This window comes from Eurytemora carolleeae, unplaced genomic scaffold, assembly GCF_000591075.1.
Source record: "Eurytemora carolleeae unplaced genomic scaffold, Eaff_2.0 scaffold863, whole genome shotgun sequence".
NCBI classification, from domain to species: domain Eukaryota; kingdom Metazoa; phylum Arthropoda; class Copepoda; order Calanoida; family Temoridae; genus Eurytemora; species Eurytemora carolleeae.
The window spans coordinates 98320-150633 of record NW_019396787.1 but is presented as its reverse complement, the minus strand read 5'-3'; the positions used below and the strand labels follow the sequence as shown (position 1 = coordinate 150633).

The 52314-nt window shown below is 32.2% G+C and overlaps 2 protein-coding genes and 2 long non-coding RNA genes across 5 annotated transcripts; all 4 read right to left on the bottom strand.

Annotated features, from left to right (window-relative positions):
• Positions 1-14152: 14152 nt before the first annotated feature.
• LOC111708701 (uncharacterized) lies at positions 14153-31052 on the bottom strand. Its single transcript, XR_002766716.1, has 3 exons — positions 30962-31052; positions 30659-30775; positions 14153-14716 (listed from the first exon to the last, which is right to left on the bottom strand). It is a non-coding gene; the product is annotated as an uncharacterized LOC111708701 (long non-coding RNA).
• A 1355-nt stretch (positions 31053-32407) lies between these two features.
• LOC111708692 (uncharacterized) lies at positions 32408-36096 on the bottom strand. Of its 2 annotated transcripts, none has more exons than XR_002766714.1 (4): positions 35928-36096; positions 35143-35240; positions 34070-34106; positions 32408-32550 (listed from the first exon to the last, which is right to left on the bottom strand). It is a non-coding gene; the product is annotated as an uncharacterized LOC111708692 (long non-coding RNA). The 2 variants fall into 2 exon arrangements; XR_002766715.1 differs by having other exon boundaries at positions 36040-36065.
• A 99-nt stretch (positions 36097-36195) lies between these two features.
• Positions 36196-41553, bottom strand: LOC111708699 (dnaJ homolog subfamily C member 27). Its single transcript, XM_023482160.1, has 10 exons — positions 41461-41553; positions 40788-40853; positions 40115-40202; positions 39390-39435; positions 38703-38753; positions 38421-38482; positions 37231-37307; positions 36614-36719; positions 36350-36435; positions 36196-36208 (listed from the first exon to the last, which is right to left on the bottom strand). Exons 1-10 carry the CDS (start codon positions 41535-41537, stop codon positions 36196-36198), a joined length of 672 nt encoding a protein of 223 aa, XP_023337928.1. The 5' UTR covers positions 41538-41553.
• Positions 41554-44097: 2544 nt separating this feature from the next.
• On the bottom strand, positions 44098-49596 carry LOC111708693 (uncharacterized). The gene is made up of 6 exons (XM_023482138.1): positions 49415-49596; positions 48061-48145; positions 47027-47086; positions 46436-46504; positions 45418-45503; positions 44098-45131 (listed from the first exon to the last, which is right to left on the bottom strand). Exons 1-6 carry the CDS (start codon positions 49503-49505, stop codon positions 45085-45087), a joined length of 438 nt encoding a protein of 145 aa, XP_023337906.1. The 5' UTR covers positions 49506-49596; the 3' UTR covers positions 44098-45084.
• Between the last annotated feature and the right edge of the window lie 2718 nt (positions 49597-52314).

The following is a 52314-nucleotide window of genomic DNA, read 5'->3' as shown; positions in this document are numbered from 1 at the left end:
CAATCCTAGGTCCTGACAACCATAAGTAATAAATACAAAGAAAACACAATCCTAGGTCCTGACAACCATGAGGAATAAATACAAAGAAAACACAATCCTGAACTAAAGTAAAGTTAAAACTAGAGAAGATACGAAGGTCACAAGGTCGTACCAGTATGTATTGATGCCTGATTTCAACCTTCTTTTCATGCAGTTGAGTGTGTAGTAATTTAGGAAATTTAATAAATATCCGTTATAAGCTAATACTTGTCATATACGTGTTCTGTGTCTCTATAAATCTTTCAATTTTGTTAAAATGTTGATAAAAATAAAGAAGTTAGGTCAAGTGACAAACCGTTATAGTAAAAATGGTAAAACAAACTAAATATCATATATTCAAAATCCCATTTAGAACTCAGTTACTTGAGCACAATACAACATCAAAAACACAATAAGTTAAAATTTAAAATAAATTAGTCTTTAACCGATGTGTTTCAAAGCACATTAAAAACGTCGTTTAAAAATCAAGTTATTACAATGTCTATTAATCTAAAAGATTGAAATGAAAAAGTTTTTAGTCCCATATTGGCAGAACTCTTTTTATTAAAAAGCTATTGAGAAGAATTAAATGTTTTGAATTTCTAAAATGCAAACTAAATAAATTTGCTTTTTTCTTAATTGTCCGTAAATTCAAAACTAGAGAAACTACTGTTACCCGGTCAAAAATTTGTACTAGTAATTAAATATTTGTAAAACCATGTTGGGCAGTTGCAGCTACTTGGGCACAACATCAAAAGCATGATAAGTTTTAATTTTAGCAATGTAGATTACAAGGCTTTCAGGTCGCTTTGCGCCCATGTTTTATTTCAATTTTTAATTGTGGCTCTTTCTGTGAACCTTTTCTCTTCGAACAATATGAGAACATAAAAAAAGGATGAGGATTTTTAATTTTTAATTTTCAAAATTTTACGAAAATCAAAACATTTTGGAGACAAGTTTTTATAATTCTGAGGCCTATTGGCGACTATTGGATACAAACGGACGAACAGACACCCAAACAATGAAAATATAAAAGCTTAAAACAAGGGGAGACTTGGTGCTCCGTCCCCCCCCCCCCCCCATCTCAAGTTAACCTATGAACTACATATGCGTATCCCCCCGTGTATACTTTCGACTACCATTATTTTAGGGTTGATAAAAAATATTTTTTCTGTTTTCTTCTTAACTTTTTTTTTGTAATATATTGAAAGTTTTTATTGCTTTTAGATTGTAGGGCTGATGCTGCAAGCCTAATGCTGCAGTGAGAGCAATGTAATTCAATTTTCCATGATTTTCAGATCTTTTTATCTTTTCATCTTTTTATACATTTGTAAATATTCTCTCAGAATATTTATACTTTTTTAGAGACAACATTTCTGTCGACACTGATCCTCCATTTCTAGAGTGGCATGTCCGATTCATAACGGTACTTTCAAAAGCTTTTTTTCATATCAAGTATGAATTAGATATCCATGTTTATTGTTTTTGAAGTGTTCTTAAATTGGAGAGCAAAATTTAAAAAAGGATAAATTTTTTTCTGAATGTTAAAGGGACACTAAGTTTGAACTTAACGTGGCCCTCAATGCAAAGATTGCAATGTCCGATTCACAAAGGTATTCTGTATTCCATTTTGAGAGAATAAATATTCCTGTATTTTCCTTTGGACATAACAAGAAATAATATCCCAGAAGAATTTCGAAGGAATTGAGTTTTTGTCACAAACTCAAATTTTCCAATGCCTATATCTTGCCAATCTACTGGTGTACATCTTTTATATTTCAAACTAAGATCACTTGAACTAATACAATGCATAGTTTGAAATATCTAAGGTCTACGAAATTGGGTTCTAAAGATATAAAGGGATTGAAAAATCAGAGTTTGTGGCAAAGACTCAATTCCTTGGCGTATTTTAGAGTTTTTTTTCGCGTTTTTTTAGCTTAAAATAGAATAAAATTTTATAAGCATCTTGTGTTTAAAATAGTGTAGTATTGTAGAACAATTTTTTATGATTCATTTGGAATCTATGAAGATTTTACAGTGTATGATTGCTAAATGAGAGCGGAAATTCCATCTGTGAAATTTCCCGGAGAGTATTTTTCAGACTACTCAACTACAATGTTTAGACGGTCACTCCCTTTATGGTTTCTATTGTAACAGTGAAAAAGTTTAAATAAATTCATTTGTTTTATAGAATTACCATCTATTGCACTATCTGAGAAATTGAGGTCGATATTTTGTCNCCATTGAATATTCAATTGAGATCTGTAAGATTAAAAATTAGTCCTTGGCTGGATATATTAATTTACTATGCATTAAACTATTCAATAATCATTTTTATTTATCTTTATTCTTCACTTTTTGCTTCAGTTTATTCATTTTCCTTTCTTGAAAAAAAAGCGGAAACGGTTTCTTTAAAACTTACTTTTATTTTAGGCTGTACATTGTAGAGTTACTTTATATAATGTAACTGTACAGTGCACAGTGTGAAATACGATTAAAAACTGAATGCATTTGTAAAATGTGACCGTGCATCTGTAAAATGTGAACCATGCATCTGTAAAATGTGAACCGTGCATCTCTAAAATGTGAACCATGCATCTGTAAAATGTGCAGTGCAATGCAATGGTGGTCACTTAAAATTACGTCGACACCCTTGAAGCTATCTTTGGACAATGCTGTACTCGCTGTACCGTCGTCTTACGAATCCAGAATATTCTGGGGACTACTGTATATTATTAGGAGGAAGCAAAGAATATATTTGTCAGAGTAAATGGATTTAAGTGTGTAGTGCAGCCTTGCAGGAACTCAAGCTGGGATAATGGTGGCAGCCAGACCAGTCTGTTCGGGATTATTTATACATCCAGTATAGTGTTATTTACTTGATTAGAAAACATTATTTCAGTTGTTGCAGAACTTTTTTTGTTGAAATTTCTCTTTTTTTCCTTTTTTTGTGCAATTGTTACTTCTACACAAATAATACTTCTAATTTCCTACTGGTATATGTTTTACAATTTTCCTAACTAACTTCATACTTTTGCTTTGAATCTGGAACATTATGATAAAAAAAAATCTTTAAAAGTTTAAATGAAATTTTGTGATGCATATGATTACGGGGAGAAATCTTCATCATTGGTGACACCCTTTTCATCTTAGACCCCCACGACCCCAGTTTTCGCTGGAGACCCCAAGCTCATGATATCGTAGACCCAGAGCTTTTCATTTGCACCTGCAAGCTCTTCATTAGAGACGCAGATTTTAATTTTGGTTTCCTAAGAACATCTAAGGGTCTCCAATGAAAATCTTGGGTCTACGATGAAACTCTTGGTGTCTATGATGAAACTCTTGGTGTCTACGATGAAACTCTCGGTGTCTACGATGAAACTCTTGTTATCTCAAATGATACTCTTTGAGGTCTCCAAAGAAAAGGTTGGGGTCTCCGAGGATAAGCCTTGGGATGTCAATGAAAATCTGGGGTCTCAAATGAAAATCGTGGGGTCTCCAATGAGATGGCAATGGGTCTCTCTGATGGTGTAATAAATATTGGGTAACACGATATTCTGTAAACCTGAACGACGTTGTACATTGTTATCAGCTATGTTTGTAAACTTATAAGTAAAACCCATTTTCCTTTTGAACCGCGTTTCAAATAAATACGTAGCATAATTAGCTTAATCATGATACTGCTATAAATATGTAACATGATTGTCTTAATCACGTGATTTAGATAACGAGGTAGGAATTGTAATTAACTTTAACTTGTAATATATAAACCTCTAATGCCATGGCTAGTATATAGACTTAGCTTTGAATACAGTGTTGAGAGTAATTTGATTTTCGTTGAAACATAGGAGCTGAGATCGTGCCTTAATATTTGGTATGTATATAGACTAAGAGCTTGTTTGATAGCTAAGCTTGTGTCCCTGTGTGACATTAGAGCCCATGAGATTGTGCCTTGAGATTTGGCATTGATCGATTAAGAGCTTGTTTGATAGCTACTCTTGTGTCCCTGTGTGACATTTAGAGTCGATGAGATTGTGTCTTTTGGTTTTACAGTGATCACTGAAGAGTTTGTGTCCTGGTTGACATTTATAGGTAACGGGTTGTACCTGGACTGATACAGTTCTGGACGAAGTTTTCAGAGTACGGCATTTACTACAATAGTTCTTTAATCACGATTCTTCCTAGACTCTTTTTCTTGTAAGCATTTCAATTTCGCATAAAGAACTAAATATAAATTTGAATCATAAAAATATTAAACTTTATTCTTTTAAGTCGTCACAATCTAACATTTTCGTGCATTTAAGAGCTGATATTGTTTAAACCAGGACTTCTAATTTCTCCTTACAATAGACACTTCTAGTTACCACTTACCTTTATTTAAACTTTAAAAGTTTAATACAAAAGTTATCTTTTAGAGAAAAAAGTTCTCTCAATCATCTTGCATATATCCTATTGTGTGTGGTTTCTGCTGTATAGTTCTCAAGTTGGTTAAATTCAAGCATAAAAGTTTAATTATGTTTCCCTGGATTAGAGGTCATTCGTCCGGGAAACCTCTTCTCAACCTTTTTACTCAAATATAAACTTTCTAAACTTCTCACCCTCCCTACCCTCCCCCCTTCCCCGTCCCACACTAGTATTATTCTTTCTTCCTTAAACTCATGTATTTTCTTTAGTTTAACCTTTTTGTAACCAGTTCTAAACTTCAAACTTCTTTCAGCAACAACATGGTGAGTGGTTTTACTTTCTTTTATTTATTAACTCATTTCTTTCTTCTTTTGTAGATAAAATGTCAATGGACTTAGCATAATTGTAAAGTGCTATGTTCGTTTTTCAATCATGTCATTTCAATATTTGACTGCAATGAAGACGAAGTTTATAGTTTGCCTTAATTTACTCGTTGCAAATTAATTATTGACACTTTTAAATAACTTGAAATAGTATTTTTACCGTTGAATGAAGGAATTGTACCATCACCTTTTTTTCTTATCTTAAATAAAAAATTAACGAAATTTTCCACAAATCTTCCAAAATATCATCTTATCTTAAATCCCTAATACATTACATATTAAAGTTTATATTGGTAATTTAAAACAATCCGGTTTTTTTTCAATTCAGGATTATTTCCGTTCAACTATACATATATGGCTGGTCTGGGTGTCTATCCGTTTGTATCTAATAAACCTCAAAACGGCTGTAAGATCTGTGGATCTTTATAAACTAATGTGTGTTCAGGGTGTTCAAAGTCGAGAAGTTCTCCAGCTTGTCCTACGGAGAACCCCTATCTTCAAGCAACTAATCCTACAAATACATTGAATCTACCATGATCTTTCTTACTGTCCAAATTATTAATCTAAGATTTTAATGTAAACCTTGCTAAATGCCTATTTTATATTCTTGAAATTGAGTCTAATTTTCTAACTTCATACGTCTTAAAACATAACTGTAAATAAGTTTTATAGTGCTTGAAAGTCCAGCCACAATTTGTTTTAATAATTGGTCTTTTCTTTCAGACCAAGATCTATTTATTTAAAATTAAACATTTGTTATATAAAATTGAATGTTTTACCTGGAGAAAGTTTTATTTTTAAAGGCTAGAATTCTATTTTATCGTAAAATTAATTAACCCTGGACTGATTTATTGTGTTTTCAGTTCACGGTTAAGTCCTGTATAAACTGCCTACCTGAAATATATACATAAGATTTAATCAGTGCAAATTGAGGTGAGCCGAAGAGAAAGAGTTCATGCTCGCTCTTATGTTTGTAGTTATTACCTGGTTCCTAAAGGTAAAATTTGAGCACAACGGCTGAACCGATCTGGCCCAAATTGTGTGTGTCTATGACCTCATATGACCCCAGGTTTATGGAACGTCAAAATTGAAAGAAAAAAATTCCAGGGAAAATAATTATAATTTTATTTTTTAAAATGCGCCAAAACTTGAAAATGATTTGAAATGGCCGACTCTCAGATTAAAAGTTAAAAGGTAAAATTATTTACAGGAAAGGGGGCGCGAAGCACCCTAAAGTTTTTATCAAATACTTCCCTTCGTCAACCTAACCTAACCCTGTCCTATCTCCATCATCAATCCATATAAAATAAATCTGCATTCTCTCATTCCTTGACCTTTACTTGAGATTTCCCCCTGCATATCTGCATAATATTCCCCTGAACAGAGTTGTGGATGTAGTTGTTGCTTGAAGGTTTTAATATTTTTCACATCTTGGTTAGCAGTGAACTAATAATTTTTAGTTCAGTTAACGGTTTTTTCCATTCAATGATGAAGTTGCCGTGTGTTAAAGATTTTAATTTAATTACGGTGTTAACGGTAGATATATAACTGCCCAGTCCTATCCTCTTATATTTTTCACAGAAACATTTGATATTCCTCTAAAAACAGTTTACCATAATTGCTACAATTAGACAACTTAGAAAGAACTCTAGATCCATTATGATTTCCAACAACAACAGAAATCCTCAGTCATTCACCAAAATTTCCCCAACAGACAACTAGCTTGGGAATCCAGCCTTGCCCAGGGAAATCATGGTTGTTACTACCGTTTACCCGCGCTTGATCGTAAATTACAATTTTAGCTATTTTCCGTATAACCCACTTAACTTAGGAACTCAAAACCAAGCAAGAACATTCCCGTGGTTCTCCCAAGTTCCCAAACCATTCAAGGGGTTTCTGAGTTATGATCGAACATCCAAACAAACAAATAGAGATTACTACTTTATGTATATAGATGACGATTAAAGTACAAACATTTTGAATATGATTATCTACGGAATAGAAAACATGACAAATTTAAAATAGAATAATTTAAACAAATATAATCAGTTGTAACTTGTAACTATTTACGAAAGAAGAGATGTTAAATTTTTATATTCACATTCTATTGAGAGTATGGATTGATGGAAAAGAATTCCGGAGATTCTTGTTAAAATCCTGGAACCAATTTAGTGGATGGTAAAGAATTACAAATTACCAATAGTAAACTAGGGAGGGGGGCAGTGGAGGGGGGGAGGACGAGTCAAAGAAAAAATCCACGAAAGAAATTGAGTTTTAGCCACAAAGTATTATTATCGAACTAGCTTCTATTAGATAAATAATCTAAGTTTGAAATATTAAAGGTTCAAACCAGACCTTTGAAATTTCAAACTAGCTTCTTTTAGATAAATAATCTAAGTTTGAAATATTAAAGGTTCAAACCAGACCTTTGAAATTTCAAACTAGCTTCTTTTAGATAAATAATCTAAGTTTGAAATATTAAAGGTTTAAACCATAAGGCAGCAAAGATAAATTGATAAGAAAATCGGAGTTTGTGAAAAAAATACTTAAACTTTTTATAAGAAACCTGCGCCTACAAGCTTATTTTCTCTCAGAAAGAATCGAATCCACGGATCTTCTTTGAGGCTCAGTGTTGTTTTCTTCAATCCAAAAATATAAATAAAGATATATTGCATACATACATGATTGATTTGTAGTCTAAACTCTAAACTTTTTATATTTGCGGCCCAGAGAGCCTAGAATCCAAATATACTTCAGAGAAAATATTTAGAAATTTCTGTATTCTCACCCTGGCTGAATCGTTTCTTCAATTTGAATTAATCGCGTTTTTGTTCTATGATTCAACACGTGTTAAACTGAAAGAATTGTTTTTGATTTTTTTCATTTTAAACTCAATGGCCGAAAAATAGTTTAGTATTTTAGAGAATAACGAAGACTTTATTCATAACTAGTCAAATTGGGATCGAAAGTGACAGCTTGCTGAGACAAGAACCGACCCGTTAAATTAGCATGTGCATGGGTGCCATTTAAAGATGTTATTTAAATATCCATATTTGTGTTAGAACAAATTCTTTACTGTGGCGACCCTTCATAGGTTAAAAGTGAAGGAAAAGCACTACAAAAAATATGATTTTTTATAGATTTTTTCAAGATACGTGTATTCTTTCGTAAAACGATTCCATTGAAATTTTGTGAAAAAAAACCGAGCTTGCTAAAATTGCTATTTTAAAAATCAGCAAATTTTGGAGATTTTAAAACATTTAAACTTTTTAAACAGTGTTTTTCTTAAAAATTTTAATTTTTATTTTAATTCCATGAATGCCATTTTTATTCTTTCCCTTTCCTTTTGTATGTCTAGGAAGGTATAATGTTAATCAGTTCAAATCTTGAATTCCCTTTTCTTAAATCTTTAATCCCAACCAACTCTAATTTTATGCTGATATATTCTACGGCTGTACTGGTTTCAAATTTTGATAACATCTCTCTCTCTCCTCTCTCACATTTATAAACCCTGTTTGGATTTAAAATTTTTGCCTTAAAATTTTTTAATCGCATCATATTATCATATTCAAACTATGAATTCTGTTAAATGGATAACCAAAGTTTTAAATATCAAAGGTTTAAACCATGAGATTGCAAAGATATAGAGATAATTTTAGTTTGAGGCAAAAACTTAGTTAATTTATTCCAAAATATGAAAAATTATAATTTTCAAACCATATTTACAAATCCTTTATCTTAGAATTGTTTGGTTTAGTGTCGGTAGAATAGTTTCATTCTTCACTCATCTTTCAAAACAACCCAATCCATTCCCACTTCTATCTATCTATCTATCTATCTATCTATCTATCTATCTATCTATCTGTCTATCTATCTATCTATCTCTCTATCTATGTATATATCTATCTATTTAATTAAATATGTATGTCTATCTAATATCTATATATCTCTATCTCTCTCGCTACTTCTCCCTTGTCTTGTTTTATATCTTGATTTTGTAACTATATATTATTCTAAATCTTATTATTAGCTGCGTACTATTTATTAATCATGCTTCATATACAGGGTTACCCACAAGGAATTATTTTTTTCACTTTTTATTTTTTCCAAATCACTGATGAGACTTTCAAGGCAAAGATAAACAACAGTATTCTTAAAACCTTTATCTGCTCAATAATGATGAGGTGGTATTATATATATATATATTATATAATTTATTTTTGATACTTTGCTTGTCTGTCTGTGTCCAATAAATGTCAAAAATGGTGAGCTCACATGATGACCCCATGATGACTTTAGTTATGGACCGTCAAAATGGAAAACTTTGTGATGTAGAAAATGTCGAACATTTATTTTTTTGAAAACGCAAAAAGGAATTGAGTCTTTGCCAAAAGCTCATTTTTTTCCATTTCTTATATCTTTTCAACCTGATGGTGCAAACCTTTAATAATTGAAACTTATATTTTTTGATCTAACAGAATTCATCGTTTGAAATATCTAAGGTCTACGACATTAGGTTGCAAAGATATATGGGATTTAAAAATCAGATTTTGTGGCAAAGACTCAATTTCTTTAAACAACAACAACATTGAGAGCGTTTTATACGACTGCTTTTATAGCAACTGTTAAAAGTAAAAATTGTTAATTTGAAAGAGTCGCCACAGAAGCCCAGTTTATATTTTTAAATTAAGAATAAAAATCTGAAATGAATAATATTCTCGAAGAGAAATCTAAGAAATCGATATTGCATGATACTGCAAATATTTAAAAAAAAAATGAAAATAATCGTTTTACAGAGAAGAATTGTTCAGGGCTACTTAATTCGCAGATGAGCGGAGAAAAAGAGGAAAAGGAATGTCATGCATTATAATAGAAGCCACATAGATCCAAGCTGCTATTATAATAGAAGCCACATAGATCCAGGCTGATATTATAATAAAAGCCACATAATTCCAAGCTGCTATTATAATAGAAGCCACATAGATCCAGGCTGCTATTATAATAGAAGCCACATATATCCAGGCTGCTATAATAGAAGCCACATAGATCCAGGCTGCTATTATAATAGAAGCCAGATAGATCCAGGCTGTTATTATAATAGAAGCCACATAAATCCAGGCTGCTATAATAATAGAAGCCACATAGATCCAGGCTGCTATAATAATAGAAGCCACATAGATCCAGGCTGCTATTATAATAGAAGCCACATATATCCAGGCTGCTATAATAGAAGCAACATAGATCCAGGCTGCTATAATAGAAGCAACATAGATCCAGGCTGCTATTAATATAGAAGCCACATAGATCCAGGCTGCTATAATAATAGAAGCCACATAGATCCAGGCTGCTATAATAATAGAAGCCACATAGATCCAGGCTGCTATTATAATAGAAGCCACATATATCCAGGCTGCTATAATAGAAGCAACATAGATCCAGGCTGCTATAATAGAAGCAACATAGATCCAGGCTGCTATTAATATAGAAGCCACATAGATCCAGGCTGCTATAATAATAGAAGCCACATAGATCCTGGCTGCTATAATAATAGAAGCCACATAGATCCAGGCTAATATTATAATAAAAGCCACATAATTCCAAGCTGCTATTATAATAGAAGCCACATAGATCCAGGCTTATATTATAATAAAAGCCACATAGATCCAGGCTGCTATAATAGAAGCCACATAGATCCAGGCTGCTATAATAGAAGCCACATAGATCCAGGCTGCTATTATAATAGAAGCCACATAGATCCAGGCTGCTATTATAATAGAAGCCACATAGATCCAGTCTGCTATTATAATATAAGCCACATAGATCCAGGCTGCTATTATAATAGAAGCCACATATATCCAGGCTGATATTATAATAAAAGCCACATAATTCCAGGCTGCTATAATAGAAGCCACATAGATCCAGGCTGCTATTATAATAGAAGCCTCATAGATCCAGGCTGCTATAATAGAAGCCACATAATTCCAGGCTGCTATTATAATAGAAGCCACTTAGATCCAGGCTGCTATAATAGATGCCACATAGATCCAGGCTGCTATTATAATAGAAGCCACATAGATCCAGGCTGATATTATAATAAAAGCCACATTGATCCAAGCTGCTATTATAATAAAAGCCACATTGATCCAGGCTTCTATTATAATAGAAGCCAGATAGATCCAGGCTACTATTATAATAGAAGCAACATAGATCTAGGCTTCTGTAATAGAAGCCACATAGATCCAGACTGCTTTAATAGAAGCCACAAAGATCCAGGCTGTTATTAATATAGAAGCCACATAGTTCCAGACTGGTATTATAATAGAAGCCACATAGATCCAGACTGCTATTATAATAGAAGCCACATAGTTCCAGACTGCCGTAATAGAAGCCACATAGATCCAGACTGTTATTAAAATAGAAGCCACATAGATTCAGACTGCTGTAATAGAAGCCACATAGATCCAGACTGCTATAATAGAAGCCACATAGATCCAGACTGTTATTATAATAGAAGCCACATAGATCCAGGCTGCTATAATTTTCCAGGTGTCATACAAAAAGGTGCAAATATGATATTTGCAGTTAAATACTAAGTAAAATTTGTTAGTTTCAAAAACAACCTTTTGTTCAATAGTATTGCTCTTCTTTTTATTACACTTTTCCCAATAAATTTGATAGTACTTTTGAATTGAATTTGAAGAAAAAAACAGTATTTTGTTTATAAATTCTAAACTGAACTAATTATATTGAAAATTAAGTCATATTTCTATTTATCCCTGAATCTAAATAGTTTACTTGAAATTATCAGAAAACAATCTAAATGTTCTAAGACTAAAGAAAATATAATCACAATGCCTTCTTTCTTCCCGATTTTGGTATTGTTATCATAATACAAATTGTTTCTTTATGCTTGTCTCTCCTTCTCAGAAACTAATACTAGGGCCGGGGCTGACAATATAATTTTAAGAGAGCATTTCATGGAAGAATGCCATAATCGATTAAAAATAGTTTTTTTTTTATATTTTTAGTTTTTTAAATGTTAAATACTTTTGGTAAAACTAAAAAATGTTGAAAGTTTACACCCGTTTGCTCCTTCCGCCTTTGTTTTGTTTTGTTCAGTTTTTAATTTTTACAACACCCTCTCTCCCTTAACGGGCTTAACCCTTTCTCCCTTAACCCTCTCTCCCTCAACCCTCTCTCCCCTCAACCCTTTCTCCCTTAACCCTCTCTCCCTCAACCCTCTCTCCCTCAACCCTCTCTCCCTCAACCCTCTCTCCCTCAACCCTCCAATCCCTCAACCCTCTCTCCCTCAACCCTCTCTCCCTCAACCCTCCAATCCCTCCCCTCTAACCCCCGTGACGGTTGTAAGACAATAAGGAATTTATAATGTCAGGCTAGAAACTTGAAAATTAAATTCTTTCTAACTTTTCAAATTCTTTCAATTAAAGTTGATTAAGATATGTCTAGTTAGCATCTACACTCCTAAATCATGTCATATTTCCTTAATTAAGAAAACGTTTTCTGGATTTTTTTTAAAGAACAAAATCAGCAACAACTCATTTCATTCAGGTTTGAATAATGTTTTCGTTATATTTGGTTCAATTTTTAAAAAATGATACCAAATGATGCGTTCAGTGATATCTAGAAAACTTTGGAATAGGAAGACTAATCAAATAATTTAGGATAAAAATATTTTAAGATTACATATTTAAAGTCTAATTGGCCACCCTGGGGCTACGTGGGTCCCACACAAAATTTGGGCCTGATCGGTTCAGCCGTTTTGACGCTTATTGGATACAAACAAACAGACAAACAAAGAAACAGACAAGCTAAATTTATATATAGATTTGATGTTGTTACAAAGCAAATAGTTTTCTAAGCACTTATTAAATCACTTATTTAGTAACATTGACTCTAAAACAATATAAAAAAAAATTAAAATTACCAACAGGCAGCAAAAATTGTTCATTCAAAATTACAATAAAACATTAAGAATTTTTTTAGGTTTTTAAAAATGGGTCAGTGCCAGCGCAAGCATCTTTAAAAATTATAAATCATAAGGGAGGTTGAATTTTCAATTGCATGACTGATTGCAATATGGACCATTGTTCTTTAAGTACATGCAAAGACTGATTCTAATATGTACTGTTTTCCTTGTACATGAATAGACTGATTATAGAATGTACTGGTGTTCTTTGTACGTGCATAGCCTGATTCTAATATGTACTGAGCCCGAAATTTAAAAGAGTATCGTATTCGTAGAACGAAACTCCCAAGTTTCCTTTTTGGGGTCTTAACATTTGTGTAGATTTTTATTAAAGAGATTTTAGAAATGGACTATATGAAGAAATTAAATAAAAAATTATTTCATAACAAAAGATTGATATCCACAAAACTGCCTAATCTCATTCTTGAAACCAGGGTTTCAAAACTGGTTTTCATAACGATACTTTGTCTTGGGCTTTGGTGTTCTTTGTACGTGTATGGATAGACTGATTCTAATAAGCAATTGTACTGTTGTCCTTTTACATTGAATGGACTGATTCTAATATGTACCATTGTTCTTTGAACATGTACCGACCGTACATGTACACAGAACATGTACAAAGTACATGTAAATATTGCTATAATGTAGTCATTCTATTCCATATTTTTCTGGTTATCACTGTACGTTTAGTTTTGTGTAACTTTTCTGAAAATTTTTTTATAATTTAAAATTTTTTTTAAAATTTCTTATCATTCAAGAAATCTTGATTAATAATATGTGCTTAGTGTTTTAGAGATGAGCGCGGTCAGGTTTTTTTTCAATCGTTCTCAAAATGATGGTTAAATTTCCATCAATTTCTTTTGTTCGTTTAATTAGTAAAAAGAATTCGTTTTTTCAAAGTTTGTCGAAAAATCGTTCGTTCAATAAACGATCATTTATTTCAAAATCTTTCGGAAAATTTGTTCGTTCAGTTAAAAAATTATCGTTATTTCAAGATCATTTAAACGATTTTGTATCTTTCCTTTCTGTTGTTTTTATTCGTTTATTTTTTAAAAACGATATTTTTCAATTCTCTGAACGATCGAAGTCGTTTTTCCATCGTTCGTTATTTGTGTACGAAAGGTTTAGTTTGTTCTCAAAAATGTCTTTCTTTCACAGTACAAAGCTGTATATCGCTTTATAAGTCAACCCACTCATTAGAAAACCAAGATAAAAAAACACATTCCTGTAGTTATACCAAGTTCCTCAATTAAAGTTCAGAGGTTCCGTAAGTTGAAATCTGACAAGCAAACAAACAGACACCCATTCATACACCCATACAAACCTAACTATATAAATACAAAGAACATACTACCTGAGACCTTTTGGCATCTTGTAGCATGACACCCTTGTGAAGCTCCGTTCCTTGCCGTCGTTGAGGTCTACAAATCTAGGGGGTTTAGGACCAATTAAGTCATTAAACCCTCTCTGGGCTAAATTCAAATTTTTCAATGGATCACTTTCATCTTGGAAATTATGCTTGAAGCTTCAAATTTCACTTTACACATTCTGTTAAACACTGCTTCACACCATGATGTATCCTAGACCAAGGTGTGGATATCTCCTAGTGTATCCTGAACCCGGAGAAACTGTTAATCCTAGACCAAGATGTGGATATTTCCTAGTGTATCCTAAACCCGGAGAAACTGTATATCCTAAGCCAAGGTGTGGATATCCTGTATTGAATCCTGAACCCGGAGAAATTGTATATCCTGGTCCTGTAACATGGTTTATGAAGGATGGTCTAAAACTGGCCTCCTCTACTCTCCACTTGAGTTCCTCGGGTTCCCGTCTGTTCCACCGTATCTCTGGTTCCTCCTGGTGCTAGGTTTCAGAGGATTTCTGTGAAAATGAGAAACCGAACACCAGACCCCGAAACCTCAACCTAGAGTAATAAAATGAGGGGAAGGTCGGTGTGGGGGGGGGGTGAATTTCAAGTTTAAATATAGATTTTCAACAATTCATGATTTAAAATAAAATGTTGAAAGGATTTGAAATTTGAACAAAGATATAATATGCATAAGAAAGTATTCAGAAATAATAAAAATCATGAACCTAGACTGAAAATTTAGAAACAGAATGTTTGAAGTTTGTTTATCGACACTCTCGTCTCCCTAATGTTCTGCTTTTAAGCGAATTTTTTTCCATGTAAACTTGACAATGCTCAATTCACAGCGATATCATTAAAAACCTTTATCTGATCAAAAATGTGAAAATATTTTCGTTTTTCTATGTTTAATAGTGTTTAATTCTGATCATTGATATATGTTTTCTAGCAGAAGAATTGCGCAAGTCACTTTGAAGTCAATTTAAAATAATCAGTTTTCAAAATCATAAATATTGATACCCTACTATAAGGTTTGCAGCGAAAAGGAAAAATCGTTTCGCGAAAATTTTTGCATTTTTTGCATTTCGTTCGCTCCCAAAAAAATGCAAAATTTGCGCTTTTTTTCTTGAAATTTTGCTTCAATCTGTTTCTCAAAAAAATGTGACATTTTCGTGAAATAAGAAATGCGAAAATTCAAAATTCAAATTTTTTTCGAAAATTCATCAAAAAAGACAAAAAAAATACTTCAACACCTATGGTTTTCGCGAAAAAAAATTTCGCGAAGTGCAAAATTTTCGCGAAAGTATTTTTCGCGCTTTTTTCGCTTAATTCATTTTCGCGAAAATTTGCGAAATACGAACAAAATTTTTGCAAAACGTTTTGTTCGCTGCAAACCCTACTCTCAACCCATACTTGACCAGATAAAGCAGTTCGGATTACCATTGTAAATCGGACATTGCGAGGAGGGTCACTTAAAATTACACTAACAGTTCGTTTAATATGGCAGGAGTTAAGATGAAAGAATGATAAATAATAAGAGAAATTAATCAACCACATCAATGCATGGATGGAAATATTAATTGAAGATGTTGGAAGCCATATTTTTACATTTATAATTATAATATTTCTTATATTATATACACAGCTTTAAGAAAGTTTAGAAAACGGACAAAACGAAAGTTTTACATAACATAATTTGAAAATAGACAAAATATAGAAATTAACAAAAACCAGTTCAGACTTTACTTCAGTTATGTTTATAAAGTATACATGCGAGTTTATAAATTTGATTCAATCATATTTTAGTCTATAAATAGGCGCTCTTTCATACATTCATTCTTTAGAGCAAGGATTAATGTTTACATGGTATTATACAGTCTTCGTCGCATATATCAATAGAATGAAGACGACTGTCGATTTAAATTTTAGTTCATATCAAGCTTTTAACAGCATGGATACACATTAACATGGAAACAAAGAGAAGCTGTCGATTGAAAAGCCTTCTCTTTGATTACTTGTAAATTTAGATTAAAAGCTTGTACACAATCAAAACTTGAATAAAATTTTGTCTTCATTGCATTGATATAATCGCCTACCACTGTATGATATGCGTAAAAACCTTGGAAAGGCAATGTATGTTTTTTAAATAGCGAATTTCACTTTGATTACTTGTAAACTTGTAGTTAGATTAAACGCTTGTAAACTGCGCCGTTAATGATTTCATAACCATTAACATTTTTTAGGCGCTTTGCGCCATTAATACTGAAATAGGCCATTAACAGATGCGCCGTTAACGATTTCTTTAACCATTAGCGAATCTTATGGTAGTCCTTCTCTATTATATCCAATACTCCTTGATAACATTCATACACACACACCCTCTAATATGTATAATTTAAACGCCGTATATACAATTTAAAAGCTGTATTTGTAAGATATGAGAGTGTAATATATTCATATGTTGCCTTGTATTACAAAATGCACTTTATATTTTAATCGTGAATTCCCTGACACCCTAATAGTGGAACTCGAAAATATTCTAAGTTATCTATATTTTTAAATAGAAAATAAGAATATCTACTTTAACACTAAACAGAAACAGTTTAAAGGGGTACTGCTGTGATTCAAACATGCCACCCTAGTAGTTTTCCTTGATAATTCTTTAATTTATAGTTATGCAATTTTCAAAATTCTGTGAAGTTGCTTTTGAGCGCTTGATCTCTGTATCCAATGCGGACACTTTAAAATTGTAGGCTAATGCTGAAACGGACTGTAAAGGAAAAAAAGGGGTATATAGGCTGAAACCTAGGCATTTTAGAAGTTGATCGAGACCCATATGAGTTCTATCTGATGTTCCTGTCTCGAGAAATTGATATAAAACTGTGTAAAATTGATACGAAAATTTATGTAAATAGAATTTTGTATAAAAATCGTAGGTTTAAATAGATTATATTGAGCAAATACGCAACCAATCTGAAAACGATGATATCCTAGAGAAGCCTAACAAACTTAGGTTTGCTCCTATCATTATTTGAATCAAAGACACGTGACAATAATACTGCACTGCCATTGGTGGGACTTCTGGTCAAGTGATACGGACGTATAAATAATATTTTTAACTATTAAAAATGAAAAATCCTAAAATGCTTAGGTTTCAGCCGATACCCCCTTTCATTTTTCCTTTTGCAGTCCATTTAATACCTCAATCAAAGTTATCCCTGCAGGGTATGATCACTGCGGGATATCAAAGAGGAATCAAATTGATCTGTAGGTCTATAAAAAATGGAGATTAATTCTTGATCCCGAGATTTACAATACATAAGTTCTGAATTCTGACCTCATTCAATCGAACTTTAAGCATCTATCATAAATAACTTAAAATTAAATGGCGGTTGTCATGATAAAACAAAATGAAATCCCTATTGTGAGAACATTTGAGAGAAAGAAGGTTGAAACCTTATTAAAGTTTAAACAAAGTTTTCGAATTACAATTTTGATCAAAATATTCTTTTCTTTACTTTAATGGAAAGTTTTAACGTGAATTGGTAAGTCGTCAAGTTGGATATAAGAAAGCACCAAACATCCTATTTTTCCTTCTTTTAGTCCTTTACACAGATAGGTCAAAAATCAAGAATAATTAAATTTTGTCCTCCTTGGGTAATAAAGAGTAGATGTCAAGGTGGCATATCCCTTTGTTGGATTGTTTTAGCTCTAGGTTGTCGTCTCCTGCCAAGAGTTGGACGATTTTTGATTAATTCAGTTTCGTTATTTTAGAAAATTAAAATTATGATTTTAAATGATCGAAATAATATTGTGATATTAAGGAAATGTATTCTAGATGCCCAGCATTATTCCGTGTTATAAGAACACAATTCTATTTTAACAACAGAGATTGAATACGGTTTCTGGATTCGTTAAACTCAGAGGTAAGATCGAGTTACAGACATAGATTAACACCTATAATATGTGATATTTTCCACAGCATGTTTTATTATGTACAAGTGTTGTACACAACCAATCAGGAGACATCTGTATTCAGGGATATTTATGGATCCTTTGAATAGACAATATTCATAAACGTTATGTTTTATGTTTAAAATTGGAGTATTTCTTTAAAAGTTATAAAACTTAACCCCTGAATGCAACAAGTGGCCGTAAGATGTCAGTCAAAAAACATTACATGAAACCGTATACATGGTGTGTCGGGACACTACAGGCCTGCTCAGCCTATCCAGGTAGAGTGTATGAGCAGTCTGTGTAGTCTGTGGATAAACTCTTGTTCTTTAATTCCAGAAAATGCTTACACATGAAATATTGGAACTATTTTCTGTAGGTTTCCCAGTTTGTGTTTACAGTGTAGGCTTACAGGTCTTTCTATTAATAATCGTAGTTTTTTTTGTGGATTATAAAATTAGAAATTAAAATTTTGGAGGTTAATTTTGTTGGTGTTCAGTAAGGTACCAAAATAAAATATGGGCCAATTATCTATAGAATTAAGCTCTTCGCTTATATTTGTTAGCTATTGACTAAAAGGGTCGAATTGCTGAATTTGTTTAGGAAACCCATAACGTAAAAAATCCTATTTTTTCTTAATTCGATTTTTTTAAATTTAAATTTTTTCCACGGGCAGCGCCTGGCACTTCAGCTAGTATTAAATATTTAAAGATGTCATTACGTGTAATAAAGTTTTTATTATTTTTATTACATGATTTTAAGTTAAAATGTTGAAAGTTTTAGGCAATGTAATAATGNTCATTGTTCATAGCCCAATTTTCAAAGGCCAGCTCATTGAAAAAAATTAGACCGATAACTTTAACAGTTTTGGTGCTAAAGAGAGTTGAAAAAAAAGTTTTTAAAAAAATGTAAAAATCTTTTTTTCCAAAACAAATATCAAAATGTGACACATGTTTCTACATCTCTTTTTCAGGGGCTTTTCAAAAATATAATTTTTAAATCTTTAGCATTAGTCACGAAAAAAATTATTGGCTTTTTTAGATAAAAAAATTTGACAAAAAATCCTTTAAATATCTATTCATTAAAGTCACAAAATTTCACGGTGCTAGTGTCATAAATGAGAGTGCTAGGTCCAAAAACTACAAATGGGGGGGGGCGCAAAAGGCCCCCCCCCTACCCACCCAAACCTGTTTAGGGTTAAGGGAATCATGGTTCGGTAATGTCGGTAAAAAGGCGGTAAAATATATTTAACATGTTAAAAACTTTCTTGAAGAAGTAATAAACCAAATTGGTTTTCCAATAACGTTGTAGCAGTTTCAAACTAACAATATAATAACTGTAAACAATGGAAAACTGGCGTTAATGCATTTTAGAGACTTATTCTCCTTTGTTTAGTTTAATACTTGATATAAAAGGAAAAACTGTGACAAACCTCGCATTGTCCTAGAGAACTAGTGGCGTAATTTCAGGTTAGCCAGGACCGATTCACAACGGTACCCATTGAAATCTTTGTCTGAGAAACAGTGAGGAAGATAATGGTTTTTTTCTGGAGTTGGAAAATATCAGCTTTTAAATAGAAAAACATTGATAATATCATTATTCTAATGTAGATTAACTATGTATCGTTGTAAATCAAGCATGGAGGGTCACTTGAAATATTGTTGACGGTCCCTTTGGGCTTAGATGTAAGGTTTTCGGTAAGTCTGGCTTTCAACTTACCTTCAAGGGGGTGTGGGGGGGACAAGAAGGTAATTGTCCACCAAAGACGACTTTAGGGGGGTGGGGTCAACTAATTTTTTTTATAATGTTTCTTCGTAACCATGTATTATAAACACTGGATTTTGAAAAGCGTTATTTGCATCTTTGCAAATATGGGATTTTTTAAAAAGTATTTTTTCTCCTAAGGAACTGATCTTTTGCCAGAAAATTAAATTTTCTAATCCCTATACCTTTGCAACCTGACGGTGTAAACCTTTGTTATTTCAAACGGAGACTATTTAATCTAACATAATTCAAAGCTATGCAATATCGGGTTTCAAAGATATAGGAATTAGAAAAGCAGAGTTTCTGGTAAAAAGTCCTTTAGACATTATTAACAGAGTTTAGAAGGAGGGGCTTCAATTCCAGTATACGCTAACTACGGGTTTAAAGTATCAAAGCAGAAGGTAGGGCTAATAATAAAATAAGATTTTGAAATAAACTTTGAAACCAGATATTTTTGTGGGTTTTTTTTGCGTTTGTTTATTCCTATTTGTAAGCATTTCAAAGTGCAATTAAAAGTTCAACCAGGTTGAATCATTAAAGATGAAAATGTTTTGTCAAAATAAAGAAGGCAAGAAGCTTGAAAATTCTAAATGTTTTATCATTTGACAAAAGTTTTGTAAAGTCCCGGCCAATGTTCGACTAACTTCGGAAATTATATTTATCAAGTTTTGTTGAGAAAATAAAGTTATCACAAACTTGAAATTTAACTCGCCAGGCTTTCTTGTAGCACTAAATAGTAATTCAAAGTTAATATTTTTCTTTCTTACCAGCAGTTTTTTTAGGGAAATAGCTAAACTCAAAATTACAAATAAGGTTAGATACTCTGCAGATGTGCTCCAATGTAGGTAAATGTCGACATTTTTGCTATGGAGACTCTAAATCCTCAAATGACGTCACTGATACTTAACCCTATCTCTGCTGAGGTACTTGAAAACCAGGATATTCTAAATCCCATGTTTGATGTCCAAATATGACAAATGATACATCATTGGAAAGCTCTTGTGCTCTAGTTTTAGAAAAAAATTTGCAAATTTGCAAAAATTGATTCTTTTATCGCAAAATCCAGTTATAAAGTAAAAATGTATGCAAAAATAATTTGTCTAAAAAATGAAAAATTATACATTTTTGAAAAGCCCTTGACCATGTCATTTCAAATATGCAAAAAATTTTGCAAAATTTTAAATAACCTGATTTTTAATCAAGAAAAACTAAAAATGTGCAAATTTTCTTTGACAGGTTATTTGCAAAAAAAATGCAATTTTTTTCGTAAAACTTGTGCAATTCGTTTTTTTATGTCAAAGGCATTCCAAAAAGCTAAATTTTATCAAAATCTGACAAGTGGAAGTGGGTAAAAACAAAGATTTAGTTTGTTACAGGAAAAAGCAGTCATTCAGGCAGTGTGCCTGAGGACTCAGGCAGTTAGTATTAAACCCCGGTTTTAGGTCTAAAGGAAGGGCTTTGGGTATGTAGGAAAAGTCAGAAAATTTCAACAGCCTCAGACCAATACTTTTTGAGTTATGTAAAATGTAAAAAAAACTACTACTATAGGCGACTAATCTAAAAATTTGCCTAAATATAATTTCACCTCAGTTATTAAGAATAATTCTGTAAGATATATTAAATTAAATCGATTTTAAAGCTCAAAATCAGTGCCGGAAAATAAACACAGCAGTTAGAAATATAATTTTTTCTTGTGTTATGAACCTGCAAGATAGATAACTGAGGAGAAAGAGAAAAAACGTAATTTTGTTTGCCCGTATGAAGAAAAATACAAATATGGTTATATATATATATATATTAGGCTGAACTGAGTGGTCTATCTACTCTAGGTTCTGCAAGATTGAACTCAGATCCAACACTAGAAACTAGAAACAGAACACACTCATATTATGTATTCTATACAACAAATTTATTGTTTTGAGTTTATTTTTAAGGGACTGTAAGTGACCCTCCATGCAATGATAGCAATGTCCTAGCTTAAAAGCTTTGTCTAATCAAATATGAGTTAGATATCAATGTTGCTATTTTTGAAAACTTTTCAGTACCAATTGTGGGTTTTCTTCAAAAATGACTTGTACATTTTTTACTGCAGGACATCGTCACACCATGCAGGAATTAACAGAATTAAACACATTTAAACCTAGAACAGCGACATTATCTTCTACAGTATTGATCAGATAAAAGTTTCAAGGGTTTGTAATCTTCAATGCGGGGTTCACTTGAAATCACGCTTACAGTCTATTTAATTATTTTTTGTCTCTAGCTTTCTTTTGAGTTTCTCAGCAGAATAAAAGATATTTTAACTTCAAATCTATCATCTGTAGAAAATCACCAATCCTTCAAATAGGGTTGTCTGCGAATTCTTTTTCATACAAAAAGTATCCACCGACAAAAAGTACAACAGAAACAGAAAAAGGCAAAAACTTATGCTTAGTTGGTCAAATTGTGATTATAAGTCAATTGATGGGAATAGGACCAATCTTTTAAATCTGCGTGAATTATCCCTGAGCAGTTCTAATCCAAATATTTTGTTGACCAAATCCTCTCAAACTACCAATTGCTACACTAGTGTGTGTAGGCTAATCTATCTCCTGGTTCTCTTGTCATCAGATCGTAAACAAGACAGACCCTGAGAGAGAGGGAATACAATCTTATCTGATCAGTGGCAGCAACTCAGCAAATATAAATATTTAACAACACTTCTAGAAAATCTTTCTTCATTCCTTTTGTTAACAAAATACATTAAACCAACATTAAACAAAAATATATAAAGAACACCGGAGAACTAGAGAACTAGAGAATTGGAGAACAGGAGAACTAGAGAACTAGAGAACTAGAGAACTAGAGAACTAGAGAACTAGAGAACTGGAGAACTAGAGAACTTATAGAGAACTAGAGAACTAAAGAACTGGAGAACTAGAGAACTAGAGAACTAGAGAACTGAAGAACTAGAGACAAAGAGAACTAGATAACTGGAAAATTGGAGAACAGGAGAACTGGACAACTAGAGAACCAGAGAACTAGAGAACTAGAGAACTGGAGAACAGGAGAACTAGAGAATTAGAGAACTAGAGAATTAGAAAACTGTATAACTAGAGAACTAGAGAACTGGAGAACTAGAGAATTAGAGAACTAGAGAACCATAGAACTAGAGAACTAGAGAACTGGATAACTGGAGAACTAGAGAACTAGAGAACCAGAGAACTAGAGAACTGGAAAATTGGAGAACAGGAGAACTATAGAATTAGAGAACTGGATAACTAGAGAACTAGAGAACTAGAGAACTAGAGAACTAGAGAACTAGAGAACCAGAGAACTAGAGAAATAGAGAAATAGAGAACTAGAGAACTAGAGAACTGGAGAACTAGAGAACTGGAGAACTAGAGAAGTGGAAAACTAGAGAAGTGAAGAACTAGAGAACCAGAGAATTAAAGATCTAAAGAACTAGAGAATTAAATATCTAGATACCTGGAAAATTGTAAAACTAGAGAACTGAAGAACTATAGAACTAGAAAACAATAGAGCTGGAAAGCTAGAAAACTTGAGAACTTAAGAACTGGAAACTAGAGAACTGGAAAACTAGAAAACTGGAAAACTATAATAGAGAACTAGAGAACTGGAGAACAGGATAACTAGAGAATTAGAGAACTGGGTAACTAGAGAACTAGAGAACTGGAGAACTAGAGAACTAGAGAACCAGAGAACTAGAGAACTAGAGAACTGGATAACTGGAGAACTAGAGAACTAGAGAACTAGAGAACTGGAAAATTGGAGAACATGAGTACTAGAGAATTAGAGAACTGGATAACTAGAGAACTAGAGAACTAGAGAACTAGAGAACTAGAGAACTAGAGAACTAGAGAACTGGAGAACTAGAGAACTAGAGAACTGGAGAACTAGAGAACTAGAGAACTGGTGAACTAGAGAACTAGAGAAACAGAGATTTAGAGAACTAGAGAACTAAAGAACTGGAGAACTAGAGAATTAGAGATTAGAGAACTAAAAATCTAAAGACCTGGAGAACTAGAGAACTAGAGAACTAGAAAACTAGAGAACTAGAGAACTAGAGAACTGGAGATCTAGAGTACTAGAGAACTTTAGAACTAGAAAACTATAGAGCTGGAAAGTTAGAAAACTTGAGAACTGGAGAACTGGAAACTAGAGAACTGGAAAACTAGAAAACTGGAAAACTATAACTTTAGAGAACTAGAGAACTACAGAACTAGAAAACTGGAAAACTGGAAAACTAGAAAACTGGAAAACTTGAAAACTGGAGAGCTTGAAAACTAGAAAACTAGAGAACTAGAAAACTAGAAATCTAGAGAACTAGAGAACTAGAGACTTGAACCACATATTCTATTTCAATTAGACTGTTTGGCAAACTTATAGTAAATAAATCTCTCTAACGGATATCTCAGGAATAAGTTAAAACTGGTTGGTGGAGAGGGATGGGGAAGAGGGGTTAGGAGGGGGGAATGAGGAAGAGATAGGGGAAAGGTTTAAGATACATTGATAACACTTAAGTTCTTAACCCTATTATTTCCCCCTCAACCCCCCCCCTCTTCCACCACCCGGCAGAGGTAAGCCATATGCACGAAATCTAATCGTAAAACTCTAAACTACCATCATTTCCTTTTAACATGAAAACTTTGGCTGCTTTCATTTTGGTTAACGTTAATCTTTTAATAATTCATAATTCAAAAATCCAAAATTTAATTTTTCCCACAAATCTTATTATACTCTTCAAGTGATAAACTTCAAGGTTGAAAGGAAAAATCAAAGGTTTCAATGATAAACTCCATGGTTTAGGGATAAATCCCAAGGTTTCAATGAAAAACTCCATGGTTTAGGGATAAATTCCAAGGTTTCAATGATAAACTTCAAGGTTGAAAGGAAAAATCAAAGGTTTCAATGATAAACTCCATGGTTTAGGGATAAATTCCAGGGTTTAAATGATAAACTTCAAGGTTTAGGGATAAATTCCAAGGTTTCAATGATAAACTCCATGGTTTAGGGATAAATTCCAAGGTTTAAATGATAAACTACATGGTTTAGGGGATAAACTCTAATTCTTTGCTGCTAAAATCCAAATTTCAAGGAATAATATTCAAGATTTAGTTAATGAAAAAGTCAATGGTTCATGGCACAAATTAAAAGGTTAAACCGCAAAACTCCAAGGTTTATATTAAAACTCCATACTTCAGAAGGTAAATTCCATGATTTAGGGGATAAATTTCAAGGTTTANAAGTCAATGGTTCATGGCATAAATTAAAAGGTTAAACCGCAAAACTCCAAGGTTTATATTAAAACTCCATACTTCAGAAGGTAAATTCCATGATTTAGGGGATAAATTTCAAGGTTTAAGTGAAAAACTCTTTGATATGAATGAAAAACTCCATGGTTTAGGTTTTAATTAAACAGACCTTCAAGGTTCAGTGATAAAGGTAAGATATTTATAAAAAAAAACATTTCTTTGCTTAAAAAATATATGTTTTGTTGTTTTTGTAAAAAAATCTTTACAAAAACGTATTTTGCTTCATGAAGGTATTTTTTTCAATATTTTTAGAACTTGTTCTTAGCTTTCTAAATTGTCCTTAATATTCAAAGTAAACACTGCAAGACTGATTCCAATCAATTGATCAAAAAGTTTATTCTCCAGACCTTTCCTCAAATCCGGGAAATTTGCATTTTATCAAAATTTTAAACTTATTCAAACAATATGAAATTTAACAAAAGCGAAATTTCGCGAAAACGTTTGCGAAATGCGAAAAATGCGAATTTCGAATTTTCGCATTTTGTTTTTTTCTCGCTTTTTTCGCGAGCGAACGAAATGCGAAAAAATGCTAAATTTCCGGGGAATAATTTTTGTTATTGACGAAACGATTTACCCTTTTCGCTGGAAACCAAATCCATTATAAAGATATGTATAGACTGTAGAGGTAAATTTCAGTTTCCTCCAATCACAGATTAAATAACAAATACAAATACATAGATATGTCGGCAGGTATAATTTTTTGTCAGGAGAAAGGTGGCTTGTACTTGTACAGCAACATATATGACATTTTATCCTCTGGAAATGTTGGCGTTGCTCACACCCACACGGCCCGCTTATAGATATGATTCTATCTATCTATCTACACTGAACTCGGCCACAGTACAAATTTTATTTTGGTAATTATATATCCATGGTTGCTCATTTATCACTATGTTTTTTACGTGCACTTTCGTTTTTTTCAAAATTCGTTTTAAATTTATGGAAATTTGATAACAATTGTTTGAAAAGTTGTCGTTTTGAAAAATTTTAAACGATCGTTTGAAAACTTGTTATTTTGAAGAAAAAAAAACCGTTTTACGTTTTAAAACGGAAAACGATCTTTTTCGTTTATTATTTTAAAACGGAAAACGATGTTCATGAACTTTTTACTCCAGAGACTTAATTTCATGTTTATTTTTAATGTTTTTAAAAAAAGACAACAATGAAGTCTTCATGCATAAAAATACTTGGCCCCTACCTAACAATTAAATTTTGTTGGTCAACTAGATTAACATAGCAACACTTAAAGTAGTTAATTTAAAGAAAATCAAATTGCGTATTTCCTACAAATGCAAGGGAAGCAGGAGAAGAAAAGAAAACAGAAGGAATTAAACAATATTCTATAGATGCCTCTTCTTTCAGTCATTCGGAGAGAAACAAACATGAGTAGTTTATAGAATTCAAAAATAATTATTTTCTCTACCAACATTATATTTTAAACAGTTCTTTATCTCTCTACTCTCTATTAATTAATTTAGACTCTTGAAAGTATAAACTATTGTACAGGGTGTCCCAAAAAACATGGGAATTCAGTGACGAATTCGATATCGTCTTTTCAAATAATTCTTCGATTTAGTATAGTGATACCTACTGAGAAAGCTGTAATCTGTAAGAGTTTCGTCTTCTATGTTTACATTTTGTTTGTTTATGTTTTGACTGCAACCGGTTGTACTTAGTAAAACAAGAAAATTACAGTATACAAACAGAGTAAACTTGTCCGTATTCACTGTTCATCTTGCGGAGACATTATAGACACATCTTTGTAGTCTTTTACCCTTTTCAGAAAATAAACTCTAGCAGACATAATAATATTATGGCTTTTGAAATTAGGTATTACAATCCTAATTCATAACAAAGACGATATCGAATTCGTCACTGAATTCCCATGTTTTTTGGGACACCCTGTATTTAAATAACTTGTATGCATTCATTAAGATAAAATAAAGAATGAAGTATTTAGGATGCATGGAGTCTAATTCCAAATACGCTGGGTTCAACCCGTTCGCCAAGTTTATGTTGAGCTCAACGGCTATAAAAGAAACCAAATCATAAATCCCAATAATTGTATTTTTTAAAAGATACAAGTATAATTTTGATAAATATTTTTAGACTATGCATTAAAGTGTTGTCTATACATTTTCGCCAGGAGGTTTCTACCAGCTTGCATATCTATGCAAATATAATCGATGTGTAGAATAGCATGTCCGATTCACAGCGGTACCCTTCACATATATAAACAAAGGTCTTAAAATTTACACAACTTTGCATAGCAGTCCGGATCTATGTACCTTTATTTTATAATGGATGAGGTAGAAATACATATTATACTTTATTATAAAATGTTTTTAACTCCTATACTCTTTCCTGTCTTTAATAGACAGAAATAACCACTCCTCTATAAGACAATTTTACAAAATCAACGATTTTATATAAAAAAGAAATGTTCATGTAAATCTATACAAGAATGTCTAGACTAATTAGAATTTGTCTCCTCGCGCAGTTCTATTGTTATTGAGCATCTTGAGAATTTGCCAAATTGGTGAGAATAGATTTCATTATTCTTATTTATGTATTCTCATTATTGGAATGTATTCCTATATTTCAACTAGGAATTCTCGCACTATTTTTTCATTAAATTTAGTTTTTCTAAAATTAATATGGTGACGGTGTATTTTTTTAAAAATCCCGATTAGTTTATATTTGTCCTAATAATTGTAATAAGGGTTCTAAAACACATTTATCTCCCTAAAAGGATATGTATCATTTTGTGTACTGTCCAGGTTTGCCGTCTACTTCCTCTATCTGCTTAAAAGTCGGTACGGTACGGTAAATGAACTGGAATTTTTACTGCTGAAGGAATGGAGTCTTTGCCACAAACTCTAATACCTTTATCTTTCCAATTTTTTCCATTATAACTCCTCTTTTTTAAGAGCTATATTGTTTTGAATATATAATATGCACCAAAAAAATGCTTTTTGAAATTTGGTAGAAAAGCCACGAAGTCACAAAGTCGTACAAGCAATTTACATAAATGTGAACTTTTTCTTATGTTTAACAAGATTAATCCCTCTATATACCACTTAAAAATCATGTTTGATATATAGAGAAAAAATATTGAGAATATTGTTTGTAATATGATATATTTGTATTATCTTATTCCTATCATATACAGAAGCAGAACATCAGCAATGATGTGTTGTTACAATTGATTATGTTAAGAAACACTTCGGTTGCATCATATACACAGTTTTATTTACATCTCTCTACATACCATACAATCGGAAAACATAGTGAATTTAGAGATACAGGGTGTCACATTTACCATTTTATTCTAATTCAGCTGACACGTTTAAATACAGGGCTGCCCACAAACAATGATGCATTAATGACGACCTTTTGTTATAGGTAAACTAAATGAGTTAGCAAAGAAAGCAAAATGTTTGAAGCAAGAAGGAACCAATTTGAAAAAAAACTTAAGAAATTCTGTACAGTCGTATCTAAAGTCTCATTCTGTGCAGGTAACCCTGTATCTCATAATTTTCAGATTTAGAGGAAATGTAAAATAGATTTTCATTTACAGTTAACTTACTGTTCCCCAGGTAAGTTTTTAAGGTATGTAATTTAAGAAATGAAATGCTGTAAAACTGTATATTTAAAACGGATTCAGATTCCAAGAATATATATTGCATTTTTTCCTCGCCAATATTCAAATAGATGGCCCACTTTTATACAAAAACTCAACACTATAAATGTAGCACAGAAGAGATATAGCAAGGTTCAAGGTTGGGGCGATAAAATTGATTGCGAAAATTGCAAATTTATTGGAAGGGGTAATTGGGTAATTCTATGTTATTATAGTGTCTTTATATAATAACATGATTGTATTCAATCCACGGTTACAAATAGTACGCAAACCTACGCGTGCTGTTTGCAATTTTTTACAATTTCATTTCTTTTTTATACTGTATGCATTTATATAAACAAATATTGCAGTATGCTTAATTTTGGCACGGATATTTGTTTATATCTTAAAATATACAAACATATCTGCATATAATCATATTAACGTTTTAGTGAACGTACAACTATAATCATTATCTCATTCTCGTTAATTTTGTTTATATAACATATGTACCATACTTTTATACTTTATATCCCTCTTTCAAGATTGATCTAAAACAGAGTCTAAAACTAAAGAACGAAAAGTTCTGACTTAAATTTTAAGTTCATGGTTAAATGCCACTTCTGACTTAATATAAACCTGAACTTTAACCATGAGGTTAAATATTTAACCCTGTCTGTGGTTGAATATTTAACTCGCCGAAATCGACGAGTTAAAATTGAAACAGAGGTTTAAATTATCTTGAAATCCTGCATTTTCCCTATTTGTCTATTATTCAATCATCATTCAGCTGCAGCTGAGGAAGCGGCATTCAACTTTACGATATATTTAAAAGTGAAAACCTTGTTAAAGAAATTTCACGTTTTAGATAAATTAATTTTTGGATGTAAACCCAAAAAACGGTTGTAACTCGTAATATATGTTTTGTTTTCGGTTACGTAAGAACAGCTGATTAGCGATGGTTATGTAATATTCTCCGTAAATCCTTTTCTCTGATTGGTTCAGATTTTTCCCGGGAAATTCAAATTTAAAATTGAGAAAGTTTAATATTTAAGTAGCTATTCATTATTTTACAGAACTTTTAACCTCGAACTTAAAATTCGCGCATTCTTCAGTTTTAGACTCAGGTTTACCTTACTCAAAAGGACGATCAAAATAACTATTTATAACACTGTTGTTTTGGTTCGCAGTGTTATAAAGTTTTTGGACAGAAATTTTCTCTTTATCGAGAAGGTTTAAGCCTTTTTAGTACCTTCGAGAAAAAGAGAAAATTTAAGTACAAGAACTTTATAGCACGTCGTGCCAAAATAATAGTGTTATAGGTAATTTTATGGAACGTTTGTGTACTTGTCTTATTTCAATGGCTGTTTCTATATCTTATAAGCTTTGAAACAAATAATATAAAGTGGATTTCAATTTTATTTTTATTTCACTTGAAAAAAATATTTTGGAATTATCCTAACTTTTTGGAGAAAGCCTGGGAACCAATTAAAACTTTATAGTACACGTGCTATAATGTACAGCTAATTTAACATTATAGCAATTGATGATTACTTTATAGCACGTTCATGATGAAATTCACGATGAAGTGAGTAATAATGATAGAGTACACTATAGTTTCATAAGGTTGAATATAACCTTTAATATTCTGCTAAATGATTTGGCAAGTTGTCTGTCGAAGAAAACCAACAATGCAATAAAAAAGTCTGCAAAAATTCCAACCAAGGCGTATCTAAAGTCTTATCCTTTGTTGATAACCTAACCTAGTAGAAAAAAGAAATTGTTAAGCGCGAATTGGTAAAATAAAACCAAAACTCGTAGTCTAAAGAAATCCGTTTTATTTACCTAGATTCCATCTCAAGTAACCGTTCTTTGTATCCCGCGTCCAGACTTGAAGTATGCAACTGTATAAAAGTTTAAACCATTCTTTGCTGTATGGAAACACGTTTCTGTAGATCAAATCTGCATAAGAAAAAGAATATCAGGTTTAACTTAATACAAATTTAGATAAGTATAAATGTTCAAAATTGAGGATTCCAAAATGCCTCAGACTCTAATGCGGTTTACGAAACGTTACGGGGCATACTCCTTTTACTGCGCAAGCGGGAAACTCAAAAATAGAACCAAACAAAAGGTCATCATACTTACATATGCTGGCGTCCTGATAGATGAAAGATATAAAAGGAATCTAGTCCAACCAAGCCATTACAAGAGTCTGAAAAGATATACCTGAGAAACGACTCGATTTTAGAACTGAGTTTACTATTGTTGACGGCTCGAGTTCTCTAAATAGAGTGAGTCGAATTTTGCTTCTCAGGTAAATCCCGGTCCAAACTGACCAATAGTAAACTCGCTCTCATGGTGGAGCAGTTTCCGACCAATAGGAGAGTTACAGCTGGGTTGATACAGTGAGTCCTACTAAAAAATGAGTATCTTTCGTTTATTTTCGAAAACTCTGAAAACACGCGTAACAGAAATAAATTCCTATTTGAGACAAAAAATTTCTGTGGCAAAAGGTCTGTTGAAAAATATTAAATCATGTGAGACTAACAAAACATTTTGAGCTGTAAAGAATTAAAATCAACAACCCTGGCGGTCCAATCATACATTTTGTTGGCTCAAGTTGTACAGGCAATAGGGGATTAAGCACTGCATTTCTTAGGACATTTTTTCAGCGGACTTAATTTAAAATGTTTATATTTTTCACGTCTTTTTTCCATTCTTTACAACATTACAATATAAATAACAAAAATCTTATTACTAAATACATTTATTGTTTAAAAAAAAATATTGTTATTACATTTTCAGCTTATAAATAGGTTAGAAATCTTTAAATCCTTGTATCACTTTAAAATTGGGAAAATTCTAATAAATTCTGATAATACACTTTAAAGCAATGCTTCCTTTTAAAGAGTTCATTTAATGGTGGCATTAGACCAAATAAGTTTTAGCAAAAACTTGAGATATCTTTGTTGTTCTTTTTAACATATTCTGTTTTTTAAAAAAACTTCCATTTTCAAGTATTTGCATGAATTTCTAAAGCAAATAAATAGGCAAAAGGAATTGAGTCTTTGTAACAAAATCAAATATTTAAACCCCAATATCTTTAGAACCCGATGTTGTAAACCTTTGATATTTCAAACTCTGATTATTTGATTTAACAGAATTCATAGTTTGAAATATCAAAGGTCTACAACATTTGGTTCCTAAGATATAGTGATTAGAAAATCAGAGTTTGTGACAAAGACTCATTTCCTTTTCCCCAAAATTGATAAAATCTCTTTGTTCATCCGAAAACTATTGTGAATCATTGATGGCGATGCAATGACAGAATAAAGATTACAAGCTCCTGTGGAAAATTTCCGGAAATTAAATCCGTTTTTGTTTCGGACAAGGATCCCAACACCTTTTCTTTCTTTTCTTTTCGGAAGGAAGTTCTGAAATTTACTGAGTAATTGTCACAATTATCCTTACTAATCCCTTTATCTTTGCAATCGAATGTTGTAGACCTAAAATATTTCAAACTATAAATTATGTTAGCTCAAATAATAAAAGTCTGAAAATTTAAACGTTAACACCATCAGGTTGCAAAGATAAAGGTATTAGAAATGTTGAGCTTGTGGTGAAAACTCAATTCCTTTCATAAATGATAAAACTATAATTTAGGATACAATAGTTTTTAGAATATGATTTCTTGCTTGTCCTAGAACTTTAAACGCTTCAGCAGTTCCAACAGCCTAAACAAACATGGATGAAAATTTAAGAATGAATAGTTAAAATCTTAATTACGTTGATGGACGCTAATTCATTGGGTAATGCTTCAGAATAAAGAGAACAAAAGAGAAATGTTCAGGTAAATTAAAAGGAAAAGGTTTGTGTTGAAAGGTTTAACAAATTTTGTCTGATACTGTACACATTTTACGATTATACCACACTGCGCACATTCAACATATCTAAAATAATAAAATAAATAATCTAGATCAGGTCGGATTTAATAAATATAGGGAGAAGTAGTTGAACTAGTTTTGGGTTAAAAATAATTGACTACTCCGAATTGGTTAAAAGTGTTCTCTATATGCAGAATGAACAACTTAAAAGTAGGAAATATATTTCGATGTGTTTAACGAAGTTTTTGGAAAAAGTATTTTTTGCTCCAATGATCAAATATTGACAATAATTTATATTTAAAGGGAGTGACCGGCTATGTAAGGTAGTTGAACTATGCAGTGTTGGGAGAAACTTCTTTCGGATTCATTTGAGACATATTAAACTTTTTAAACATCTGTAAATCCTAAATTTGAGCGCAAATTCGACGTTTAAAACTCCTACTTCGGGGTGGATACGTTTTCAGACAGCACTGGTTTGGCCAGTTTTGCTGGTGTACTGTGTTTCTACCTCTTTGTTCTAGTTTTCCCAGGGATTTCAGCGTTTTTTTAGTTTAAGGGATCGACGCTAAGTTAAAAAATTTTGCAGATTTTTCGTCAAAATAAGAAAATCATTAATTAATTATATAAGTAGAAATAATGTATGTTCAGTCATCTCTAAGTCTCATTCCTTGTGGTTAACCCTGTCTTATACATAAATCATAGAAAACATTATATAAAACATCATTTTGCGATGTAATAAGATATTTATCGTCGATATCCTCTCAACCCTGTCTCATATATAAAGGGGAACAGCTAATATTAGTTAAATTAAACTTACGTGTTGTACACTGCACACTTTAAAATGCACAGTAGGCAAAGAATTTATTGAAAAAAAATCTATTTTTTATCGTTAATATACTTATTTTTATAAAGACCTCGTAGAACGAGATGTAAAAATAGAAAGGAAAAATGTACCTGAGTTTTGTACAGCTGTTTACTCTATGTTTTGATGAGAAAGACCTCGTAGAACGAGATGGAAAAATAGAAAAATGTACCTGAGTTTTGTACAGCTGTTTGCTCTATGTTTTGGTGAGAAAGACCTCGTAGAACGAGATGGAAAAATAGAAAAATGTACCTGAGTTTTGAACAGCTGTTTACTCTATGTTTTGATGAGAAAGACCTCGTAGAACGAAATGGAAAAATAGAAAGGAAAAATGTACCTGAGTTTTGTACAGCTGTTTACTCTATGTTTTGATGAGAAAGACCTCGTAGAACGAGATGTGAAAATAGAAAGGAAAAATGTACCTGAGTTTTGTTCAGCTGTTTACTCTATGTTTTGATGAGAAAGACCTCGTAGAACGAGATGGAAAAATAGAAAGGAAAAATGTACCTGAGTTTTGTCTGGATGAAGTAGTACAGCTAGTTTTCTAAAAAAAAAAACTTTAAGAAACGAATTTTCAAGTTCTCTGTAAAAGCGTTTATCTGCTACACAAAAATTAAGTCTTGCAAAAAACTTAAATTTTCTAATCCCTTTATCTTTGCAACCTTTGCTAAAATTTAAAACTCAGATTATTAATGAATAACAGAATTTATAGTTTGAAAAATCTAAGGTCTACTACATTTAATAAAGAAACTCAAGGATACCTTCTAGTTTATTATATTTCTGATTCAATATTTTCTACAATGTTGGTCCAGTCAGGGGTGAAATTGTTAGAAAAGTATTCAATAATGAAACATAAGAGAAATATATAAACATAATGAAAAATAGTATGTTTTCTACAAATATTGTTAATATTTGATTACAATTAAAAATACGATGGATTAGACCCAAGATCGGAATATATTACAACGTTACTGCAGTTCAAATAGAAAATACGAGAAACTTATCCTTCGGTAATGGAAATGGAAAGCATTAATGGAGTTCTAATTCATATCTGATCAGATAAAATGTTCAAATCGGGCATTACCATCTTTGCATGAAGGGTCACTTGAAATTACGCTAACAGTCCTTTAAGGGCGACAAAAAATAAAATGAGTCGATAAATCATTTGCAAAATCCAAGTGACACATTAAAGTCATCTTGGTCTCAATAATTGCATAAATCATGATGCATAATTTTCATAATTGTGCAGATCGGTTGAGGAAAGTACCTAATAAGTACCTAATATCGTCTAAACTATAATATGTGAGCACTGTTAACCTCCTCTCTTCTGGCTAGGGGGGGGGGCCGAGCGCTGCGGCTAGGAAAGTACCTAATATCGTCTAAACTATAATATGTGAGCACTGTTAACCTCCTCTCTTCTAGCTAGGGGGGGAGGCGAGTGCTGCGGCTAGGAAAGTACCTAATATCGTCTAAACTAGAATATACCTGTAAGCTCTGTTAACCTCCTCTCTTCTAGCTAGGTGGGGGGGCCGAGCGCTGCGGCTAGGAAAGTACCTAACATCGTCTAAACTAGAATATACCTGTAAGCTCTGTTAACCTCCTCTCTTCTAGAGTGTTCATCTATGCCTAGCTGGACCCAAGGATTAGAACTAGAGCTTAGTCGACATATCACTTGCAGCTAAATAAAGGGAGTGTGCGTGAAAAAAACTCAATTTAAACTCCAACACCAAAAACCCTGACGACCATATATTTTACTGGTTTTAGACGATATCGACGTTTTTTCGAGCTATAAAAAGGGTTTAGTTAAAACAATCTTCCCCATTGCTTCTAATTCTAAAACATAAAACCGCACTTCAAAGAAAAATAATCAAATTTTCAAAGAGAAAATGATGTGAATTAAATTTAAATCCCTAGGCTTTCGTGTACTTCGCGCCCATCTTCTATTTCAATTGTGAACATTTTCTTTTTGTTAACATTTTAAAACAATAACAAATAAAATCGAGGATTTAAAAACAAAATCGTGGATTTGATTTGATAGAAGATAAATTAAATGCAGCCGGTAAAATCTTGAACCGGAAAATACAAAAAAAAAGATTTTTTAATAAAATCTTGGTGTCTGCACCCTATAGTGAAAATCAAATTAAATATTTAATAGGTTCCCTCCTGCAGACCATTGAAGCATATTGAATGTGAATAAAAAGGAGAACTATAAACTTCCCTTACTACAGGTCACAGTGAGCAGGGCAGGGTGCTCCAATAAACATGGGAATTGAGTGACTCTTTGTAAAAGATTTTTAATTTCCAATGTTGTTGCCTGCTCGGAAACCTGCTACACTGTTGTACTTGAGTATAGATGAACATAAACCTGTTCAGGGGTTGGCTGGGTTAAGGAACTCTAGTTGAGTATAAAGGAACATAAACCTGTTCAGGGGTTGGCTGGGTTAAGGAACTCTAGTTGAATATAAAGGAACATAAACCTGTTCAGGGGTTGGCTGGGTTAAGGAACTCTAGTTGAACTCTAGTTCGCTGGAGGGAGTTTTTTGACACTCAGGGAGACGACCATGAATATCAACCTTCAATCTTCAGGAAGGAAAAAACTAACCTTCCTCGTAATCATAAACCACCAGAAGAGCTTAAAATGTNAATCTTGAAATAAAAAATCTGTTTTATCAGTTAATACCATCGGCTTATACTTTCTAACCATTAAATTAAATTAAAATTTAAATCCTATACATTTTTTTTAAAACATCTTAACTTTTGGGGCAAAAAAACATTTTAATTAAAAACTTGTTAGATACCTGACGTTTTCCAGAGCGAGGGGTTTTAGTTCCATTTCCTGATTCGGCAAGTTTGACGATTTTAGAGAAAAATGCCTGAAAACATTTTATTTTTCTTGACACAGTTTTGATTACTTTGTTCGGAAATCTTTTTGATCTTTTCGGGTTTAGCAAAAAGCTTTCTTTCTTCATCCAGGCTTTCTATATTTTATGTCTTTCTGCTCGTTTTAAAATTTAGATTTAAGAAGTGAATCGTTGATGGAACACTACTGACCTGAAACATATCAGTGATACCCGCCCCCGTATTGGCCGAGGTTGTATAGTACGGGAATCCATATAGTTCAGCCCAGAGTTTACATTCAAGCTCATCTACTTCAAACCTACAGTAGATAGGTTGATGTGTAGATAGTATACATTCAAGCTTATCTACCTCAAACCTACAGTAGATAGGTTGATGTGTAGAGAGTTTACATTCAAGCTCATCTACTTCAAATCTACAGTAGATAGGTTGATGTGTAGATATTTAGACAGGTGGATCGGTAGATAAGTAGTTAGATAGGTAGATATTTATATTTATATCAAGGTAGATAGACAGGTAGATTAACAGGTTGAAATACAGATAGATAAACAAGTAGATAGACAGGTAGATAGACAGGTATATAGACGGGTAGATAGACAGGTAGATATACAGGTATATAGACGGGTAGATAGACAGGTAGATATACAGGTAGATAGACAGGTAGAGAGACTTATAGGTATATAGACAGGTAGATAGACAGGTAGATAGACAGGTAGATAGATAGATAGATAGGTAGATAGATAGGTAGATAGATAGACTGGTAAGTATACAGGTAGATAAGCAGGTCAACATTTAGTGAATTAAGCCTGTACCCTGCAGGATCTACATCTGCCTTGTTTGCTGCCAGAAAGAAGACGATGTTCTCGGTTCCTCGACCCTCAAGGCACAACTTAAATACAAGTTTGAACTATAATCAAGATCATACAAAATAAATATTATTTTTCAAATCAAGAGGCTCCTTAAAAATCTTTAGTTCTCGCGGCCCAAAACCATTCTTCCTCAGAAGTTTTTCTGATTTAAAAAGCAGTCAAACTTTCCTCTGGGATAATTTACCTCTCTATAAGGAAGCTCAGTGCAGTGTATTCACAACATTGCAGGAAGTATGCTGCATGCTTTTTATTCTTTTTTAAAAGAAAGGAAAAATCCAGTTCTCGGTTAGTCAAATGACCCTAAGTTGAACCTTTCTTTCCTTTTATAAGAATTTATTGAGCAGCAAACCTCATGCAATGATGCAGTATATACAGTAAACATACGAGGAACTTTTTTATGGAGATAAATTAGTCTATAACAAGGAGGTTTAACTAAACTGCCTTTTTAAATCAGAAATATAAGTTCTGGTCTAGGTCAGAGAAATACAGTCAACAAATTTTAAATTTGCAAGTTCTAAAAGGTTTTCCTTTTTTCACTATTCAAAATGACAGACCTTCAAAACTTGATCATTTTTTTATTTGTTCAGGCATATGCCCTATTAACATTTGCATACAGTCTATTCTTTAAAATAAAAAAAATAAAAAGCTTGATTTTAAAAATGGTTTGATACAGTGAAAACCGGAAAACCCTGGAATAGTAAGACGACTTTAAGAATTAAGTTGTTGTAACTTTAAAAAGGCCAATGAACATAAGACACAGCCATTGTGCAGTGTAAACAGACCCATTTCACAAAATTAGTGATTTATAAGTGCCTAGTGAAACTATTTGCTTTGTAACAACATCAAATAAACTTTAGTATTGTTATATTGATAACCAGAAAACTGCAGAATAGGAAGACGACATTAAGACAAAACAGAAGTTATAAAATCACTTATTAATTGAAATGGGTGTGTTTACAATGCACAATTGCTGTGCCTTATATTCATTTGACTAATTAAAGTCATAAGTTGAGTCTAAAAGTCGACTTCCTATTCCAGAGTTTTGTGGTTATCTGTATAATGTCGTCTTCCCATTCCGTTGTTTTTTGTTTATGGCAGTATACAAAAGTTTACGGTAGTTCACAACAATTTACCTCGGATCTAATTTCTGTAATCAAGTCGTTGAGATAATCAAAACTTGATCTTGCTGTCATGTCTAAACAGGAAACTTGATCTTTTAGTCATGTCTAAACAGGAAACTTGATCTTTTAGTCATGCCTAAACAGGAAACATCAACATACATAGTTTTAGTTTTAATTTTAGAAAGAAATCGACAAAAATTGAAATTCATCTTTTAGCTAATGTTTATGCAATGGGCCTTTATTGTTTAAAAAAAATTTTATTTAAAAAAATAATATTTTAATAGTCCTAATTACCCATTACAAGAAGAACACCATGGGCTTCGCGGTAGAATTCATTTCGAACTTCTTTAAACATTAGATTATCAGATTATCATTTAAATATCAAATATTATAATTTCAACGGAGGAATTGGTCCATAACAATTAACAAAGCACAACTATTAATTTAAAATGAAATGTTATGAGTAAAGATTGAAAAAGAATATTTAACCTCAAACTTTAAGAAATTCAAAATGTTCATCAAAGTTTGTCGGAGTACCAACTTTGGATGAATGAAAATGGGAAACTTTTTAAGTGCATATTGGGCAAGTTGCTTCAAAAATAATGAATGTCACATTCGTAAATTCCGTAAACTAATCAATTCGGCGCAGGAGGTCTATATATGCCAAATATTGGTAGATTTTGAGTTTCTATGGGCAATGCCGCGGCTGAATTTTACTAGAAATTGAAAATTACAAAGCCGTTTCAAACGAAGTAATTGCCTCATAATTCAAAATTATTATGATATATCATTACGGCCTGATATCGTACTATTTATGAATAAGACATAAGTTAGATAAAATTGTTAAAATTTAAAAAATCACAGGCTTACGCCCCCAGGTTGCCAAGATATAGGGAAAAGATTGTTCAGTTTCTTTGGAAAGTAAAACTATTTCAATTAAAGGCGACTTTTTTTCTTGTATCGATAAATCTTATATTTAACCTCGGAAGATATCTTGTCCACTTGTGTCGAAAATATGAACGCTAACCTGAACAAAATACTTTTAGAAAAAAATTTATATTTTTAGAAATATTACCATATTTTCGAAAATGAAGATACATTTAATTTAATTTAAGTATTAAATTAGTATATTTAAAGTTTAATAAGACAGTTTTTAAAATATATAATTTATCATATTCCGCGCAATTTCTTTTTTCGCCTATTTTTTACTTTAAATATTTGATGTTTGCAAATTTTCAATTTTCTTTTGCATATTAATGAATTATCTTCAGGGATATTTAAGGATCCTTTGGATACGAAATACAAAACTTTAAAAAAATTTATAAATTGTATGCGTTATGTGTTATGTAAAAAGTTACAGTGTTTCTTTATATATTGTAGAACTTAACCATTGATTACATGCAACTACAGAGCATTAGATGGCAGTCAAAAACCTGTTGTGCAATAAGTATGTCGTGCCAGTACGACTATATAAGGTCTAGTTAGCCCGGCCTGTGAAAGCTGATTAGCACTCTGTTTATTTATATCTAGTCTGTGGACTAAGGTTACCGGAAGTTTGTCCATTCTTTATTACCTGTGATCTGTCAACATAAATCCTGGTAGCTCCGTAATCTATTACCTGTGATCTGTCAACATAAATCCTGGTAGCTCCGTAATCTATTACCTGTGATCTGTCAACATAAATCCTGGTAGCTCCGTAATATTACCTGTGATCTGTCAACATAAATCCTGGTAGCTCCGTAATCTATTCCGATTGTAGGAAGATATTTTCCAACAAACCTCTTTTCACAGTAACTAGCAAAAATTTAATAAATAGTTTTTTTGCCTTAAAATATATTTTTCTTGTTTTCTGTATTATGCTGTTTAAAACCTTGACATGAATCAAAATTTAAATCGAAAGTCGTCTTTATTATATAGATATAATCACCAACCAAGCAAGTTTGCAATTTAATTTCTGAATGAAAAGATAAAAGAACCGGAAGAGCGGAATAATCGTTGTCTCAGCTAATCTTTAACTACAGGAAGAACCAGAGAAAACTGTGGAATAGGAAGACGACATTAAAGCAGTACTTTAGTGTATTTGATGCTTTTACAAATAAAACAGTTTTACTAGTAAGTTATTAATTCCCACATGAAATGAAATGGATCTGTTTTTATCAAACACACTTGCTGCCTCTATGTACGATCTGCTTTTTAAAGTCTAAACTTGGGTCTAAAAGTCGTCTTCCTAACCTAGAGTTTTCTGGTTCTCCATCTATTTCATTGACGTATCTCGGCCAATATTACCTCAAACATTTACAAAGGTTTATCAAATACAAATTATAAAAATCTAACTAAAAATAAGAGCGAGGACGTCATTATTTCCTTTCTTTATCTTACCGTTTTATAATACATGATTTCCCTACACCTTCAGCACCAGCTAGCACTATTCGAACTCGTAAAGGTCTAAACAAATTTTCGGAATAACTTTAAGTGGTGCAAAAATAGTACAACAAATTAGTAATAATCAGTTGTTAACTTTTTTCGCTTACCTATAATATATATTGGTTAATATATACCTATCTTCTATAAACATTGATTAATATTTACCTATCTTCTATATGTATTGGTTAATATTTACCTACCTTCTGTATGCATTGGTTGTTATTTACCTATCTTCTATATATATTGGTTGATATTTGCCTATCCTCTATATACATTGGTTAATATTTGCCATTTTCTATATACATGGTTAATATTTACCTACCTTCTATATGCATTGGTTGATATTTACCTATCTTCTACATACATTGGTTGATACTTACCTATCTTCTATATGTATTGGTTAATATTTACCTATCTTCAATATACATTGGTTGATATTTACCTATCTTCTATATACATTGGTTAATATTTACCTATTTTCTATATACATTGGTTAATATTTACCTATTTTCTATATACATTGGTTAATATTTACCTGTCTTCTATTTACATTGGTTAATATTTACATATCTTCTATATGCATTGGTTACTATTTACCTATCTTCTATATTCATTGGTTAATATTTACCTATCTTCTATGTGCATTGAATTTCTGTTTCTAGATTTTACAAAGGTTTCCGTAGACTCCGACTCACCCATCTTCATTGTAATAAATACATCTGTAAAATACAAAAACTAAGAGCAAATAGACATATTTTAGTGAAAAGTGGGCTAACCGAGCAATTCTAATGTTTAGAATTGTTACATTTTGAAATTTTGATATGTTAAACTTTGACTTCTGCTTTACTTCCTAGGCAATGGCTCAGAGCCTAAGTTTCGTAAGTCTCGAGGATTAAAGTAAATAACCAGGCCATGAGAAACGACATAAATTTGGACTTCTATGAATACTTAAACATCAAGTTTCAAGATTGGGTAAAACTTTAAAATGTCACATCGCATATAGCCTTTAATATTTTCCTCGGTAATTACATTTTTTTATCCCTAGACATACATTGTTATCAGCTTTAACTTTTAAGAAGTAAATGATAAAATAAGCCAATTTTCCTTAAGTTTGAAAAAGTTGTGGTTTTGCTACACACTGATAAAAATCCATTTTCAATGAATTTCACCAGAAAGAAACAGACTAGCGGAGCAATCCAAATTGTAATGCAATGAATAGTACTATTCCTTTCAAGTAAAAGTGCCGAAATATTTGAATTTAAAATATCTCCATTACTATAAAAGAACGCTACACCAATATACGATTGCAAATCACCCCGGACTAACCAGAGTGAGACGGTTTCATTATTTGAAATCTAACGTGTTTTGGTATATAATTCAACAATCTTTAAACTTACGGATTTGTTTATTTATACCTTTTCATTCAAAATGTATATGCCGACAAAATTTCAAACATTGAATCATTTAAAAATTGTATAAGCTAGGCGATTATATGTATGCAGAAAAAAAGCTTTCGTTTTTGCGTATAAAACTGTATATGCTGCTTTAGTTAAAAGTATACATATAGCCTAAAAGATTAAAACTGAGCAGTGTAGATTTCACAGCTGTCGGTCGATTTCTCTGTCCTGAATCCTGAATCCTAAACTTCCTGGAGAGAAAGCCCACGCTTTCTCTTCCCTCTTTCTTTCCTATCCTTTATTCGTGTTTACTTCTGCACTTCATTATACACAAGTAAAAAGTCATATAAACAGCTCGTCTCACAAAAAACGTACTAAGGGACCGAATAAAAAGTGGAATGGGAAGACGACTATAAGACTCAAGTTGTTATACCTATTTCTATAAAAGTTGGTACACCTTGATTTACACGTTTTATTATTGATACTCTCTGTTAACTTTTAAAATTTCAAATGACAAATTTGTAACGATAAAATTTCTCTTTTTTTCATGTGAAGTTTTGCATTATTACAGTTTCCATTTTTCGGTTGCGTAAATGGAAAAAAATTAACAAATGTCGCTAAAAAAACATCCAGTAAGTTAACACCCTAACAAGGTTCCTGCTGTATACAAAACTAGGATGTTAGGGCACTTTGCATTATATTCTGGTAACAATTTTACCTTTTTACTGTTCATTCATGAGCCGCCATCTTTTCATCGCACCATTTTAAACGAAGGTTTTCTTGGACTACTGGAATTACAAAATCATAAATAAACAAATCTTTTTTTGAATTCTCAGTTTAAAAAGATGGAATTACAAATATCAGAAAATCAACATTTGTAAAAGGCAACATGTTGCTATTTCGACCAGTCAAAAACCAATAGATGAGTCGCCACACAAAAATAGGCCCAGTCGGTTCAGCCGTTTTGACACAAAATTAATCTAAGAAGCAAACTATATATAGAAACGTGAACATACATCTGTTAACCATTAATTTCAAAACCTCTATAAAATGTCGTCTTCTACTGGAATCTCCTGTCGGAGACAGCCAAACCAAATTTTCAGCCCGCAAATTCCATTGTCCTCCTCCGACGGAGCTTAAAATATTTTTTTTTTTAGGAAATAAAGATTTTGTTATCGAATTTCTGAGACGGGGTTACTCTGTTGTGTGTATTTTGAGCGGCCTATCGGGAAAGAATTGTCTGGGGATAATTGACATCCCCCACCAGAATCCTAACCGGCCTATTTTCCTGATTTGTCTAGCGTGTTGCTGTTTTCCGTCAACAACATCATTTACTCGCAGAAAAATTTAAATCAATGGAAATTTAAACCCCCATGGGATTAAAATTTAAATCCCCAATGGATTAAAACCCCCAAGGTATTAAACCCAAGGGATTAAAACCCCCAAGGGATTAAACTCAAGGGATTAAAACCCCAAGGGATTAAAACCCCCAAGGAATTAAAACTTCCAAGGGATTAAAACCCCCAAGGAATTAAAACTTCCAAGGGATTAAAACCCCCAAGGGATTCAAAATGGTAAAACCAAGTTTGTAGCCTAAATGAACTTCGAAAAGTAACCGGATAAATTTTTTTATCTTAAAATTCGGTGTTTGTTCAACATTTTTGGAAAATAGATTTCCATGTGGGTTGATCCTCTTCAGTTCTTGAGGTTTGTTTCTCATGAAGATTCCTCAACTTGGCCGTAAAATCAAAACTATATGAGATTCGAGGTTTTAAATATTGGTAATGTCGCAAACATTTGACCTTCTCCTTCTGTCTAGTTCAGTGTGGTTTATCCAGTTTTTCTAAACTGTTGATTAATGTTTTGAGTTTTGAGTGGCTAAATTTATTGAATTTGTTCATGATGTTTATTGAGTATATAACAATATTTAGCCTGACTTTTACGTTTTTACATTCAAAAGAATGTCGTCTTCTTCAAAAACAATGGATTTAACAATAACACTTTAATAATAACAAACACATACATGGACAGTAAATTAATTACAATTACAATTTCTAGATTTCTACAGTTTATCAATGAGTATCTTTGGTAGTAATGATACAGCGGGACCCTTAAAATTGCAGACTATAAAGACGAAATTTCGAGTAGTTTGAAAGTGAAATGGGTCTGTTGTCACTGCGAAATTGAATCGTTTCATTTTCATTAGAATATTCAAAATCATTTCTCGAGTTTTCCAATTCCACAGTTTTAAGGGTTCCGCTGTATGTAGGATAATAAGAATCAAGCGTACATAAAATAAAAATATATGTAGAAATGATATCTTTTAAAGCATATATATATGCATAAACATGCCTTATTATTTATGATGCCCTGATAATAAATCATAGCACAGCACTGAGCCATTTTTTAATTTTACCCCTTGCTTTAAATATTTAAATTTCATTTATTTAATTTACCGCCTCTTGACCAACATTACCGACCTATAATTCCCCCAACAGTGGGAGGTTAAGTTACTTAACCTCCCTTTGGACAGTTAAATTGGGTTTAACTTATAATTATTTACAACTGCTTTTTCGGAAAATTTAAAATTTTACTTAACCACGGGTTTCCTTGACCAATTTTGTCTACAAAACGTCCCTCCCTGCGCTCTGGCTATTTTTTAGACAAATTGGTCTTGGGAATTCTTTTAACTTCCCTGTACAGTAGTTGCAAATAATTATAATTTCAACCCAATTTAAAATTTACAAAAAAAAGCTGCGACATAAAGCTTGTTGTTTGAAACATTAAAAAGGAATGATTACGCAATTAAAATTAAAAATAAAAGATAATTTTTACTACTCTCTAATTTCTATTTTCTATTTTAATTTCATTTCTTCAGTCTTCTTTGCCAGGTCAGGTTCATCTGAAATTTAGTAATATTTATTTTTGATTAATATTTATTTTCAATCAATAATCAAATCATCTCTTATCAGTTTTTAAATCAACTATAACTATTATTTAAATCATGCTTGGTTTTGATCAAATATATGCCTCGCAGCTGTATGAAGAACACTGTTCATTGAACAGGGATATAATCGTAATTATATTTTTGTATAAGACATATGGTTCTTGATGACACTCCATCAACATTTTGAAATATTTTATTTTTAACTTTAATTTTAAATTGACGATTAATTATAATATATTACCCAACATGGAGGAGGATCCAAAAGATGCAACAGTTTCCTGTCTTCTTAATCGTATGGGCTTACTCAAATGGTACATCATGGAAAACCTTGAGAGACAGTTACTTTCATATTAAAAATGTTTAAGAACAAATTAAGTCGGATAAAGATATGTTCATTACTAGTTTTATTTTAATTAGATAAAAGATCAGAATCAGGACTGAGAACCCAGAGCTGGGATTGGGAACATTTGTGTTGGTTGTTCATAATCCCGATCTTTTGGCACTTTTAGTTTTAGGGACTATAAAAAATCTTTTAATTTTAGGGACTGTAAAAAATCTTTTGATTTTAGGGACTATACATTTTTTGGATTTTAAGGACTATAAAAAATCTTTTTATTTTTGGGGACTATAAAAATCTTTTAATTACAGGGACTATAAAAAATCTTTAAATTTTAGGATCTATAAAAAATCTTTTAATTTTGGGATCTATAAACAATCAATAACATACTTATTTTTAGCTTTGAATTTTCAGAATTAATTGTATAATTCAAGTCGATTTTACAATCTGTCCATCTGATCAGTTTTCAAAAGTTTTTATTATATTTAAACAAAGACCTAAAGTGTAATTTAGGTCTTTATAAATCTTTTAAATGTAAAAAAAATTCTGAAAACATGAAAAACTACGGTGGTAGACGATTATATCAATATAATAAACACGACTTTCGATTTAAATTTTGATTTATATCAAGCTTCTGAATATTTGCAGGATACATGCACCAACATGGAAACAAAGAGAAGCTGGTAATTATAAAAGATTCTCTTTTTTTTACTTGTAAACTTTTCATTCGAAAAAAAGCTTGTTAATAATTAAAACTCAAATAATAATTCGTCTTCATTATATTGATATAATCGCCTACCACTAAAGAAAACTCTGGAATAGGAAGAAGACTAAAGAGCTGACACAGCAATTGTTCAATGATTTCGGCTTTTTCTGGTTTTCATTGTAAATACATTTGAATTTCATGAAAAATTATACTTACTTGTCGTCTTTGCTTTGTAAGCTGGGGATATTACGCTGCTGTGGATTATATTCAATACTGTACCCTCGTCTGAACAAATAAACTTAAATTACAAAAATACTCTATTCCGCTGCTAAACGATAAACCCTGAATCAATAACTAATGATGTCTGTCCCTGTAATTTTTTGAACCACCTTTTGAATAACATTAAACTTTTTACTTCACCATTTGTTCCCTTGGCCAATTTTGCCTACAAAACATCCCTGGCTACGCTCTGGATGTTTTTTTGGCAAAATTGGTCTTAACCCCTCACTGTGATTTAATGGTCTCAATCTCTCAAGCAAAAATCGATGGGAATTTTGTCAATTACTTCAATAAAACCAAAACTAGCAACTAGTTTATAGTGTTAAAATGTACATGAAAATGACTGCAGAAAAGTAAAAGAGAATTAGAATGGTAAAATCAAAGCCCAAGGCGTTGCAACACTTCAAAGTCGACCCTATCTTAAAAATTGATGAGCCATTTTATAAGCAGGCTGAATCTAAGTGCCCTTGGAAACGTAAAATTCCTTTTACTTTAGTTTGTTTTAATCCTTTTCAATGTATGTAATACCTGGAGATAAGAGAGTTCATAACATCTATATGATTGTAACTATTTCCTTTTAACACAAACCTTTAAAAAAATTATATAAACCATTTATAAAATTTTGAAATGGGTCAAAGTGAAAAAGTGGATGTTTGAAACAATTCAATGCTTATTGTGTGCAGAAATGAAGGTTTGCTTAAAAACATATGAAAATGCAGTTTAAAGTTTTGTTCGTTATCTATGATGTCATAAAAATGCTTTTTCTAACTGGGTTTTTTATTTCTTTAAGTATCAAACTATACATTTATCCATGAGCAACATTAAAGGTAAACTATGTAATCATTCAACTTTGATTATTTGCCGAATTGTTAGATTTAGATTAGCAATAATAATATATTCAAAACATATAAAGCCGCCCCTAACTAATTCCCCTATTGTTATTTAGACCTCAGAATTATTATCAGGTCAAATTATGTTTATCAAGAAATATAAAAAAGGGAAACATTTTTGTTTGTAAATGTCTTTATAATGATTTATAGTACATATGTACAATGAGAACTAGAAAAGTGTGGAATAAGAAGACAACAACATTGTGTAAATACTTAAAGGGAGTGTTCGCGAAAAATGAAAGGGGGTATAGGCTTACAGCGGAATATTGTCAATGGAGATCGCTACTAATCTTACTTCTATCTGTTGCGTCTATAAAGAGAAAATTGTTAAAAACGACTCATACAAATTCAGAAAGTTCAAAAGTTGCAACATTCGAATCAGATCTTAAAAAATCAATTTAATTCCAAACAGATCATTGAGATGTTACACCCAATAATCATCGATAATTTTTTGACGCACTCGTATATAGTTGATATTTCATAATATTTTTGATTTTTTTAAAAATTGATATTTCGCTTACAACTTGTTTTCACGGCTGACGCTGGATTTTAGAACACTACTGAAAAATATAACAATGTCGTCTTCATTAGAAAAAAAATCCTCGAAACCGAAATAAAAGTTTAAAATAAGATGTCAAGCTTTGGAAAAATTTCAGAGAATTACTTACTAACCTGCCATCTGAGCTGTCCAACAAACAGGGGGGATCAAACCCATTATATTTCTGCTCTAAGGCCTGCCTGTCACCAGCATCTAACCCTTAAACATTATTTTTTATGTTAAGCTGACCCCCAGCATCTAACCCTAAAACATTAATTTTTTATATTAAGCTGACCTCAGCATCTAACCCTTAAAGTTTAAACATTTATTTATTAATATTAAGCTGACCCCCAGCAGCTAACCTTAAATATTTATTTATTAATACTAACCTGACCCCCAGCATTTAACCTTAAACGTTCATTTATCAATACTAATCTGACCCCCAGCATTTAAGCCTTAAACATGTATTTATTTACATTAAGCTGACCCCCAGCATCTAACCTTAAACATTCATTTATTAATAATAAGCTGACCCCCAGCATCTAACCCTTAAACATTCATTTATTAATTTTAAGCTGACCCCCAACATCTAACCCTTAAACATTCATTTATTAATATTAAGCTGACCCCTAGCATCTAACCTTAAACATTCATTTATTAATATTAAGCTGCACCCCTAGTATCTAGCCTTAAACATTTATTTATTAATTACTAAGCAGACCCCCAGCATCTTACCCTTAAACATTGATTTATTAATTACAAAGCTGACCCCCAGTATCTAACCTTAAACATTTATTTATTAATATTAAGCTGACCCCCAGCATCTAACCTTAAACATTCATTTATTAATATTAAGCTGACCCCCAGTGTCTAACCTTAAACATTTATTTATTAATATTAAGCTGACCCCCAGCATCCAACCTTAAACATTCATTTATTAATATTAAGCTGACCCCTAGCATCTAACCTTAAACATTCATTTATTAATATTAAGCTGACCCCCAGCATCTAACCTTAAACATTTATTTATTAATTACTAAGCTGACTCTCAATATCTAATCCTCAAACATTTTAAGTAATTTAAAGAGATCCAAGACTTGTACAGAGATTGAATCATGTTTTCTATAATAAATATTAAATACAGTTTCTCTTTAAAAGTGGCTTGCAGTTTTATTGAGAGAAATATAAGGAAACTGGAAATTATCTCGTTTTAAAATAAAAACACGACATTATCTTCAATTCATCCAGTAAATAAAAACAAATAGTGGTTTTCAAGGTCTTTATTGTTAAAAAGTTTTATGATGGCCCATTATCTAGGCATGCTAAGATTGAGAATCCAATAATTGTATGTCTATTCGATTTTTCTGCAAAATTAAAGTCACGTCATGTGAACTGTCTCAAGCTAGCGAACTCCGTAAATGCGCAAAAATTACACTGCAAAATATAAAACCTTATTGTTTCAATTAAGGAAAAGTGTTTTGATCCTACCTGAGATAACAATTATATCTGATTTATAAGATAATCCCTGGTATCTATGCTGTTCCGTTATCAAGAAAACCCAGTTCTTCCCTTCAGACATTCTTCTATTTTTAGCAGATTTTTAGTTTATGTTATGGAGATGGTTTTTACACATATAATAGCTATTAAACTATAAGAATATATTTTGAATAGTGAATATTGAATAATATTGTCAGCTTCATGAAGTAGAGCCAATCTAGGCCTCCAGGACTATTTATGATCAGCTGACTCCAGTCATACAGCCTCTATGTAGAGCCTCTAAATAATGTTGGAAGATAGGATAGATAGATAGATAGACAGATAGATAATTAGATATATAGGAGTACAGGGTTCAGGGTACAGAGTACAGGGTACAGAGTACAGGGTACAGGGTACAGGGTACAGGGTACAGGATACAGGGTACAGGGTACAGGGTACAGGGTACAGGGTACAGGGTACAGGGTACAGGGTACAGGGTACAGGGTACAGGGTACAGGGTACAGGGTACAGGGTACAGGGTACAGGGTACAGGGTACAGGGTACAGNTACAGGGGTACAGGAGTACAGGAGTACAGGAGTACAGGAGTACAGGAGTACAGGAGTACAGGGGTACAGGGGTACAGGAGTACAGGAGTACAGGAGTACAAGTATATGACGTACAGGCTAGTATGGTATGCCGGCCGGCGTGTCCAGAGAGTCCAAATCGTACACGGTACAGAAGAACAGGGTACATACAGGGTACCGCCGGTAAAGGAGTATAGTTTAAACAGGAGTAATTGGGTGGGCCGTGCAGGGAGTGCAGGAGTCTAGGGTACATGTACAGTACAGGAAGGATTAACGCAGTGTGAAAGGCTAGATACAGTCAGTTTAAAGAGGTACATGTTAGAAGTAGAACAGACGTAGTTGGGTGCCGTATATAAGTATCGAGGGTATAAACCACATTAACATAAATTAAGAATTTATGAATTTACTCATGACTTTCTAGAGTCAGAATTCTTGAATTGGAGGCAGCCTTAAAAATTTTAATTATTTTTTGTTAATTCTTAGACCGTATCATTTGAATGGAATGCTATTTTTAACCCGTTTTTAACGGTTGAAAACAGCTGCACGTTTCCATAACTTTTTACCAAACATTCTTTTTGTTTTGTTTTTTTCTAACCCCTGGATTGAACAATATTTATCATTTATAAAGTAGATGCAAACAACACCCACCGGGCCTATTCATTGGTTAGGGAATATTTATATAGGAAATTTGAGAACATTTTTAATCAACAATGTTTTGGAAAATCTTTTCTCGCACAAAGCGACACAAAATACAGATCTAGGCACCTAACCGGAAACCCTATACATACGTATGACATTCGTATTTTGTAACCATTTCCTTGGTAAAAATACGTATTTTATATCCGAAAAAAGGTATTTGACAAACGTAAAAATGCGTATGTAAAAAACCTAAGAAATCCAATGAATCAGGAATTTTTAGGTTTTTCCTGTACGTAGATTTAGGTTTGAAAAAATCCCAACAATTCTTAATTTTTTGAATTTATAGGTTTTAGCTATACCTAAAAATACGTATTTTTAAGGCATATTCAAGTTTTAAAACCAAAATGTTATAAAGAAAAATAATTTTGCATGCACATTGTTCCTTCATATCTATACAACTAATTTCACAAACTTCATAAATCCATTCATAGATATCAATTATTTTCAATCCAGTCCAATCCAACATTATTCTACACAAATTCACACCATCATCATTCCTTCATCTGTATACATCTAAATAAACATTAATAAATGCATTTTGTCTGTTTTAAGACTGTCAAAGTATTACTTTTATTGAACAAAAAACCGAGAATTTACTGACATTGATTCATTCGCGTATTCAGGATTTTAGGCGGGGGGGGGGGGGCATGGGTCAAGAATTTTTTTGCCCACCACTGGCTGTCTTTTTGCCCCCTCCCCTGGAATTGTTTTGTTCAAAAAGTCAAATAACACCATAAAAATACACCAAAAAGACTACATTTTTGAGTGTTACTAACCTTATAGAGTCTAAAAATTATTCCTTTGCTCGAAAAACTAACTTTAACTTTTTTAACTTTATAAATTTATCACTTTATTTACAACTAAATATACAACTAACATATAAGAAACTCAAGAGCAGCTTGGTTTTGTAACAGCTTACTATCAGAGACTCAAAAGTGCAGCTCGGTAATATACAGCTAACATATCAGAAACTCAAAGAGCAGCTCGATATTTTACAGATAACATAACAGAGACTCAAGGAGCGACTCAATAATTTACAGCTAACACAACAGGGACTCTAGGAGCAGCTGGAGTCAAGAGACCTTAGAAGCAGCTACAGTAGCATCCAGAACTGCAATTGGAGATACTGAGCTGGAGCAGCTAGGCAAGATATCTAGCTGAGGGAGCTGCTTAATTATACCAGAGAGTTATCAATATCTGAGCACAATGTAATAAGATAGAATTGAACTTAAACAAATATATTTGTATCAATAAAATATAAACTAATAAATGAATCCTATTTATTCATACTCTGAGATATAGACATAGAACTATATAAACTATATAAATAACTAGAAAGGGACAGTTTATGAAATTGGTACTGGGATCGAAAGTGAAGCCTTTGCATTAACCCTTAAAAGAGGAGGGGCAAATGGTGGACCTTGACGTCCCAGGATTTATATTTGAATGATATAAATTACAACTTTATATGCATTACAATTGTCAGGTGTTACTTTTTAAACGTAGTTTCCTTTTAATTTTCCAGGGGGGGGGGCAGGCCCCCCTGGAACTCCCAGGGGGGGCAAGAGGACTACTTCCCCCCCTGAATACGCCACTGCATTGATTCTAATGAAAACATCAATTTACTC

What these genes read in the sequence shown, in the direction of transcription:
- LOC111708693 (XM_023482138.1), bottom strand. Translation starts at nt 49,505, where the DNA reads ATGTCTGAAGGGAAGAACTGGGTTTTCTTGATAACGGAACAGCATAGA. An exon ending in TTGGACAGCTCAGATGGCAG is followed by an intron (nt 47,087 to 48,060) that starts GTTAGTAAGTAA and finishes ATTTTTTTAAAG; the next exon opens with GTTTGTGTTAAAAGGAAATA. An exon ending in ATGAACTCTCTTATCTCCAG is followed by an intron (nt 46,505 to 47,026) that starts GTATTACATACA and finishes TTATTTGTTCAG; the next exon opens with ACGAGGGTACAGTATTGAAT.